This window comes from Vulpes vulpes, chromosome X (genome assembly GCF_048418805.1).
Source record: "Vulpes vulpes isolate BD-2025 chromosome X, VulVul3, whole genome shotgun sequence".
Lineage (NCBI taxonomy): Eukaryota > Metazoa > Chordata > Mammalia > Carnivora > Canidae > Vulpes > Vulpes vulpes.
This window is the reverse complement of record NC_132796.1, coordinates 115384869-115456701: the sequence shown is the minus strand read 5'-3', so window position 1 is coordinate 115456701 and position 71833 is coordinate 115384869. Positions and strand designations below refer to the sequence as shown.

The 71833-nt window shown below is 47.0% G+C and overlaps 1 protein-coding gene and 2 long non-coding RNA genes across 3 annotated transcripts; all 3 read left to right on the top strand.

Moving 5' to 3' along the window:
- The first annotated feature begins 2101 nt into the window (after positions 1 to 2101).
- On the top strand, positions 2102 to 7436 carry LOC112912406 (melanoma-associated antigen 1-like). Its single transcript, XM_072744936.1, has 3 exons — positions 2102 to 2343; positions 5646 to 5739; positions 5902 to 7436. Exon 3 carries the CDS (start codon positions 5923 to 5925, stop codon positions 6919 to 6921), a length of 999 nt encoding a protein of 332 aa, XP_072601037.1. The 5' UTR covers positions 2102 to 2343; positions 5646 to 5739; positions 5902 to 5922; the 3' UTR covers positions 6922 to 7436.
- Positions 7437 to 17553: 10117 nt separating this feature from the next.
- LOC140596305 (uncharacterized) lies at positions 17554 to 25019 on the top strand. Its single transcript, XR_011998341.1, has 2 exons — positions 17554 to 18002; positions 22970 to 25019. It is a non-coding gene; the product is annotated as an uncharacterized lncRNA (long non-coding RNA).
- A 3982-nt stretch (positions 25020 to 29001) lies between these two features.
- On the top strand, positions 29002 to 46592 carry LOC140596204 (uncharacterized). The gene is made up of 2 exons (XR_011998233.1): positions 29002 to 29136; positions 46432 to 46592. It is a non-coding gene; the product is annotated as an uncharacterized lncRNA (long non-coding RNA).
- Positions 46593 to 71833: the final 25241 nt, after the last annotated feature.

Below are 71833 nucleotides of genomic sequence, written 5' to 3'. Positions count from 1 at the left end.
ATCAATAATAAATAAATAAATAAATAAATAAATAAATAAATAAAATCCTCTTTAAATAAAAGATTATTTCAGGAGTTGAGTCTTCTTTATTCTCTCTGTCTTACTAAATGTTTGTCAGTATTTTTTATCTTTTCAACAAACCAGCTTTGCTTAGTTGTCACCTAGTGATTTGGTGGAAGTTTCCTTCAATGTATGGAATCAAAATTAAAATCCCAGTCTTTATAGGTGTTCTTTTAGTTTGTGTTAGGCCATACCACACTACACCACATCACAGAAGGTGACCTAGTATACTGTGTTCATTTCCAGCCATTTTGAGAGTTTTTGTTATTACAGCAATACCTTCAGTATTCTTCAAGTATTAATATGGAAAACTTTACACAATATGGAAAACTTTACGGAATAATCTCATTGTTCTTATATCAATTATATTATTGATATTATAATTATGTATTTATATTTATTATTAACTTATATATAATTCCCTATATAATTATATATTATAATTATGTATCATTATATTATAATTATATTATTTATATTATTATATAAATAATAAATATTATTTTCATAATATTTTACAGTAATAAAACTTTACACAATAATAATACTATGGAAATCTTTGCACAATATTAATATGTCACACTTTGCACAATAGCAGAGTTTGAAATAGGCAATTTTATGCTATTTATTTAAGGAACAGCTTGAGAGTATCATTATTACTTGATTGATCATAATCAATCAAAGTATCAACTCATGATTTCCCATGATGTATCACCTTTAATCTGAGAACTTGGGCACATTTCACAGTTTCTAATTAGGCTTTCCAACACTCACTGGAGAATGTGTATTATTATATAAGTTACTTTTAAGGATGAATAACATATACAGGTTTTTTGGCTGTCGAATCTGAGGGGTGTCTGTTTTTCATCCAGCTATCCTGACCTTCCTCTGGGTAGAGTCTAATTCCCAGCCTCGAGGAGCTTCCCAGTGACTATTCAAATACAGAATAGAGAAAAAGCACTGAGGCACCAAAAGCTCATATAACATGCCCTGAGTCATAAAGCTAAATAAAGGTGAGGAAACAAAAGTCTCATCTTGGGGTCCAGCTTACCCTGTAGCTCATGCTCTTGTAAGAAAGAAAGACTTTCCAGACAGATAAGGAAGACCAAACTTAGTTACAGGTGATCTCAACCCCCAAAAGCATCAGAAGTCGAATTGTTCATCAGTTCAGACACTCAAATAACGGGTACTCTTGACCTTTCGAGAGCTCCATAGACAGGAGCCAGGTAGCCTTATCAGAGTCCAGAGGCTAGAGGGCAGGCATAACTTTGATGAGGTTCCAGGGAGTTTTCGAACTGAAGTGCTGCTTTGCACATCCACGAATTCTGTTTCAGTAGCTCCTTCAGAGATTACCAAGCCCTGGGGGCTACCCAGCAGGGATAACAGGACACTGACATATAAACAACTTCCAAATATCAAGGTTTTTCACTGTAGAGGAGGAAGCTATAGTGATCTAGGTGGTGGTGGATCACAGCCAAAAACACCAGTAAAAACTCTTCTGTAGCTTAATACACATATAGATGATTACATCTAAAATTTGTATACATATGTGAATACACACAGGGTCGTGAACACACATGCAATTTCTTCCTTGTCAGCCAAGGAGCCCTGGGAGCAATGACCACAGATGCAATGTGCGTACTTAGTGCACAGACCTAGGTTTCCCATACTATTCTATAGTAAATGGAACAAGGGCTCCATGGAAAAATTGTTGATTCTAGAAATGGGACAGGGAAATACGCAAGATGAGCCTGAAGCAAGTTGTAGTGCCTGAAAATAAAGAAATGCTAAAAAAAAACAATTACATAAAAACAAACCAATGAAAACATTTCCAGGGGTGTGAGGAAGGTATACACAGAGGGAGCTAACAGGAAGAGCGCCCAGTGGCCAAACCTGGAACAAGTTAAACAACACAAATATATAGAATGGTGTTGGATTTTAACCCAAAGTGTAATACAAGTGCCCATGTGTCTGTACTGAGAAAAGAATTTGACTTATTAAACACATAAATATGGGAAAATAGGCAGATCTCGCGAGTCCAGGGAGGGAGGCCCCGCGAGGGGACCCAGGGAGCCTCCCACACGGGTCCTCCTACCACCGCCCCGCGGAGCCCATCTCCAGCGGACGTGCAATCAGCCCTTAGGGACCCTGGCACGGGGTCCGGATGTGACGTGGGCCGACTTCCGCCGCGGAGGTCTGAGAGAGCGGAGTGCCTCGTGTGGGGGGTCGCAGTGGGGTCCCCTGGACGGAGGCCAGGCCCGGGCGGCGGCAGCCAGGCAGCAGGTAGCCCCGGGAGGGGCCCCGGAGGGCGGGGAGGGGCCCCGGAGGGCGGCGGGGTGTGGGGGGGTGGGGCCTGTCAGGAACCCTGAGAGACCACTGGGGGAAGGCGGGGCCCAGCGTTGAGCTGAGGCCTGGATGATGGGGCCTGGGGCAGTGGCCTGAGGGGGGTAGGGACACAGGGAGTGACGGTGGGGGCGGGAGCCCAGGACAGAGGGGACCCAAGAGCCCATGATAGAGGGGACCCGGCGGAGGGCAGGGCCCACGGTGAGCCTGGGAAGGCCGAGGAGCGGGATGGGGCTGGATGGTGGTGGCGGCGGGTGCGGCAGGCCTGGCACATCCGGGTACCCGAGAGCCTGAGGCCTGGTGTGGCGGGAGCAGACGCTGAGGGGGGGCGGACGGAGGGCCCAGGGGCTAAAGGGAGGCGGGGATGGACCCTGAGGGGGACAGAGGGGACCTGGCGGAGCTCAGGTCCCACGGTCAGCCCGGGAAGGTCGCGGAGGAGCGGGATGGGGCCGGATGGTGGTGGTGGGTGCGGCAGGCCTGGCACATCTGGGTATCCGAGAGCCTGGGGCCTGGTGTGGCGGGAGCAGACGCTGAGGGGGGCGGAGGGAGGGTCCCGGGGCTATGGGGACTGAGCGATGGACCCTGAGCGGGACAGAGGTGAACCTGTTGGAGGGTCACAAGGGCTGTGAGGCCCCCCGGGGGATAGGGACTTGCCCTCCGTGGGATATGGGTGCTCAGACTTCCATATCCGGGCCTCCCGAGACACTGGGGGCCCCTGGCATCAGGAGCAGGGCCTAGGACATGTGCCCAGAGGGGAGGGCCCCGGGTGCTGCTGGGAATCCCGGGGAGGATGCGGACGAGGCCCGGGGGACCCCGCACCCCAGCCCAGAGTTAGTCCAGGGTAGGTCGTGGTGGGGGGATGGGAACACGTGGTGAGGCCCCACTTCCGCATCCGGGCTCTGAGAGACCAGGGGGCTGGTGTTCAGAGCAGGGCCTCCCTGAGGGGGCAGAGGGTGGGCCCAGGTCATGCTGGGTTCCTGGTGAGGATTCCCATGGAGGACGGAGGGACCCCGCACCCCAGTCCACAGTCAGTCCTGGGAGGCAGGCCGAGTGGAGACCGGCAGAGGCCCAGGTGCCCAGGGAGCCCCGCCAGCAGGGGTGGGGAAGAGGGGCCCAGGGAGCCTGTCCCCCGCCCCCCAGCTCAGCCCCCTCTGTGAGCCCTGGGAAGTCCCCGGGCTGGGTTGCGGTCTTGATGGAAAGACGGTCACTCCCTGTCTCCATTGCAGTCCGGGCGGAGGGGAGGGCCTTGGTGTTAGCGGCCCAGCCTCTGGAAGGCTTCCCGAGGGGCCCGGGGTCTGCTATGGGTGGAGGCGAGGACCTCCGAGGGACTGAGACTCCCGAGGGAGTGAATTCCCCGTGAGCCCCCATCACTGCGACCCTGCCCTGCTTCAGCCTCGGGCGGCTGCCGGGGGGTGGACAAGTCCGAAGCTGTGTGGCGTCTGGTGCGACGGGGCCTCCCACACTGTGGCCACTGGGCAGGAGCATTGCCTCCAGGGTGTGGGGGTCGGTGGGGTCGGGTGGGGTTGGGGACAATGGCCCCCGTGTGGCTGGCAGCCAAGGCGAAGTTCACAGGGGCACTACAGCCCTAGGGACACAGACTAGACTGGGTCCTGGGAGCACGCGGGGCCTGATGACCACCTGGGGCATTTTCTGGCTTTCCAGCTAAGTCTCCTAGAGCCTGGGGGCTTGGTGGATGGAGCGGGGTTGTAGCCCGCCCAGGGCTGACCTGGGGCTTGAGGGGATTGAAGGTGAGGACCACAGTGAGGACTGAAGGACCTTGGGCACCAGCACATGCAGTCCAGGGAGGAAGGAGGCCCCCGTGCAAGATGAGCCCATGCTGCCATCCTGATGTCCACGTGTGGGTGTTAGTGCCTGAGGGCTTGTGCTTCAGTGGAGCAGGGCCTTGGGGGTGGTTGGAGAGGGTGTGTTTGGAGGGCACACAGCCTGCAGGGAATCAGGGTGAGGACCCTGGGGACGGCCTGGCTGGCCCCACCACGCCCATGAGCAAAGAAGCCAGTGCAGTGGAGTGGGGCCCTGCCCTGTGGCTGCCCACAGAGGATGGGATAGCGCTGGCCCTCAGTGTCATGCTCACTTGTCCCTGTGGCGGGTGGGCGCAGGAAGGTGGGCTGACCTGGGGTTGGTATGGTCTTGGTGTGAGGGGCACGTGTCCTCTATGGGAGGTTGGGGGCCCGGAGGAAGAGCAGGCCCTGCAGGATAATGCAGAGGACACTCTTGGGAGCCTGAGGGCATGAACCCCTGGGACATAGGGGCCGGGCAACAGGCCAGCCCTTCTTGATCTTGCTGGGAGTCTTGGGGGGTTTCTGTCTGTGATCTGCCTGGATGGGGACACAGGACATGACAGGGTACCTCCTCCTGCTCCTCTCCCAATTCTCAAGGAGGCGAGGACCCCACTGGGAGAGGTCCCAGTAAGAGCTTGTGAGCAAGCCCACCTGGGGGGTAGATGCCCAGGAATCTCAGGGCCGGCCAGGAGTCAGTGTGGGGACCCTCGCCCACCCCACATTGAAGGGGTGAGTGGCTCCTAAGCCAGCCCTCAGGCACAGGAGGGGATTGTCCAGATATCTGGGTACCCTCCCTGGTAGCCCTGGGATGGGAAACCGGGGTGGGGCCTGTCCCAAGGAGCCCCTTCTCCTCTTCAGATCCCTGGGGTCAGGGAAGGGAGGGCCAAGGCCTGAAGGTCTAGACTCAGGTCAGCAGAGGAGGCGGGTGTCCTGCCCTGGCCCTGGTCTAGGACCTGGTGGGGATCGAAGTGAGAAATGAGGGGATGCCTCCCACAGCAGGATCCCTAGGGACCAGGCCGCCCAGACCGCTTGTGTGGGCCATGGGGAGAGGCAGGACGGGTGGGCTGACTGATTTCTCTGGACTTTGGCTGGTGAGGGGTCGTGTCAGGGGCCCTTGCAAGGAAGGGCAAGGAGAGTGGCATCAGGGCTAGCTGGGAAGTCTTCCCAAGGTTACGTGGGGTCCAGGAGAAGAGCGAGAGACGCCCCATCCTAGTCCAGATGGAAACAGGAGCTGGCCCAGGGCTGGGGCCCTGTGTTCTTGCAGGGACATTTGGCCTGAGAAGGACAGGGCCGGGGCAGACCCTTGAGAGGCCCAAGCAGGGACCATCCCACCTGGACTACAAGGGACATCCCAGAGTGGGAGCCAGCCGTCCTGTCCATACTGGGCCCCAGGGCTGGGCTGGCAGTCTGCATCCTGAGGCGCCTCCTCCATCCCTCATGCAGGGACTTCAAGAACTGGCAGCGGAGGCCTCGGTCTGAGGCGCGGGTCCCTCAGGACACAGAGCAGAGGAGGCACGGGCCAGAGCCACTTGTCCAGGTGAGGTGCATGCTCTCTCTGAGCCTGGTGTCAGGGGTTCTACCAGCCCAACACAGGGGAGCCCTCTGCAGAGGAGCCCGGCATGGAACCCTGTCAGCCCTGGCACCTCGGGGTGTCTTGGCCGGGCTGCCCCTTGACAAGCTCTCCCTCCTCTCTCTTCAGGTTCAGCCCGAATCTGACACCATGCCCCTAGCGAAGAGCAGCGAGCTTTGGAAGCAGGGAGAAGACCTAGAGGAAGCCCAGGGCCTGGTGGATGCCCAGCTGGCTGGGGCTGAGGAGGAGGAGGAAGGGGAGGAGGAGGCTCCACCTCCCCCCTCTACCCCATCTCCCCCATACCACCTATCTCATCTCTCTCTATCCTCCTCCTCCTGGTCCTCCTCATCTTCCCCTTCCTTGTCCTTCTCTGGCATGTCCTTTGGCCCCCCAGAGGAGGGGTCTGCTGCTCCAGGGGCCCTGAGTGCTCCCCAGGGGTCTCAAAGTGCCGAACCCTCCCCAAGTGATGGGGCAGCTGGTGGCCTTGCCCAGCCCGAGCCGCCTGGACCCAGCGGCCCAGGGGAGGCGCGAGATGAGGAGCCCTTGGTGGAGGGCAGTTTCCACATGAAGTCGGCTGCGCTGGTGATGTTCCTACTCCTCAAGTATCGCAACAAACAGCCCACCAGCAAGGCAGAGATGCTGGAGGTCTTCACCCCAGAATACCAGGACGACTTCCCCGCCATCTTGAGCCAAGCGTCCATCTACTTGCGGCTGGTCTTTGGCCTAGATGTGATTGAGGTGGATCCCAGCGAGCACTCCTACGTCCTCAACCCCATCCTGGGCCTCACCTGGGATGGGATGCTGAGCGATCAGTGGGCCCTGCCCAAGACCGGCCTCCTGGGGCTGGTCCTGGGGTTAATCCTCCTGCAGGATGGGTGTGTTCCCGAGGAGGAGGTGTGGGAGGCTCTGGGGGTCATAGGGGTGTACGATGGCCAAGAACACATCGTCTATGGGGAGCCCAGGGACCTCCTCACCAATGTCTGGGTGCAGGAAGGCTACCTGGAGTGTCGGCAGGTGGCGGGCAGTGACCCTGCCTGCAACGAGTTCCTGTGGGGGCCCAGGGCCTCCGAGGAAACCAGCAAGTTGCAGGTCATGAACTACATGCTCCAGGTCGGTAGCAACAACCTGGGGTCCTCCCTGGTCCTGTGAGAGAAAATTATGAGATAAGGGAGAGGGGACCGCAGCTCCAGGGGTGGCCAGGCCCTTTCCAAGCTTTTTTGGGGCTGAGATGCTTCCTCCCGGCGTTGTCCTGTTCGGTGTGTAAAGCGGAAGACCTGGGCGATCTCAGGATTTAGGGGCCAGGGCAGGTTGGGGGAAATCAGGGCCAAGAGCCTCTCTGGGGGCCTGGACTCTGCGATGACCCCGACATCCAGATTTTGGTTTCTTTGAGGAAGCTCCCCATGTTTGTTCCTTGAGATAGAAGGTTCCCGCAGCCCAGTGTGTGTGAGTGACACGCACCCCGTCGTGTTCATACTTCCCCTGTTCAAGATTTAAGTGTTCTGTCATGTCCTGGATACAAGTTAGGAGACCCTCCCTCCCTGTTTGGGTACTGGATGAAATCACAGGGCAATGGCATTGGAATCTGTTGGAAAGGCCAAGAGTGCAGCAGGCAAGTGCTGAAGTGTGGAAATAGGAAAATAAACCTTGTTCACTTTCGCTTCTTACCCTTTCCGTGTGCCAATTTTTCCATAGTAAAGTCGATGTGCGCTCTTGCATTCACATGGATTTTCAGGAATGGGAGCGAAGGGTCCTGTCTGAGGCCAAGGATCCCTGCCGGCGGCTCCCTCACGGCCACACAATGGCTGAGCTCTTCTACCTGCAAGGCCCTGTGTGTGAGCAGTGAGGTCACTAGGGACCTTTTGTCATGCCGCCTTCGGTGACTGTGTCAAGCGACCAATGTCCCGAAGGAATGTGGGTAGGGTGCCCTGAGACCTGTGCTGGCCTTCCAGCCCTGAGCTTTCCTGGAATTGTGGGAGCTCTGAGTTGCCCCCAGCAGGGCAAGAAGCCTGCCCTGGTGTCTCGGCCATTGAATCCTATGTAGTCTGGGAGGGTCGTGTGCAGACAGCTCATTCTGTTGTGTTTCTCTTCGGTTCGCCTTGCTCTCCCATCCTGGGATATGTCACGGGAACAGCAAATTCTTAGGACGGGTGTGGTGGTGGACGTTACAGTAATGCTGGACCTTCTCCCAACCACTATCGGTCCTCAGTCGCCAGTGGTCCCGTGTGCCGGTCTATCCTGAAATAGGACAGTAGTAGAGACTGGCAGGTGGCAGTGCATCAGGGGAAAGAGCACATTGTCAGCCTGTGGAGATTTTCGAGGTTCCTGCCACAGGATGTGCAGCAAGGTGCTAGGATTGAGGAGGGATCGATGCCCCTGAAACACCAGCTACGTGAGTGTGCAAAGTAGTGACAATCAGTTGTGATCCTGCCTTGGAAGCACCCGACCCACAGCCGGTGGGCACTTGGGGGCATTCTGTAGAGACTCCTAACTCTGGTAAAAGAACTAGGGGTGTTGGAAGGGGAGAAGCACGGGGGGTGGTGGTGACTGCGTGACGGGCACTAAGGAGGGTACTTGACGGGTTGAGCACGGGGTCTTATTCTGTATGTCGGCAAATTGAACACCAATAAAAAATAAATTTATTATTAAAGAAAAAAGGAAGCACCTGCCCCACAGCCGGTGGGCACTTGGGATCATTCTGTATACGAGCCTCTGTGCCCCACAGAGAGGGCCAGTGGGCAGTCCTTCCTGCCACATGACCCTCGGGTCCCTGAAACCCGGCCATTAATCCCCTCAGGTCCCGCACGAGGCTCATTCAGGAGGCCTGCAGCCTGCAGCCTGATGGCCAGGTTGGGATTGGGGCGTTCTGTTCCAGGGGCCCAGCCGGCAGCCCCCACGGCCCCTGCTGCCCGCCCTGCCCTGTCTCTCCTGACCGTGGCCTCAGCCTGCAGACCTTGGGGCTTGGTCCTGTCTCCCCACTGACAACCGCTCCCTCCCCAGTGCTGCTGCTCACAGGCACTCATCTTGCTGTGAGGGTCCCCAGATGGGGATCCCCTCTCTGCCTACTTGTGCTCCTGGGGGTGCTGACCAGGCCACGCCCGCAGTGCACATCCTAGGGGCCGGTAAATGACACTCCTAGCCTGGTGACCATGGATACTGTGCCTGGTGGTTTTTGTCAGAGAACTTCTGGGTAATAGCCACTGCTCCGTGAAGCTGATGTCCTCGTGAAGGCCCCTGCCAGGTTAGCTTTCTGTGGCTGAGCCAGGGAGGGAGTGTGGACTTCTCTGGCATCCCCAGAGCTGCCTGGGACCCTAGGGTCCTGAATCGGGCTGTTTGAGCAGAGGAAAGTGTAGTGGGTGACAGCAGTGGCCACCGGGATGCTCCCCCACAGGCTCACATGAGGATTTTGCAGGCAACCGAGTAGGAGGGCCTTGGGTCCCCAGGATACAGGCTGTGCAGAAGGTTGGCCACCCCACAAGAGGGGAAGGAGGAGTACCCGTCATCCTGAGGCTGGTGGCCTTGGCACAAGTCCCAGGAGCAGGCCCTGTGGGACAGTTGCAGTTGGATGCGGGGACCCTGCATGCTCTCCCGGGAGGGAATTGACTGCTGGGGCCCGGGGTTTGATACAGGCCACCATGGACTGCTGGCGTACAGCACTCAGGATGCCCGAGCACCAGCACTAGGGTCCTTGGGGAGCAAGCATCTCCGAGGTGCCAACTCCTGTTCCACAATGTCTGCCATCACACACAGCGGCCAGGTGTCTGGCAGTTGTCACCAGGCCACGGTGGATTATGCGCGAGGTCCCCTGTCCTCTGCAGGAAGTCCTAATTTTTTCCTAATGCCCTGATCGGTGCCCTGACAGCCCTCCCAGGAAGTGCCTTGGCCACGGCCCTGCTCCTCAGGAGGCCCCGTGCCCAGCGATGGCCAAGCCTGCTCTGAATGCACCCCCTTGGCTGGTCTCTGACCTGTTATGTGGCCTCCACCTGCCTGTCCTGCACCTGCACTGAGGTCATTCCTGGGGTCGTCCTGAGCCTCCCTGCCTGTCCTCAGGCCCGGAGCTGGCCAAGCCAAGCTGGCCCCACCCCCAGAGAGAGGGGTTGTGCCAAGAATCCCAGGGACCATCCCCTGTGTGGATGCAGTGCGGGTCCTGAGACCCCCAGGGTGGCGTATTGACCTGCTGGCCTGCTGGGTGGCTGATGTGCGGCTTTCCCAGGGCAGTGAGCCTGCGGGACGATGTGGGGCCCCAATCAGCTGGTAGAAAAGGGGCCAGAATGGGCCAGAGTCAAGTCTGAACGCCAGGGCGACCCTCAAGGAGTCACAGCTCCTCCAGCCCCGTATGTGTGCGATCCTCTCCCTCCTCACACACTCGGTCCTGCCCCCACGCAGCCCTGGGGCCTCGCATCCAAGTAGGAATGATGGTGACCCCGAGGCACTAAGAGACCGTGTGGGTGGTGGCCCATATTAGGCTGCTGGTGGCATCAGTGCCTGGCACTCCCATGGTCCCCCAATCATGGGAAGTGGAGCGTTGGCACGATGTCCTCGCCAGAGGACAGCTGGACTCCTACTGATGGCAGGGAAGACCCTGAGGCCCACGCCACCAGGCTTCGCCTTTGGCGGGCACTCAGCAGGATGGGGCGTTGTACGGATCCCACTGCCCCCGATGGACGCTCCACAAGGCTGACCCTGTGCACGGTCATACGGTCACAATGGTGACACTGGCATAGTCTCCCTTCAAGGTCAAACATTGCTGTGTGTTGGGCATGGTGACGCCCGGACATACAAGGCCTGATCCACAATGGCATCCACAGACCCCGGGGTCATTAGCATTTGTCTCAAGCCTGCTTTCCCCTGGTGTGGAAATTGGGAACCAGGCAATGCTCGTCTTCTGATCCCCCGGCCCGGGACGGAGGGAGGTCCTGCTCTCCCGCTGAGGATGTGTTACCCAGGCCCGTTACCCTCCCAGGTCACAAGTGAGCAAACTTGGTACCTGTTGCCTGGAGCCGGCTAGCATGACTGTCTGGCCCCTGGACGGGACACGGAGAGTCCCGCGGGCTGGGCCAGCCTCTAACATCCCTGGGCTGCCTGTCCTGCTGAGGACACTCTGCCCGGAGCTCTGGGAGCACCGTTTGGTCCAGCTGAAGGCTGTGAGGACGACGCCTGCACCACTGCATTCCCAGGGATGCTCTGATGCCCCCTTCCCTGAACGGGCCCCTCCTGAGCATCTGGTTTATTCCAGGTTGCAGGGACACAACTAGTCAGCAGGTGGCTCATGGGGTGCTGAACTGGGTCCTCAAGACGCCCTGGCTGAGGACAGCACCGGCCCAGCACCCGTCAGCTAGGGCAGGGCCGGAGGAGACCTTGCTGTCCGTGGGCTCTTCGGACGAGGCCTCAGAGGCCAGCGGGGCCCACGGGGGCTTCTTCCACTGGTGAGGTTGGCGAGGAGCTCTGTGTGGACGCAGGCGACAGGGACACCTCTGTGCTGGGAAGGCCCCTTGGGACCCCCACGTGGAGGCTGCCAATGGACCTGGGCCCCGAGGGTGCCCCTGTGGCAGTCTGGCTGAGCAGGAGTGAGGTGGGTTGTCACCAGGCCAGGGCCTGTGTGGAGGGAATGTGTCCTGAGTTGTGCACGATGCAGAGGAGGCCAGAGTGGCAGCAGGGTCCAGCAATGAGCCGCCTGGGGGACAGAAGGCTGGAGTCACCCTGCAGATCCTTATGAGTCCTGCCACCCTGTCCGTGTGTGTGTTGGCTTCGGCTCTTGCTTTTTAAAACGTGTTCATCACCCATTGAGTTCTGTACATTTCCGTGGACTTGATGTCGGAGAGTCTCGTTTGCACAGAAAGTGTGCTCGCCTTGCACAGAGTCTCCGGACCCTGCCGCCCCTGTTCCCCTGGTACTAGCATCGCAGATCTTGGGTCAGGAGGTACGACTGGAGAGCTCTCTTCCTTGGGATAGTATGAGCTCAAGGTCACCAGGTCCTCAGATTGCCTCCGTTTTCTGCTTGCTGTGCGTGATTCAATTCCAGCATCCCATCCAGGGTGCCCCACCCCAGCGGGTGTTCGCGGCGTCTCCCTAGCCCTCCCCTTGGCTGCGGGAGTCTCTTGGATGCTGGTGTTGATGAGCTTGCCATTTCTGAGAAGTCTGGTCGCAGGCGCGGTAGGATGTCTGTCACCTGGATTTGGAGAGATTTCTCCAGGCTTAGAGGGAGGCTGCAGCTTCCCGAGAGGAAGAGCACAGAGGAAAAGTGCATTCGTAGCACGCCATCGGGAGGGTGAGGACAGATTAGGAGGAGGGTTTGCCTCTGTCCATGAAGACCTTGACCTTGTGGGGGAGGCAGAGGCGGTCAGGTGTCCCCAATGCAAAGTGACTCTTGGACGTGCCTGTTCCACATTGTCCTGTGTGGCAGGAGGTCACTGCACAGCTCACCTCTGGGGTGAGGGACGATGCTCCCCCTCTTTGAGGGCAGGTATCTACCCTGGTTCTCTGGAGTGTTCCCGTAGAGCAAATTTCTCTACTCCCATACATTTATTCCTTTCCCATCCATCACGTACTTCTCTCGCTAGGGACTCAGGATGTTTCTTTGAGTTGTAGGTTACATTCCTAAATGACTTTATTTGTTCAGTCAGCTGCTCCCGTGTCACTCTTTGGAGGGTGTCTCAGTTTCCCTTTGATGAACAATGTAGTTGGATTGGAGTTTTGTTTTGTTTATTGGTTTTTTGTTTCTTTGTAACCAGGTCCCTACTTGGAGGCACCACAAGATGCTCCAGATGCTCCAGGCTCCTTGGGAAATTAGAATATATGGATTTCTAGATTTATAGATCTCTGTGTCTATATTATGTCTGACTCTCTCTCCATCTCTGTCTTTTTCTCCATTGCACAGGTGTCTTCCCCTGCTTCCTGACACAGGCTCCTCAAGCCCTTGTCCACGGGGGTGCTAGGAGGCTCTTTTGCCCTACCATGTAGTTCTTGACCTGTGCTTTGACACAGGGCTCCTAAGCCCTTGTCAGCTCTCAAGCTATAGGAGCACGAGGGGCACCTTTTGTCTTAATCAGGGGCCCCGAGGGGGGCTCCGGATGAACCTGGATGGGGATTGCTGGCCAGGGAGACTAACCATGATTAGACAGTTGGAACGTTCAGCACCATCCCCCCATTCTCCAGAGCATGAGAGGCCCTGGACAAGCAATCAATAATCAGTCATGACAGCACGAGGAAGCCTCCATGAAATCCCAATATTAATGGGGTTTGGGGGCTTCCAGGCTTCCTCTACATTCCAGGAGAGTGGTGCCACCCAAGTCCTCGGGCACAGGTGGGCCTGTGCTCGGGATCCTCCCAGACCTCCCCTCAGTGTTGTCTTCACCTGGCCGCTCCTGCCCTCTACTAGAAGAGTAAACATGTTCCTCTGAGTTCCTTGACCTGTTCTAGCAAATGGTCAGCTCCACGGTGGGAAGGCTGAGGGAACCTCTGATTTGTAGCCCTCTCAGGCAGAGCCGTGGGGAACCTGAGGACCTGCTACCTGGGACTGGCATCGATGTTGGGTGACGGTCTTGTGGGCCTGAGACCCTGATCGATGGGGTGTGGTGCTGTCTCCTGGTAGAGAGTGTGGGAAGCGAACCAATAATGGAATCGGGACACCCAGCTGGTGTTGTAGAGAATTGCTTGGTGCGAGGGGTGGGGGAGGGAAAGCCCACAGAAGTGTTCGATGTGTTTGGGGTGTGGCCAGGGTGTTGGAATAGAAGACAAGAACGTGGGGGGAACGTGACGTTCTGTTAGTCGCTCATGTCCGTATCTCCTGCCCCAGTCCCAGAATCATCCTGACATCTAAGGGTCCTGCTTCCTGTCCTCCATGAATGGTTTTGGAAGCCAATATGTGCCTGCTGAGTGCGCTCCTTGTGACTGGGGTGTTACTACTTCTTGGCTGTGTCGACTGACAGAGCGGGGAAACCTATACACATTCCTCAGCCCTGTGTCCACCTGTGTCCCGACACATTTTCCTGTGCTGTGATCTACTGTTTCTACAAGAAGCTTCTCGTGGCCTCTTACTGATGACCCCTACTCACATCCATTCCCACCGGATGCTTGTAGGTTCCTGCCCTGGTTGATAAGTAATCACCCCTTTCAACAGTGAGAAACCTGGGTCCCACAAATGGCCACTATTTGCCTACTTGTCCATTCGGGTGTTTTTGTTGAGGAGTGTTAGTGGTGTTCACCTGTGTACACCATCTCGGGGAGTAGCTCCATTGCCTGGAACCCCATGATTATGTCATCCCCTGGGCCTTTAGTCCCCCAGAGTCCCCTGCCTCCAAAGCTCCTTAGGTAAGCACCCCCCCGGCCCCTCCTGTGAGGGTGCGTCACAGGTTTGTGATACTCGTGCCAGGATTGGGTTCCTGGGACAGGCTGTGAGCCTCCCTAGGATTGCATTGATGGTCACCGTGATTTGTGTGCATGTGCATCCGCTGTGCGTCCCCGAAGGTACACTCTCGTGTGTGTGCTCTCTGGGTTTAGACAAGCATGTGACACCGGAGAGCCACAGGGACAGGGTGGCACCGAATGGTTTCAGTGTCCTAATAAATCCCCGGCCTTCCGCCATCGGGTCTTTCTTCCCTTTGCCTGAACCCATGACACTAGCCCATCTTGTCAACCCGTTTTGTCATTCAGCCTATTCTAGATGCCACACCCCAGGATCCACAGGGGTGCGCGACCTTTAAGACTGATTGGGAGTAATTCGAATGCTCTTTCTCTCTCGGTGAGTCTAGCTAAAGGTGGTTCACGTCTCTTGATCTTTTCAGAGAACAAACATTTGTTCACCTCAATCTTTTGTATTTCCTTTGTCTTTGTAAGGCATTTATGTGGGGCTGCAGTGTCAGAGCTGCGCTCCCCCGACGGAGCCAGCCGGGCGCCCTGTTGTCTCTCTGTTCTGTTTCACCTCTGTGCACTCTGTTCTCTCTCACTGCCTTCCTTGTGCCTGCTTAGGGTTCGCTTTGCTCTCTGGCCAGCTTCCTGGTGTTGAGGGCTAGGTGTGTGGGGTTTGTGTTTGTGTTGTTGGGCCTTTATAGCTGGAGAATTCTCCGAGCTGCTTTGGCCTCAACCCGTAAGTTTCAACATGCTTGCTGAAGTTTTTGTTCATTTCAAAGCATTTGCCAGTTTTCTATTGACTCCCGGGATGTCCACTGGTCATTGTTAGGGACCGAATCGCCATGCCTCCCAGATTCACGTGTTGCCACCATACGCCCGCACCTCCGAGTGTGTGTGTTGCTGGACTTTGGGCCTTCCAAGTGCTGACGGGGTTTGGGCAGAGCCAGTGAACGTGACCTCTAAAGCCATATGGATGGTGTCCTCAGGAAGAGTAGGTGGGGATGTGGGGAAGGCGACTCGCCTACGGCATGCACAAGCAGGGGGCCCATATGCAGAGGCAGCAAGAGTGGGGCCACCCATGGGAGGAACAGAGAGGTCGCGACCCTGCCGGCACCATACCCTTTGACTCCCGGGCTTCAGAACTGGGAGGGAACCCATGACTTTTGTCCTGGCAGTCAGAGCACATGCGCTCGGGCATGTGGGAGTGGGCTGCTTGACTTCCAGCTCTTTGAAAACTCACACGTGGGCTCCGAGGGTCGAGGACCGTGCTCCTTCCTCCTTGGCCAGGGAACATCTGCTGTGTGACATTGGGGACAGATGGTCACAACTTTTCCGGGCCCCGGGTCTTCTGGTGCGAAGCGAGGCGTGGGTTCCCCTCTTGAGCTCCGGGCTGCTTGGGCTCTGCTGTGTGGGAAGCTGGCCGAGTCCCCCAGCTCCTCATGTTCTTGCAGGTCTGGAGGCTCCAAGTCTAAGAACCAGGGGTTACACATTTGGTTTCCAGGGTGGGCAAACCTCTCGTCCCGGCTTGGAGAAGGCCTTCGTGTCAATGGGTCCCTCCCATGGCCTCGCCTCTTTGTGCAGGTGTGGCGGGGAGGTAGATGTTCACGTGTCCTCCGCTTTTCCTATAGACGCTAGTGCTGCTGGTAAGGGCCGATGACCCACATGGCCTCGGTCAACCACCTCCCTCCCTAGGGTCCCTCTCGGCACATCCAGTGGCCCCGGGGCTTAGGCCTACACCAGAGCAATTTGGAAGAGGACTCAGCTCGGTCCCTCACACAGGGTGGGACGCCTCCCAGTTTTATCAGGTTCTATCCGGAGCCATCTGTCCTTCCCAACTTTGGTCTGTTCGAGGTCATTTTGGGGCTCTGCTAGGTTTCCCGGGAGGTCCCCACCCCACTAGCTGTGGGACTGTGACCAGCAGGAGTGGGCAATGCCAACAGGACTGACCTGGGGCTAGTTTAGCTCCTCTGGTGGATGTACCATCCTTGGTACCTAGGCTCACGCCCCCCCCCCCCCCACCGCTGGGCTCAGCCCCCGCTGTCCCACCAAACTCGGGAAAAACACTGAGTCCAGACCAGGGTGGGAGACATAGGAGGGGCCTCCGGCCTCCCTGTGGCCATCCACAGGGGGTCCGGGAAGACTGGGGCTGCCTCTGGCCTAGTCTCGGGTCGAACCCCATGAGGACCCTCCTGATGGAGGTCCGGGGCCCCCACTTCCCTCGTTGTGCCCCCGTGCATCCTGGGTGCCGGAGGAGCGGGGATTCCCGAAGAGTAGCTTGGCCTTTTTGCCAGGACCACCCTGGGGAGGAGGAGGCTCCTTTGCTCGGAGTCTCGGGGAGCACAGTGGGCCCGGCCCTCTGGGGACCTGGCAGTGAGGTCCATCCCAGCAACATGGCCCCCCGACCATTTCTGAGGACCTGTGCTGGGCCGAAGGTGGTAGCCCAGAGTGCGTCCCTGCACCTTGCATCGTGCCACTGACCTGCTAGAGCCGGAGAAATGGATGAGACGCTGGCGGGGCCTCTTTGAACCTTACCTGCCAGTCCGCGGTGCACACTTCCCCACAGAGGCCTTCTTATTGAAGGTTGTTTCCAAACCCCGCCACTGTCCCGCCCACTCTAGCGAGAGCCCAGCGCCCGAGCCCCAGTCAGCTTCCATCCCCACAGGCCAAGCCCCTTTGGTGCCCCAGCCTGCCGTGGCTGCTGGCAAGATCCGCCATTGATGTAGCTGATGCACCGGGAATGCACCAGGTGAGGAACCTCAGCACCTGGCCTCGGACTTCTCTGGGGCCTGCAGTCAGAGCCGGCGGCCCGGGGTCGTGAGCTCAGCCACCAGGCCACGGAATGCAAGCAGCCCCCTAGCCAGAGACATGCCACTTTGCCCGAGTGTCACCCACATGGTGGCATCACGTCCCCTGAAGGCCCAGCAGGCCACCGGTCACGAGAAGTCCAGCCACCTTTCTGGAGGACCAAGAATAGGATTCCCGTGGGCCTGAAGCTCCCGCAGGCCCAGTGCTGAGCCCCAGCGGGGCGGGCAAATCCATGCTAATCAGGAAGTTTGGAGGAGGAGGCACTAGTGGACAGACTGGAGAACTAGGGACAGGGTGGGCAGGGGCAGCTGGCTCTGCCAAGTAGTTCCGGCCAGGGTACCCTGGCATCACCCGCTTCCCTCTCAGCAGGGTAGGGGGACGGGTTTAGGCACAGCAACCCCAAACAAACTCTGTGCAGATGCTTCGGAGGGTTCTGGAGAAAACTTCTTGCACCTCCCCGCCCGTGGGCTTAACCTGAATCTCCTGCCCCAGGTGTCCGGCTTCTGAGAGTGGCCTGGATCGGGAAGTGGTTTTCCTTTCAGGGAAGGACGTGTATGAATAATTCTTACCCTGCCAGAGTGTAGAGATGAGGCCCGAAATGGGAATGGTGGGTCCACCCCACGTGAAGAAACCCCACACCCCCGCCCCCGTGAGTGGGACCAGGCCTAACCCTGAGGCAGCTCATCCCGGCGCCTCCCATGAATTCAAGCAACAAAAACATTCTGTTTTTCCGAGATAAGAAAACTATCCCCCCCTCGCCCTGACTGGGAAAGTCCCTGAACATGGTCGTGTTGACCTTCAAAGAAATCAATCATGTCATAACCCGAATGCTATGCTACTCCCGCGGTTTTTTTGCCTTTAAAAGATGCCTGTAATTGCTAATCGGGGCTCTGCCACCTCTGAGGCAGAGAGCCCATTTGCGCAAACGTTCAATAAACCCTCTTGCTTGTTGCATCTGCCTGTCTGGGGTCTGAGTCTCTGGGGCGTCCACCGGGACGCGTTGGCACCCGTGAGCCAGGGTCCAACATTTGGGGGCTCGTCCGGGATCGGAGACGCCCCCAGGCTCAATCCTAAAACAGGTAGGAGGTAAAACCGAGCTCGCTAAATGTCATATTTGTCTCGTCCGTTTGTCTGACTGGCCGGGTCTGTGCCGGGTCTGTATTGTGCCTGCAGGACGCTGTACTCTGTATTTGGACCAGCGGGGGAGGCAGACGTGCCCTGAGACCCCTGGTCCCCCTCCGGAGTCGGACTCCGGAGTGGTCTGGAAGAGGAACGGAGCCCCGGCACTCCCTCCTCTTCGGGGACGGTCATTGTTCGCGACCGCTCGCATCTGAATCTGCCGCGCCAGTCCTGACATTCGTGTGTGTCTGTTTGTTCTGTGTCTTTCTGGTCCTGCTCCGGAGTCGGACTCCGGAGTGGTCTGGAAGACGGAGGGAGCCCGGCACTCCCTCCTCTTCAGGGAGGGTCGTTGTTCGCAACCGTTCCCATCTGAATCCGCCGTGCCGGTCCTGTCATCTGTGTGCGTCTGTCTGTTCTGTGTCTTTCTCTCTGTCCTCCTCCTCACCGCTCACCTCTTTTCTACACCCATGGGACAGACTGTAACCACCCCTTTAAGCCTCACTCTAGATCACTGGAAAGAAGTCGCCGGCCGGGCACACAATCTTTCGGTCGAAGTCAGAAGACAAAAATGGGTCACCTTCTGCTCCTCAGAGTGGCCGACTCTCAAAGTCGGGTGGCCCAGGGACGGAACTTTTAACATTGGTATTATCTTGCAGGTGAAGGCCCTGGTCTTTCAGCCAGGACCCAATGGGCACCTCGATCAGGTGCCGTACATCATAGTTTGGGAGGATCTCGCTAAAAACCCACCCCCCTGGATAAAATGCTTCACCCCTTCTCAGGGGGGGACCGGGCCGAGACCCCCACCCCCTCCCTGCGTCACTCCCCTTATTCCCCGCCCTACCTCTCCCTCTGCTCCCTCAGCTCCATCCCCCGACTCTACTGGGGTAAAGAGGCGACCCCTCGCTTCACCCCCCCGCTCTCCAGTTGCCTCCGCTTTCGAGGAGAGCGCGAGGGGGAGTTGGAAGACGTCTGGACCTCCCAGGCACTTCCCCTCCGATCAGTGGGCGGCCAGATGCAATCCTGGCCGTTCTCTGCCTCTGACCTTTACAACTGGAAAACTCATAACCCCACTTTCTCCCAAGATCCCCAGGCGCTAACCGGGTTAATTGAGTCAATTCTGTTGACCCACCAGCCGACCTGGGATGCCTGCCAACAGCTCCTGCAGACTCTCCTCACCACGGAGGAGAGACAGCGCGTCTACCTTGAAGCTCGGAAAAGCGTCCCGGGGGCGGATGGGAGGCCGACCCAGCTGCCTAACTGCCTAACTGCCTAACTGCCTAACTAATCGAGGATGTTTTCCCCTTGGTTCGCCCGACCTGGGACTGCTACACTGCTGCTGGTAGGGAGCGGCTCCGCCTCTATCGCCAGGTACTCCTAGCGGGTCTCAGAGGGGCAGGGTGATGCCCCACCAATTTGGCAAAGGTACGTGCTATAGTGCAGGGAAAAGATGAGGCTCCGGCAGGTTTTCTGGAAAGATTAATAGAGGGCTACCGTATGTATACTTAAAGAGAGAAAGTGAAAGTGAAAGAGGAAAGAGAAAGAGAGACAGAGAAAAAGAAAGAAAGAGAAAAAAAAAAAAGAAAGAGAGAGAGAAAGACACCCCAGAGGAAAGGGAGGAAAGGATCCGTAAAGAGCAAGAGGAATGAGGGAATAAAAGAGATAAAAGAAACGCAATAAAGAACTGACTGGGATACTGGCCACCATAGTACAGGGCTCAGGGCAGAGTAAGTCAGGACAGAGTAAGGACCTGGGAGACAGGGATCCCTGGGTGGCGCAGCGGTTTGGCGCCAGCCTTTGGCCCAGGGCGCGATCCTGGAGACCCGGGATCGAATCCCACGTCCGGCTCCCGGTGCATGGAGCCTGCTTCTCCCTCTGCCTGTGTCTCTGCCTCTCTCTCTCTCACTGTGTGCCTATCATAAATAAAAAAAATTAAAAAAAAAAAAAAAAAAAAAAAAAAAAAAAAAAAAGGACCTGGGAGACAAAAGAAAACCACGGGTTGAACGAGACCAGTGTGCCTACTGCAAGGAAAAAGGACATTGGGTTAAAGATTGTCCAAAGAAGGGCCAGCCAGTGACCTTCTTGGTTGATACGGGAGCTCAACATTCAGTTTTAACTGAGGCAAAAGGACCCTTGAGCTCCAAAACATCTTGGGTTCAGGGAGCAACTGAGGCAAGTTATATCGATGGACAACCGAATGGAAGGTCCACCTGAGCACTGGGCAAGTAACACATTCCTTCCTACTGGTCCCAGACTGCCCCTACCCCCTCCTAGGCAGAGACCTTCTTTCAAAAGTGGGGGCTCAGATCTATTTTCATCAGAAAGGGGCCACCATTACTGGCGCAGAAAGGCAGCCCCTCCAGGTATTGACCGTGCGCCCAGAGGATGAACACCGGCTGCACGAGGACTCTCCACCGTCCGTGCAGCCCCTAAATTCTGAATGGCTCACTAACTACCCTCAGGCCTGGGTGAAAACAGCCGGAATGGGACTAGCTGTTAACCAGCCACCCATAATTATAAACCTAAAATCCGGGATCCCTGGGTGGCGCAGCGGTTTGGCGCCTGCCTTTGGCCCAGGGCGCGATCCTGGAGATCCGGGATCGAATCCCACGTCAGGCTCCCGGTGCATGGAGCCTGCTTCTCCCTCTGCCTATGTCTCTGCCTCTCTCTCTCTCTCTCTGTGTGTGTGTGACTATCATAAATAAATTAAAAAATAAATAAATAAAAACAAATAAAAAAAAATATAAACCTAAAATCCTCGGCCACCCCCATATCGATCCGGCAATATTCAATGAGCAAAGAGGCCAAAGAGGGCATTCGGCCACATATACAGAGACTATTACAATTGGGCATCTTAATACCTTGTCAGTCGCCCTGGAACACTCTTCTGTTGCCTGTAAAAAAACCCGGCACAGGCACAGGAGATTACCGGCCGGTACAAGATTTACGGGAAGTTAACCGAAGGGCGGAGGACATACACCCCACGGTGCCGAATCCCTACAACTTACTCAGCACCTTGCCCCCGAGCCACGTCTGGTATACGGTTTTAGATCTAAAAGATGCATTCTTTTGCATAAGGTTAAGCTCTCAAAGCCAGCCTATTTTTGCCTTTGAATAAAAAGATCCTGAGACGGGATTCTCAGGACAACTCACTTGGACAAGGCTGCCACAGGGATTCAAAAACTCCCCCACCTTGTTCCACGAAGCCTTGCATCAGGACTTGGCAGACTTCCGAGTTGGCCATCTGGACCTCATCCTCCTGCAGTACGTGGATGATTTGCTCCTAGCGGCTAAGACAGAACAGGATTGTGTAAAAGGTACGGGGGCCCTGCTCGAGAGACTGGGAGAACTGGGATATAGGGCCTCTGCCAAAAAGGCCCAAATAGGCCAGAGACAAGTGACCTATCTGGGATATCTCCTGGAAGGAGGCCAGAGGTGGTTGACGGAGGGCCGCAAAAAGGCTGTAGCCCTGATCCCAGCACCCACTAATGCCAGAGGACTACGAGAGTCCCTTGGCATTGCCGGGTTCTGCCGCCTCTGGATACCCGGGTTTGCAGAGCTGGCGGCTCCCCTATATCCTCTCACGAAATCCAACACCCCCTACCACTGGGGAAAGGAGCAACAATTGGCTTTTGACAAAATAAAAAGGGCCTTATTGACTGCCCCTGCCCTGAGCCTCCCAGATGTAACCAAGCCATTTGCGCTATATGCTGATGAACGCCGAGGAATAGCCAAAGGGGTCCTAACTCAGAAACTGGGACCCTGAAAAAGGCCCGTGGCATACTTTTCAAAAAAATTAGACAGCGTGGCTGCAGGATGGCCCCCATGTCTCCGAATAATAGCGGCTGTGGCAGTCCTGGTAAAAGACTCAGAAAAGTTGGCCTTTGGCCAACCCCTCACTGTGGTGCCCCCCCCCCCACGCCATAGAGACAGTCATCCACCAGCCCCCTGATCGATGGCTCTCAAACGCTCGGGTCACCCATTATCAGGCCATGTTACTGAATTCCGAGCGGATGCAGTTTGGAACGGCTACATCCCTAAACCTGGCCACCTTGCTTCCAGAAACTGAGTCCCCCTCCCTGATAATGCATGATTGCCACCAGATCCTAGCCGAGGTCCATGGCACCAGAGGGGACTTGACGGACCAGCCTTTGCAGATGCTGAAGCAACCTGGTACACAGATGGGAGTAGCTTTCTACAAAATGGTGAATGTAAAGCCGGGGTGGCTGTGGTAAATTAAAAAAAAAACAACAAAAAAAACCTGTCATCTGGGCCAGTGCCCTAGAGCCTGGAACTTCAGCTCAAAGGGCGGAGCTTATAGCCCTAACTCAGGCCCTAAAAAGGCTAAGGACAAAAAGGTCAACATTTATACTGACAGCAGAAAATTGAGTATAATTCACTGTCCTGGGCATCAGCACGGCAACGACCCAGTAGCAGAGGGGAACAGGATGGCCGATGAAACAGCACGAGCCGCTGCACTAGGCCCACAGGAGGATGGACAGAAGCATCCCCCACCAGACGAGAAACTGCCCAGGTGGTTGTCAAGAAAATCCTAGAAGAAATTTTCCCCCGGTTTGGACTGCCCAAGGTAATAGGGTCGGACAACGGCCCTGCCTTCGTCTCCCAGGTAAGTCAGTTGGTGGCCAGATTACTGGGGATAAATTGGAAATTACATTGTGCATACAGACCCCAGAGCTCAGGGCAGGTAGAAAAAATGAATAGAACAATTAAAGAGGCCCTAACCAAATTGACATTGGAGACTGGCACTAGAGACTGGGTCCAACTCCTCCCCTTGGTCCTGTTCCGAGTCCGGAACACTCCCACGCACCATGGACTAACTCCTTATGAGATTCTCTATGGAGGTCCCCCACCAGTAACGGACTTACTAGATTCTGCTATTGACCCTCTTGCTAACACTCCCGGTTTACAGGACAGGCTAAAGGCGCTCCAGATTATCCAGCACCAGATCTGGAGACCCCTGGCAGCTGTCTACCACCCCGGAGATGCAACCGACCCACACCCGTTCCAGATCGGTGACTCCGTCCACGTCAGGAGACATCAGTCCAGGACCCTTGAGTCCCGCTGGAAGGGCCCGTACATCGTACTACTAACCACCCCAACCGCCCTAAAAGTAGACGGTGTTGCTGCTTGGGTCCATGCCTCACACGTCAAATGCGCCCCATCAATGAGCACCGCTGATGCCAGCCAGGACGGACCGGGCGAGCCACTCCAATGGAAGCTCCACCGCACCCAAAACCCGTTCAAGATAAGACTTTCAAAAATTGTTCAATGACAATTGTTATATTCCTACCACTCCTAGCGCTTTTCACCCCCACCAAAGGTAACCCTCATGCCCCCCAAAAAAAGTTAACCTGGCAGGTATTAACGTCTGGGGGGGACAAGGTCAGGTCAATAACAAAAACTACTCCCATGGGAACCTGGTGGCCCAACCTATATCCTGACTTATGTAAATTAACCATAGGGGCCCCCAGCCCATGGGGCCTAGAGAGGTATTCCAACACCTCTAAAGCCCCCCAGACGAAAAGGATTAGACCCCTGGGGAGGATGTGGGACGCCTAAGGAGGGCCATGTTACGCACCCTCCCCTTCTATGTCTGTCCCGAGTACCACAGAGATCGCAGGCTAAATCCCACCTGTGGAGGGGGGGAATACTTCTATTGTAAAAATTGGGGGTGCGAGACTACGGAAGACACAGGATGGGAGGCCCTCCTCCTCCTGGGATTACATCACTGTCAAGGCTAACTATACTCACCCGGGTTACCAGGAACTCTGCAATATTGCCGCCCTGATTTTAGGGACTGACTCTTACCTGGTGCCCCAGCCGGGAACCTGGTGGGCATGCAACAAAGGCCTCACCCCCTGTGTATCTGCTCAGGTCCTAAATAACTCTGAGGACTTCTGTATTATGGTGCAGATTATGCCCAGGGTGTTCTATCACCCTGCTGAAACTCTAAAAAATCAATATGACAGACATCCCACCCGTTTTCAGCGCGAGCCTGTCTCCCTAACCCTAGCCGTTATGCTGGGACTAGGGGTCGCAACTGGGGTGGGTACTGGTGCAGCCGCCCTGATCCAGGGCTCACAACGTTATTTAGAACTCCAAGCCGCTGTAGATGAGGATCTTCGGACACTAGAGCAGTCCGTTTCTAAGTTAGAGCAATCCCTCACCTCACTTTCAGAAGTAGTACTTCAAAACAGGAGAGGCTTGAATTTACTATTCCTGAAAGAGGGAGGACTGTGTGCGGCCCTGGAAAAAGAATGCTGTTTCTATGCAGACCACTCTGGAGTCATCAGGGACTCCATGGCCAAACTCAGAGATAGGCTAAATAAAAGACAAAGGGACCGAGAGGCCCAGCAGGGTTGGTTTAAAGGCTGGTTTAACCGGTCTCCCTGGATGACCACCCTAATCTCTACCATTATGGGCCCTCTAGTTATCCTGCTCCTGCTGCTAACTTTCGGCCCCTGCATCCTCAACCGGCTGCTCCAGTTCATCCGAGAAAGGTTGTCCATTACCCAAGCTCTGGTACTAACTCAACAATATTGGGCCCTTCAAACTGAAAAAATAAATAAATAAATAAAAGTTCCCTAAGATTTTAAGGTTAAAATCAGTCCAAACAAAGAGGAGGGAATGAAGAAACCCCACACCCCCGCCCCCGTGAGTGGGACCAGGCCTAACCCTGAGGCAGCTCATCCAGGCGCCTCCCATGAATTCAAGCAACAAAAACATTCTGTTTTTCCGAGATAAGAAAACTATCCCCCCCTCGCCCTGACTGGGAAAGTCCCTGAACATGGTCGTGTTGACCTTCAAAGAAATCAATCATGTCATAACCCGAATGCTATGCTACTCCCGCGGTTTTTTTGCCTTTAAAAGATGCCTGTAATTGCTAATCGGGGCTCTGCCACCTCTGAGGCGGAGAGCCCGTTTGCGCAAACGTTCAATAAACCCTCTTGCTTGTTGCATCTGCCTGTCTGGGGTCTGAGTCTCTGGGGCGTCCACCGGGACGCGTTGGCACCCGTGAGCCAGGGTCCAACACACGGACCTCTGTCCTCTGTGGGGAGGGAGCCTCTCGGGGGCAGCGCAGGCTCCTTCCCCATTTTGTGTCATAACCCACTTGTGGGATGGGCCGCTAGGGCTGTCCCTAGCAGTGGGTTGTGACGGCCGCCACGGGGCTTGAGGGGGGAAGATCCACAGAGCTCCTGTCCTAAGCTCACTGCCACGCCATCCTGGCCTAGAGGATTTTCTGTCTTTGCTCCCTTGCACAACCCCAACTTGGGCCCCATGTTCCCCAGGATGCCAGCTTCACTAGCCGTGCGCAAATGACGGATCTCGTGCTTTCTAACTCTTTTGGCGTAATAGAGATATTCTGCTTCTGTGTCTTGTGTATGTTGATCAAAGGCCCTCGATCCTGCGCCGGGCTCTCAGGGACACAGGTAACCCCAGGGATAAGTTGGCAGCAGCTCCAGGTCTGCAGGGCAGGAATGCTTTGTGCTTTCTCAGCAGGGAGAACGAGTATGTGGAGTGTGTAGCCTACTCAATGACCTCGTTTTTGCCGATTAGAGCTGGCTTTTTGCCGTAGTGTTCACTTGAACCCCTCGACCTGCAGTGTTCCACGGGAGATGCCAGGTCTTAAGTCAGTTGCGCCATGACGTGACCTTCCCCCACTGGAGGATGGGAAATTGGTCTGAACAGGAAGAGCTGGAACAGGAGGCAGGGTTAGGAGAGGCCCCACCGGCGGACAGGTGCCGGGGGAAGCCAGGATGAGTCGAGGGTAGTCCAGACGTGTAACCCGGGATTCCTGATCCAGACTTCTAGGCCCGGGGCACCGGCCTCACTTTACATACCAGACCCATGCTTTGCTGGGTTGGGCTGGGCCAACATCGCACAACAGGGCGTGTGTGTGTGTGTGTGTGTGTGTGCCTGTGTGTGTGCGCATGCGGGGGCATGCACGTGTGTTTTAAACATGAGTTGGTGAGGATAGGTTATGGATAGTAACCCTGGACCCAGGTCGAGCTGCCCCGGGGATGGGGGTAGGAAGCAAAGGCTGATTGTCTTAACCTTAGCAATTCTGGGCTTTTCCTGGCTTCCAGAGAGACCATAAGGCACGGCCCCTTTGTGGCGCCCAGAGCCAGAGTCCTGTCCTGCTGCAGCAGTGATTAGGGTCGTGGTAGCGAAAGGATAAAAGGAGGTTGTCCTCAACGTGCGGCCCGATCGCCACAAACCTACTCACTGTGTTCAAACGGGACACATGACACGGAACGCGTTGCAGGGTGCATGTCTGCCCCTGGGTCCTGGTCTCCCCTGCTGCAGCCCCCTCTCGTGACCGTATTTGTCTGGGTTTTGTAGGACTTCCTGCATGACTGACTGTGTGATTGCTAGGTGGCCTGGTTTGTGTCAATATAATGTGTTGCTCTTCTCCATGTTCTTTTGGGGCTATATTGTTGACAAACTTATTTTTGCGTTGAGAAAACTAGACAAAGCATCTTCCAGAAAAGAATCTGTGCCAGGAAAAGAATCTGGAAACAGCTCGGTGACACCTCTTGCTGTGTGGCAGCCTCGCACCAAACTTTCTTTCGGGTTCCCTTCCTGGCTTTCCCTTTTGGGGCCAGGACTTGGGTCCTAAAGTTTGGCTCCTACCGTACCCCTTTTCAATCCCCCCTGCCAAGAAAAGCCCCACATTCTGAAGAAGCAAAGAACACTTCCTCCCTCTTTCCCAATCTCCTGTGTGGAGACCATTCCTTGTTGTGACCCATACTAATACACTTGTATTTGCATGTAGCGAACCTACTTTCATCTCCGGTCTGACAGTAGAGGGAAGCAGAAGCAACGAGGGGAGACTTGCATGTACACAGGAGGTGCGGAAGACCCAGAAAGGGTACCCACAGGAACTTTTACGGAGGTGCTAGAAGCTTCTGACTACATGGCCGCAAGGCCTTTAGCAGGCGACAGGCACATCCCACCCCTCTGGTGGCCACCAGTTTGTCCTCTGTTTTTATGAGTCCATCTTGGTTTTTTCTTGGTTTATTCATTGGTTTTGTTCTTTAGATTCCTCATAAACGTGAAGCCATACTGTTTGGAACTAGTATACTACCCGTCGAAATAATTCACTACTCTTTTCATCAGTATTCATGATACTTGACGTTATTAAAAGATTGCTTTCTGATATTACCCAAGCCCTAAATAGCTATACCTTCTTGCAAAAAAAGAAGAAAAACATAATAAAAACCCATGCAGCCCAGAAGTGAATGGAGGGATCATTCTAGCCCCTGCCCACTCTCCCAGAGGAGGTAATAGCCATGGATAACCATTTGGTTCTTCTACATTCTGCCTTTCTTTGTCACACCAAACCCCTTTCTCTCCCACATACGAGATGCTGTTACTTTTCTTCTTATTCAATGGGGTTCTACCTGGAATTTCAGGGAGCCCGGAAGGAATTCAGAAACAGCATGAAAACCTCCCAAGGAAGCTCAGGAATCCAGTCTCGTCCCTTCCTGCGCCTTTGCATGTGCAGTGCTCAGAGAGGGATGCGGCTTAAGAGTCTGTGAATAGATGGTTTTGAGCTCCTTTGTGAGATCCTATGATAAAAGGTGCTATATGAAGTTTAAAGACTATTTTTAAGAGTCGGAAAGCACTGAGCATTTGCATAGAGGACAGAGGAGGAAAGAGGCCCGCATTTCCGCGTGTCCCACTTCGCTTCATTGCATACTTCTTGGCTTCCGACTCCCTCTTAGGGTGGCAACCTGCAAGGTCACTGTTGTCTGGACCCTTGGAGTACTCGGGAGAGCAGCAGAGTCCCCACACAGAAGCATGGTTCAGAAGCACTGGAGACGTCTTCCCTTATCTACGAAAAGTCCAAAGCCTATCTCAGTGGTCCTGTTACTGCTTCTAGAAAGTACCCAAGCAGGAGTGTGGAGGAGGGATTGCAAGAGCCTATCTCAGTGGTCCTGTCAGGGCTTCTAGAAAGTTCCCCAGCAGTAGTGTGGAGCAGGGATTGCAAGAGCCTGAGAGAGGAGACCAGTTAGAAGGCAAGAAATGATCAAGGCCTGAATGCAGACAGTGCCCAAGGGAGGAAGAGAGCTAGAGATGTTTCTGAGGTAGAATTGGTGGACCCTGATGACTGAGTGAGGTGGAGACACAGGGACTGAGGCGGGTAGGGAAGAGGAGGGGGGACCAAAGCTAATACTGTACTGTCTAGCCTAGCAGTGTACGAGGCCCCTGGTGTCATTCAAACTCAGTGGGTGCCACTGGACAGACCTGGGCTCCCGGATGCCAGCGTTACCAGGCTGCTGGCATTGCCACCTTGATTTCCCCTTCCTCCCATCCTGCACCTTGACATGGGCATTTCTATCCAGGGGCCGGACCCGTGGGAAAAGCTCATAAAGTGGTAGCCTCTTTGTATCTCCTGCGCTTTGACCTGTAGGTTTGGTCTCCCTAGGGGCCACCTGGCTTCGTTCTCCTGTGTTGAGGACTTCCGTGCTCACCCGCCGACGGGGTCTGCACAACGTTTGTGGCATCCTGAATAGAAGACTGGTGGAAGTGTGCTCAGAGAGACAGAGCCCTGCCCAGCTCTACAGTCCATAGCTGCCTTCCCCCGCCCACCCCTCCTGCAGTTTACAGAGTGGCACCCGAACACAGCACGAGCCCGTGTCCCAGCCTTGGGCTCTGAGATGGACTATGTGCCTTCTCTTCCTTCCAACCCCGCCTCAAGGACGAACTCATGCTTTTCAGTAGTCCACGGGGGGTCTGAGTCCCCGAAGCAGGCGGGTCGGGGCAGAACCTCGGCTGGCCCGCCATGGCGCTCCTTGCTGCAACGTGGTGATCCGAGACTGGCCCCAACCACTGTCCATCGGTGCGCCTTCCAGGAAGATGGCATGAACTGTGGCTGACAGGGATCCCGTGTGTTGGGGTGGTGGCAGCGCTCCTGACACCACATTCCAGAGCAATGGGCAGGTGTGTTGCGGCAGCCTTCGGGAGACCCGCGCTCTCCGATCTTGCTCTGAGCCGCGTGGTAGGCATTACGCGCATGGAGAAGCCGCGTGGCTACCAATTCTGCTGCCCTGTCTCGGATCGGAATCCCAGGTGAGCTGCAGCTGTTGCACACACAAGCAAACTTCTGAAGCAGAAGGGGGTGTAGGTTAAACATAAGGAGGAGTATTTTGAAAGGAGACTGTCAACTACGTGGTTGGAATCCTCCTGGTCTCTGTCAGCATCATCTTACCCTACCTCAGTAACTTGTGAGCCGCTGGGGGAGGTAAGGCTCAGAGTCAGGCACCGGGCACAGAAAAGTAGGAAGGCTGATCTCTCCTCCTCAGGAGTCTAGGGGTTGGTTTGGTTTCCTAAGATATTATTCATTCCTGAAAGACAGGCGGAGACACAGGCAGAAGGAGAAACAGGCTCCTCGCGGAGGGCCTGATGCAGGACTCAACCCCAGTACCCTGGGGTCACGCCCTGAGCAGAAGGCACACACTCCACCGCTGAGGCCCCAGGCGCCCCAGGACTTTAGAGTGTTGTCAGTGCGGCAGGAGAGAAAGAGAGGGCAGGGAAGAAGAGCAGAGGTCAGAGGGTGAGCACCCCCGTGGTCTGGCAGGTATAACAGGGTCTCTGGCAAGGTGAGCAGACACCCTGGTCTCCCTGGGACAGGCCCCCCTTTGCACTCCATTTGACCCAGCCTTACTGTTGACTCCATTCCCTTCACTCCCTCAAGTCTCTGCGAGGCTTTAGAAATGTGGTCAGTGTTCCTCTGTCTGGGCTGGAAATAGAAAGTCTGTTAGCCCGTCAGGCCCCTGGGAACCCTTAGGGGCCTGGGATAGTTGTTTTCTGCATCCATTGTGATGGGGTGTAGCCATGGTTAGTTGGGGACACAGACAGTGGCTCACAGACCAGGAGAGGTCATTTTTCTCTCAAGTGGAAGCCAGAGGTATATAGCTCAGGGATGGTTTGCTGGTTCTGTTCATCCACCGAGTCCTTTGGAATCCTGAGTCCTTCTGGCTTCTTGCTTTGTTTTCTTTTTAAGATTTCATCTCTCCATGAGAGACAAATACACACACACACACACAGAGAGAGAGAGAGAGAGAGAGAGAGAGAGAGAGAGAGAGAGACAGAGAGACAGAGAGACAGAGGGAGAGGGAGAGGGAGAGGGAGAGGGAGAGGGAGAGGGAGAAGGAGAGGAGGGAGAGGGAGAGGGAGAGGGAGAGGGACAGGCGGAGGGAGAGGGAGAGGGGGAGACACAGGCAGAGGGAGAAGCAGGCTCCATGCAAGGAGTCCGATGTGGGATTTGATCACAGCTCTCCAGGATCACAGCCTGGCCTGAAGGTGGCCCTAAACGCCTGAGCCACCCGGACTGCCCGGCTTCTTTCCTCCACCATACATCGGCAGGGTTCCTAAGGTTCCCTCGTGGTCCAAGCTGCTGTTCTAGCTCCAGCCATCCTGTAAGCGTCCCAGCCAAGAGGAGTGAGGAGCAACTTAAGAAGCAGGTTAAAGGGCACAGGCCACAGGCTCTTCCAGGAAGGCTGCCGCACGTTTTCCCGAGACACTTTCATGACACCAGTGTCTCCTTGGCCAGAGCTAAGTCCCATGGCGACATTTAACTTACAGGAAGCTGAAAGGGAAGGCTTGAGATTATGGAAGAGGAGGAAAGTGGATCTTACGGGGCAGTTCAGAGTGTCTCCATCTTAACAATTGCCCCCAAGCAATGATGAAGTTCTCCATGATTCTGCTGCACTGTCTCTGCAAGACAGGGTTGTGGTGGCCGTGTCCAATTTGGAAATACTGTCACACTGCCCCTACAATGACTTTTTGCAGAGGTGGGGCTGGTAAAACATTGCTGCTCTTCGTTGCTTCTCTAGGATTTAGTAATACAATCTCTTTCTTTTTCCTTTTAAGATTTATTTATTTATTTGAGAGAGAGTGAGAATGTGAAAACATGAGTGGGGGTAGGGGCAGAGGGAAAGGTAGAGAGAGAATCCCAAGCAGGCACCACACCCAGCACTGCAGCCTGACACAGGGCTTGATCCCACAACCCCCGAATCATGACTTGAGCCAAAATCAATACTCATACGCTCAATTGACTGAGTCACCCAGGCGCCCCAGTAATGCAATTTCTTATAGCATCGTCGTTTAATCTTTAATGTTTGATTTGGGGATCCTTGGGTGGCTCAGCAGTTTAGAGCGTGCCTTCGGCCCAGGCATGAACCCAGAGTCCCGGGATTGAGTACCATATCGGCCTCCTTGCATGGGGCCTGCTTCTCTCTCTGTCTCTCTGTCTCTCTGTCTCTCTCTCTGTCTCTCTCTGTGTGTCTCTGTCTCTGTCTCTCATTTAAATAAATAGAATCTTTAAAAAATAAATGTATTATTTATGAATGTTTCCTCTTAGGGAACTTTGGAACTTCAGTCAGTCGATCATGGGCTCTTAGCTCCAAGCTTCCTTCCCCCATCCCAAGCCACATTTCATCCTTCCTGCCTGTCTCAGAGAAGGGGCTGCCCTAACCTGTTGGCAGTAATACTGCCTCGGTGCCCTGGTTCAAAGCTCTGCCAACCTCTTGAGGGATCTCCATGACAAAATTTTTTTTTAATTTCATGTCTTGAACCTTCTTCTATTTCCGCGCACCTTTCTGCCAAATCACATATTTTTCCCTCTGGCCCGTACGTGTTTTCTTTCTCCTCCATCTTCTGCTTTGTTCACAGCTTCTGCTGCATCACTGCTCCTCCGTCCGTTGCGTTTAATATTTCCACCATTTGTATATAATATATGTGAACTACCTGAAGAGAATAGATAATTGGAAACTATTGGAAAGGAATTAAGATGTGATGAGGTTTGAATATTCATCACCCTGTGTCAAGTGTATTTTATTTCATTATGACTGTCTCCACCAATTCTCATGGGGTCTTGGTCCAATTACTATTGGAAGACGTCACCGAGGACATGACTTCCAGTTCACTCCTGAGCTGGACCCCAGCGATGGGAGGTTCCTCGCCTCCTCCACTGTCTTTGGACTGTGCATTCTGCTTACCTTCCCTGCTCCTATAAGCTGCCAAAGGATATAGCCCCGAGATACCGCATGGTGTTGTGACCATCTGGATGGTAGTCGTGACTGAACCCAGTTACGGCTTCTGGATAAACTCTTAGGATTCTGGAGGGCAGATGTAGAGATCGATTCATCTTGCAGCTACCCTAGATAAGCCTCATATATAATTTCCCGTGTTTATTAAACCTGCCACCTCCCGATCTGGAGTGGCCTGCATCTTTCTTTGATCTCTTCCTGCCCTCCATATGTGGAACCCAGTTTCAGATTATACCCAGGAATCTCCCGAAAAGGTTACAAACCAACAATTACCTAAACTCATGGCTCCATAGTTTGCTCATCTCTTAGATTGGTCTAGGGATATTCCCAACCTCTTGAGTTTTCAGGGAGGACGCTTTTTTCAACTCCTGTTACTAAACTTGCTTCCCCCAAAGGCTGCTTTCTTGTCCTCCCTGACTCCTGGTTCCTAGGCCCTTTCCCAGGGCTAACTACTCTTTACCTATCCTTCAGCCTGCCACCCCAGCCTTCTGTCCTTTTATGTCCTGGTTCTTTGGATTCTGATCAGACTTCTCCACACTGCCATGCCCCAGCCTCTTGTAATAATAGGCCACACAGACACTCACAGTGGCTTTTGCCTCCGTCTTGTCACCCCATTAATTTGTTCAGCTATATAGTCAACAGACTTTTTATAATTATAGTTAATACAAACCAAGCAGTCACTGTGTGCCAAGTACCATTCCAACTACTTTACCTGTTAATCATCACAACATACCTAAGAGTAATATTAAAAGTTTAAAAAGCATACTTTCCTAGTGAAGCCATGTGGTGCCGAGTGTTCTTTTTGTAGAAAAGGATTTGATTTAAAAAAAAAAAAGAAAGAAAAAAGAAAAAAACCAAGGTGTCTGATCAGTAATTCAATTTTTTACTTGTTATATAGGTCTATTCCGACTTGCTTCTTGAGTCAGTGTTGGTTCTCTGTGTCTGCTAGGAAACTCTATATTTATACATGCCATCTCCTTTCTCAGCATACAGTTATGCATAGTATTTCCATCTAATCCTTTTTATTTATATATTTTCTACTCTTTCATTCTTGATTTGAATAATTTGACACTTCTCTTTTCTTGAATGATCTGACTATAGGTTTGCCAAACGTGAACCCCTGGATTTCTTAGTCACTAGCTGGTCTCGCTTTGAGAAGTGTGTGGTCCTGGATAAAACTCATTGCTTAGTCATTGACCAGTGGCCATCCTTAGAAGATTGTGACTTTGGCTATATTGTAAAGACATATCCGTTAGAAGCTAATAGAGACTATCAGCTAATCACAATATTTAAGGCAGGACACCAAGTTGTTTCTTGAAGGGGGAATCTTATAGTCAATGACTGGATTCCCCCCACAGCCTTAGAGACTGTGGCTTAGCACTGTTGAAATGTGAGTAGGGTACCTGGGTGGCTCAATGGTTGAGTGTCTGTCTTTGTCTCAGGTCGTGATCCCGGGGTCCAGGAATCGAGTCCCGCATGGGGCTCACCACTCTGCAGGGAGTCTGCTTCTCCCTCTGCCTATGTCACTGCCTCTCTCTGTATCTCTCATGAATAAATAAATATAATCTTTAAAACAAATTAAAAAAGAAATGCGGCTATAACAGCATTGCTGTTCCTGCCTTAAAGTCACCCAATCCACACACTCCCAAATGACAGAAATTCAAGTTTTTGAGTAGGAGACGGCATCTCATTCTTAGACCCCAATAGGAGAACAAACTTCATTTTTTATTAATAATATTTTTATTTAGGTATAATTCACATAACTAAATCCACCCCGTTAAAATATGTAATTTAGTGATTTTAGTATATTCACAGGATTGTAAAAGCATCACCACTGTCTCAGTCCAGAATATTTTCATTCCCCCAAAAAGAGTCATTCGTTTTAAGGAATGACTTAAATGACTTCCATAGCCGTTAGGAATCATTCCCTTTTACCCACAAACTCTGGCAGTAATTGATCTGCTTTCTACGTCTGTGTATTGGCCTGTTTTGGGGACTTCAACTTAGCACAATATTTGAAAGTTTGTTCCATGTGGAAGCAAGTATCAGTACCTCCTTTTTTTATCTTAAGTGTTTAGTTCATTCCTTTTTTAATAATAAATTCATATTTATTGGTGTTCAATTTGCCAACATACAGAATACCACCCTGTGCTCATCCCGTCAAGTGCCCCCCTCAGTGCCCGCCACCCCGTCACACCCCCTCCCCGCTCTCCTCCCCTTCTACCACCCCTAGTTCGTTTCCCAGTGTTGAGTCTTTCATGTTCTGTCTCCCTTTCTGATATTTCCTACCCATTTCTTCTCCCTTCCACTCTATTCCATTTCACTACTGTTTATGTTTCCCAAATGAATGAGACCATATAATGTTTGTCTTTTTCCGATTGACTTATTTCACTCAGCATAATACCCTACAGTTCCATCCATGTTGAAGCAAGTGGTGGGTATTTGTCATTTCTAATGGCTGAGTTCATTCCTTTTGAATGCATGAGTAGTAGGTCATTGTATGACATAGTATGACATTTTGTTTACCCATCTGTTGATGTACACTTAGGTTGTTTCCACATTCAGGGTATTATGAAACACTGCTGTGAATATTCAGGCACACAATTTTGTGTGGACGTGTGTTTCAGGTCTCTTGCGTATCTATGTAGGAATGGAATCGTTAGGTCAAATGATAACTTTGTGTTTAAATTTCTTAGGATCTTTCTAAGTATTTTTCAAAGTATGTGCATGCTTTTACATATACATGGGCTCAATATAAAGCCAGAATCTAAGCCTATTGTGCCTTGTTTCTTGCTTTAGCAAATGAGGTCATCTCCTGCCACCCCGGCCTTCTGTCCTTTTATGTCCTGGTTCTTTGGATTCTGATCAGACCTCTCCACACTGCCATGCCCCAGCCTCTTGTAATAATAGGCAGCACATACACTCACAGTGGCTTTTGCCTCCGTCTTGTCACCACATTGATTTGTTCAGCTATATAGCTGAACCCTTTGTGTAAATGAAAATGATGACCCTTTGTATAAATCGAAAAGTTCTAGTAAGAGGTTGCTATTTTCATCGTGATGACAACAATATACATATCCTGCAGTAAGTCGGTATGATCATGGACAATCAAAATGCCCGGGCTGATTTAGGGCTCCAGTGAGAAAATGCCTGTGACCCCTACACTGATGAACAGTGCCGTGTAATGATGGCAGAAGCTGCTCCAGACGTGAAGGGATTTTATTAGAACTGGCCACTGGATGGTGGCAAAGGGCGATATTTGACAGATGTAAGAGTGCCCTCTGGAGCATTGGGGTATCTAAGGGAGGACTTCAGGGCCAGCCTCAAAGATGACAGTACCTACAATACCATGTGCTGCAGGATGCCAGGGGCTTCAGGTTCACCAGAGCTCTATGAAGTACAAGTTTTACCCCCACTTTACAAACTCTCTGTGACTTGACTGACTTTATCCTGAGGCCATACGTGAGTGTCCAGTGAGGCCAGGATTTGCAACTTTAACGAGTAGTCACTTGGCATTTACAATGTGCCAGTACTGTTGTATGTGCTCTACATGGATTACTTGACTTTGTCCTCCTGATGGCCCCATTAGGTAGGTACAAATGTTATGCATGGTTTATAGATAAGGTAACTGAAGCACAGTGAGGTCAGGAGCTTCCTCAAGATCCCAAAGCTGGGAAGTGGCAATCAGGATTCAAACCCCGGCACCTGGGTCCAGAGCCCCTGCTCTCAGCCATGTACCTGGCTGTGTCCTTTATATCTGAGTCTGATTAAATAAACTATTCTCTCTCAGAAGTAAACACATTTGTAATTGCAAATTGTAGTTGTTGAGAAGGACGGGGCAAGATGGTGGAAGAGTAGGGTCCCCAAGTCACCTGTCCCCACCAATTTACATAGATAACTTTCAAATCATACTGAAAACCTATGACATTGGCCTGGCATTTAAAAAGAGAACAGCGGCAACGCTCCAGAGAGACGAGTTTGCAATTCTAACAGGGTCAGAAAATGGAAGAAAAATGAATAAATAAAAAAGAATCTATTGAGGGACTGGCCTCCCGAGGAGCTGGGCTAAGGGAGACGTTGAAAGACCCTGGGACATGAAAGCCCAGTTCCAGAGAAGCAGAAACTTTAACAATATTCCCTGATGGAAAGGCGCTCACAGGGAACACGTGGAGGATCCCAGGAGGTGCAGTGGAGCTGCCAGGTTCCCGGGGTCACTAACTGAGGAAGTGCGCCCCAGGAGGAGACCGCCCCACACCCCACAGGCTGAGCGGGTTAAAGGGCAGGAGTGTGCACTTGTCAGGGCATCAGGAGCAGCTCAGGAGGTGGCTCCTCACAGAGGGGGCTGTGCGGCACTGGGAGTGGGATTCCAGCAGCGCAGGCCCCGGAGCCCAGGGCAACGGGGGACACAACCCAGGATCCTGCACTCCCCCCAGGACAGGCGTAGGCCGGGAGGGGCCAGGATAGCGGGGATGGTCCTACCTGCTGGTGCCCTCAAGCAGTGCTGGTCAGCACCTCCAATCCCAGGAACATCCAGTCCAGTGCAGACTGGGAGCTGTGGTTGTTACTGTGGGAACTGACACCAGGGCTGGAGAGCTGGCCACAGCCAGTGTGTTTGTTCCTCCTGGTGTCACCTGTGACTGGGAGTGTCAGGTCGGTCAGTGGACAGAGTCCTCATCGCGTCAACAGCTCCAACTGAGCCATGCTCCTGGCAGGGGGCACGGCAGCTCCCCCAGGTACACACACCTGAGAATCAGTGCAGCAGGCTCCTCCTCAGAATACCAGCTGTAGAAACAGGGGAAGAGCAAATTCTTGACCCAGCAGCACTGGAAAGCTCCAGGGCAAGTCGAGGGATGTACAGTATACAGAACACAGGATACCCTGCCTTGTTGTTGTTTTTGTTTGTTTGTTTGCTTGCTTGCTTGCTTGCTTGCTTTGTTTCTTTGTTTTTTATTTTTTATTTTTATTTTTTTTAAACTTTTTATTATTATTTATTTATGATAGTCACAGAGAGAGAGAGAGAGGCAGAGACACAGGCAGAGGGAGAAGCACGCTCCATGCACCGGGAGCCCGATGTGGGATTTGATCCCGGGTCTCCAGGATCACGCCCTGGGCCAAAGGCAGGCGCCGAACCGCTGCACCACCCAGGGATCCCTGTTTTTTATTTTTTTTCTCTTTTTTTTCTTCCTTTTTCCAACGCAACTCATTTTGGCCACTCTGTACTGAGCAAAATGACTAGAAAGAAGAACTCACCACAAAAGAATCAGAAACAGTACCCTCCCCCACAGAGTTACAGTATTTGGATTAAAATTTGATGTCAGAAAGTCCATTCAGAAGCACAATGATAAAGCTCCTGGTGGCTCTGGAAAAAGTATGAAGGATTCAAGAGACTTCATGTCTGCAGAATTCAGATCTAATCAGACTGAAAATTAAAAATCAATGAAATGAGATGTAATCGAAAATGGAGGTCGTAACGACGAGGGTTAAAATGAGGGAGAAGAACGAGCGAGTGACAAAGAAGACAAGGTGATGGTATCGAAGGAAGCTGAGTAAAAAAGAGAAAAACAATTAAAAGATCATGACGAAAGGCTAAGAGAAATAAAAGACAGTCTCAGAAGGAAAAATCTACGTTTACTTGGGGTTCCAGAGGGCACTGAGAGGGACAGAGGACCAGAAAGTTTATTTGAACAAATCATAGCTGAGAACTTCCCTAACTTGGGGAGGGAAACAGGCCTTCAAATCCAGGAGATAGAGAGATCCCCCCTAAAAATCAAAAAAAACTGTTCAAGACCTCCATATTTAATAGTGAAATTTGCAAATTCCAAAGATAAAGCAAAAGTCCTTAAAGCAGCAAGAGACAAGATATTCCTAAAATATATAAGGAGAAGTATGAAGTTAACAGCAGACCTCTCCACAGAGACCTGGCAGGCCAGAAAGGGCTGGCAGGATATATTCAGGGTCCTAAATGAGAAGAACCTGCAGCCAAGAATACTTTATCCAGCAAGGCTCACATTCGGAATAGAAGGAGAGATAAATAGCTTCCAAGATAGAGAGAAACTGAAAGAATATGTGACACCAAACGAGTTCTGCAAGAAATATTAAGGGGGACTATTTAAAAGAAAGAGAATGCCCACAGAAACAATCCACAAACCGTAGGACTGAATACGTATTATGATGACACTAAATTCATATATTTCCATAGTGACTCTGAACGTGAATGGGCTTAATGATTGCCATCAAAGGTGGAAGATTTCAGACTGGTTAAAAAAGCAATATCCATCTCTTTGCTATCTACAGGAAACACATTTTAGACCTAAGGACACCTATCGCCTTAAAATGAAAGGTTGGAGAACCATTTACCATTCAAATGGTGCTCAGAAGAAAGCAGGGGTAGCCATCCTCATATGGATAAAGTTTATCTCAAAGACTGTAGTAAGAGATAAAGAGGGACACTATATCATACGTAAAGGGTCTATCCATCAAGAGGAACTAACAATCCCGAATATTTATGCCCCTAATGTGGGAGCTGCCAAGTATATCAATCAATTAATAACCTAAGTTAAAACATAATTAGATATTAAACAATTATCCTTGGAGACTTCAACTCAGTGCTTTCTGAAAATTCCAGGTCTTCCCAGCACAATATCTCCAAAGAAACAAGAGCTTTAAATGATACACTGGACCAGATGGACTTCACAGATATTTAGAGAACTTTACATCCAAATGCAACTGAATACACATTCTTCTCAATTGCACACGGAACTTTCTCCACAATAGACCACATGCGGGGTCACAAATCAGGTCTGAACTGATACCAAAAGATTGGGATGATCCCCTGCATATTTTCAGACCATAATGCTTTGAAACTAGAACTGAATCACAAGAAGAAGTTTCGAAGGATTTCAACACGTGGAGGTTAAAGACCATCCGGCTAAAAGAAGAAAGGGTCAACCAGAAAATTAGAGAACAATTAAAAAGTTTTATGGAAACTAATGAGAATGAATACAACCCTTCAAAATCTTTGGAATACAGCAAAAGCAATTCCGAGAAGGAAATACAGCACAAAATAAGCATCCCTGAAAAAACTGGAAAAAAACTCAAATACACAAGCTATCCTGGCACCTAAAGGAGTTGAAGGAACAGGAAATGAAACCTTCACTCAGAAAAGAGAGTTAATAATGATTCGAGCAGAACTCAGTGAAACAGAGACCAGAAGAACAGTGGAAGAGATCAAGAAAACCAGCAGTTGGTTCTTTGAAACAATTAATAAGATAGATAAACCATTAGCCAGCCTTATAAAAAACAAAAGAGAAAAGACTCAAATTCGTAAAATCACGAATGAAAAAGTAGAGACCACAACCAATACCAAGGAAATACAAATGAATTAAAAACATGTTATGAGCTCTATATGCCAAAAAATTAGGCAATCGAGAAGAAATGGACGCATTTCTGGAAAACCACAAACTACCAAAACTGGAACGGGGGAAATGGAAAACTGTAACAGGCCAATGACCAGGGAGGAAATTGAAGCAGTCATCATAAGCCTCCCAAGACACAAAAGTCCTCCGCCAGATGGCTTCCCAGGGGAATTTTACCAAACGTTTAAAGAAGAAACCATGCCTATCCTACTAAAGCTGTTCTGAAAGATAAAAAGGGTTGGAGTACTTCCAAACTCATTCCTTGAGGCCACTATCACCTTAATTCCAAAACCAGACAAAGACTCCACCAAAAAGGAGAATTATAGACCAATATCTCTGATGAACACAGAGGCAAAAATTTTCAACAGATACCAGCCAATAGGATCCAACAGTACTTTAAGAAGGTTATTCACCATGAGCAAGCGGGATTTATCCCTGGGATGCAAGGCTGGTTCAACAGTCATAAAGTAGTCAATGTGATAGATCATATCTACAAGAGAAAAAACAAGAACCATATGATCCTCTCAATAGCTGCAGAGAAAGCAGTTGACAAAATATAGCATCCATTCCTGGTCAAAACTTTTCAGAGAGTAGGGATAGAGGGAACATCCCTCAGCATCTTAAAAGCCATCTACAAAAAGCAGACAGCAAATATTCTCAATGGGGAAACACTGGCATCCTTTCCCCTAAGATCAGGAACAAGACAGGGATGTCCACTCTCACCAATGCCATTCAACATAGTACTAGAAGTCCTAGTCTCAGCAATCAGGCAAGGAAAAGAAATAAAGGGCATTCAAATTGGCAAAGAAGTCAAACTCTTCCTCCTTGCAGATGAGATGATATTGTACAGAGAAAACCCAAAAGACAAGGTTATTAGAACTTACACAGCAATTCAGCAGTGTGCAGGATACAAAGTCATTGCCCAGAAATCAGTGGCATTTCTCTACAGTACAAATGAGACGAAGAAAGAGAAATAAGGAGTCAATCCCATTTACAGTTGCACCCAAAAGCATAAGATAACTAGGAATAAACCTAACCAAAGAAGTAAAGGATCTATACCCTAAAAATTACAGAACACTTCTGAAATAGATTGAGAAGGCACCACGAGATGGAAAAATATTCTGTGCTCATGGATTGGAAAAATTAACATTGTGAAAATGTCAATGCTACCCAGGGCAATTTACACATTTAATGCAATCCCTAACAAAATACCATGGACTTTCTTCAGAGTTGGAACAAATCATTTAAGGTTTGTGTGGAATCAGAAAAGACCCTGAATAGACACAGGTATTAAAAAGGAAACCCAAAGCTGGGGGCATCGCAATGCCAGATATCAGGCCTTGACACAAGGTCAATAGAACAGAATAGCGAACCCAGAAATGGGCCCTCAACTCTATGGTCAACTCATATTAAGCAAAGCAGGAAAGACTCTGCACTGGACAAAGGACAGTCTGTTCAACAAATGGTGCTGGAAAAATTGGACAGGCACGTGCAGAAGAATGAAACGAGACCATTCTCTTACACCATACTCAAAGATAAACTCAAAATGGATGAAAGATCTAAATGTGAGACAAGAATCCATCAAAATCCTAGAGGAGAACACAGGCAACTCCCTTTTTGTATTGGCTACAGAAACTTATTGCAAGAAACATCTATGAAGGCAAGGGAAACAAAAGCAAAAATGAATTATTGAGACCTAATCAAGATAAAAAGCTTCAGCACAGCTAAAGAAACAGTCCCCAAAATGTAAAGACAACCTACAGAATGCGAGAAGATATTTGCAAATTACCTATCAGATAAAGGGCTAGTATCCAAGATCTGTAAAGAACATATTAAACTCAACAACAAGGAAGCCAACAATCCAATCATGAAATGGACAAAAGACATGAACAAAACTTTGACCAATGAAGATATAGACATGGCCAAAAAACACATGAGAAAATGCTCCACATCCCTTGCATTCAGGGAAATCCAAATAAAAAACACAATGAGATATCACCTCACACCAGTGAGAATGGGGAAAATTAACACGGCAGGAAGCAACAAATGTGGAGAGAATATGGAGAAAGGGGAACCCTCGTGCCCTGTTGGTGGAATGTGATCTGGTACAGCCACTCTGGAAAACTGTGTGGAGGTTCCTCAAAGAGTTAAAAATAAAACTGCCCTACGACCCAGCAATTGCACTGCTGGGGATGTACCCCAAAGATACAGATGCAGTGAAACATGGGGACACCTGCACCCCCAATGTTTCTAGGAGCAATGTCCACATTAAAAAATAAATTTATTAAAATAAATAAATAAATAAATAAATAAATAAATAAATAAATAAATAAATTTTTTCACTTTATTTGTTTTCTTTTTTTATAATAAATTTATTTTTTATTGGTGTTCAATTTACCAACATGCAGGATAGCACCCAGTGCTCATCCTGTCAAGTGCCCCCGTCAGTGCCCGTCAGCCATTCACCCCCACCCCCGCCCTCCTCCGTTTCCACCACCCCTAAGCAGAATAGACATCTCTATAACATTTTTTTCCCCATCAATGAATAGGGTTTAGTGCTCCTTTTATTTAGGGCTTTTTTTTCACCTCAATCTATCAGTAAATTTGTATAGTAACCTCCATAAAGATCTTAGACCTCTTCTGTTGTGAATGGGATATGTTCTATGAAATCTTCAAAAACAGTTATTACTTTTGTGTGTGTAGCAGGCTCTTGATCTTGCTATAGTGATGTAGCATACACAATTTTTCTGAAGTCTCTTACTAATTCAGATATCCCATGTACCTATTTCTCTGAATTCTCTATATAGATGATCATATTGTCATGCGCCATTATCTTCCTTTTTGATAGTCATTTATTTTGATATGCATAGTTCTGGCTCTGTTCTAGTGTACTTTTAAATGGTACAGCTAAAAGCATACATCTGTGTTTTATCCGTGTCATCAGTGAGAAATGCACCTTGCATTTCACATTTAAGTGTGTGTGGAGTAGCTATTAGGAAATTTGTTAAAAGTTTTTATCTTGTACTCATGGTGAATTTTTTTCAAGGGCTTTTATCATGCCCATTGGCATGATATAATGTTTCCTTTTAATTTTTCAGCATGGAGAATCATAATTCAAAGTATTTTCTACTTTAAATCATATTTTCACTTCTTAGCCAAGCCTGCTTGTTCACTCAATTCACTACTATGCTGAAAATGGTATTAATTTACTTAGGATATTTGCTACTGTAAGAGTGAACTTGGCTCAAGTGTTTTCAGTGTGGAAATGGGGTGCTCATCTGGTTTGAGAGGTATAGAGAGCTTGCCCAGGAAAATGAGTTAAATAACTCATTTTCTATTTCTCTATGGACTGATTTGGTCCCTTATCTTTTTAAAAATATTGTCCATTTCACCCAGGATTTCTAATGTGATTGCATGATATTTATAATGAAACCTTTATTACAGAAATTCTAAAACACACACAATAGTAGAGAATAGTATAACAAACCCAGTATACCTGAAAGCCAGCAGTAATCATCTTTAGTACATGGCCAGTCTGGTTCCAATATACCCTCACCTTCCCCACATCTCTGCCACTGGAAGAGGGGATCCTCAGACACTCAGATAAGATGAATACTCAGATGAGGATCATCTGAGACACTATGCTTTTTCATCTCATCTCATCAGTATTTCTACATGCATTTCCAAAAGACAAAGAAGCTTTGGTAAAACATAGATGCAATACAATTATCATTTCTACAAATCTAAAGAAGTTACTAGTATCAAATATCCAGTTACTTTTCACATTTAACTTATCTGGAATTTTTTTTATGTTTCTTTGAATCACAAATATGGCCTATATTCGGTGATTTTTGGTTATATCCCTTAAGTCCGTTTTAATCAATAGATTTTCCCCAAACAACCCCCTTTTCTCCCCTTGCAGTTATTGTTCTTGAGGGAAAAAAGGCAGGTTAAATTTTGTGACATTTCCCATAATCTGAATTATGTTAAACAAAACATTTTGGTGTCCTTGAACATGTACTTAGCCTCCTAGTTCTTTAAACTGAGAGTCCCAGGTAGGCACTTGATCAAATTAAGTTTGCATGTGTGTTATTCTGCTGTATTTTCTTTCTTTAAAAAAACAAGATTGCCACATAGATAATGCTACGTCCTTCCAGTATGAAGAACATAATATCTATTGTCCTCTGTGCTGCAGTTGGCAGACACTGATGATCATCACTTTTGTGTGTTGGGGGTAGCAGAATGGGAATTTTCTGTTTTCTCATTCGTTCTTAGCATATTAGCTGAAAAACCTCCATATGTAGAAATATTTCCATGTCCAACATTTGGTTATGCGGAGAGGATCATGTATTTATTTTGTGTCTTTACATCATTTAAATATCTTCTTCAACTATATTTTGTACAGTTTTCACCGACACTGTTTACTTGTCATAGTTCTCCTTAGTACCTGGTCATATTTGCAAAAAAAAAAAAAATGTCTGTTTTATGAGTATTTTCAAAGAATTGCTTTTTTTCGTTGGTCTTACTGCTTTCTATTTTGCTATTTCTAAATTTATCTTCATTATTTCCAACCTTTTACTCCTTTGGGTTCAATATTATGTTCATGCTGTAGCTTCTTGAACTTCTTGGGTACTTTAACTACTTCTTTTCTCTGATGCATCTATTTAAGACTATATATTTATTTTTGATATCCATTTGGGCTATACCACACATGTCATGCTATAAGCGTCTTGTGTATTTGAATTTTTTAAAAGATTTATTTTTTTTTGGAGGGGGTGCAGAAGGAGAGAGAAAATCTTTTTCTTTCTATATTTTTTTATTGGAGTTCCACTTGCCAACACATAGTATAACACTCAGTGCTCATCCGTCAAGTGCCTCCCTAAGTGCCCGAAACCCAGTCACCCCATCCCCCAATGCACCTCCCCTTCTACTACCCTTTGTTCATTTCCCAGAGTTAGGAGTCTCTCATGGTTTGTCACCTTCTCTGATATTTCCCACTCACTTTCTCTCCTTTCCCCTTTCATCCCTTTCACTATTTTTTATATTCCTCGAATGAATGAAACCATAAGGTTTGTCTTTCTCTGATTGACTTACTTCACTCAGCATAATATGCTCCAGTTCGGAGAGAGAAAATCTTAAGCACACTCCCCACTGATCTCAGGGCCTGACATGGGGCTCAATCTCACGACCACGAGATCATGACCTGAGTCGAAATCAAGAATAAGATGCTCAACTGACTTAGCCACCCAGGCGCCCCTGTATTGTTCAAATTTTTAACAAGTCGACTAGGTCATTCTATTACTTATGCTACTGGAGGATTTTCAATGTATACCTCAAAACTGGGAAATGTAAAAATATTTTGAGAAGTCTGCAAAGATGGTAAGAGTTAGAATGGTATTTGGAGGAAGTTTCGGGGTTCAGCAGTATTTCATTTTATTTTTGTTACTAATTATAGAAGAAACTTAAACATAATTAACTGCTGGTGACAGAGTTGAGTTTAACCCAGGGATGCAAAGAAGTTTAACACTAGTAGATCAATCAATATAATTGGCCACATGTAATAGTCAGGATGGTTCAGGAAAATCAAAACCACTACAAATATTTAACATGGAGGAAATTTAATGCAAGGAATTGATCATTCAAGTGATAGAGAAGCCAAGCAGAGGAGAATTGGGAAACCCAATATTTAGCGTTACAAAGAAATCACTCCCACCTCTAGACCTGAAGAACAAAGAGTGGAAAGAGTGTTACTAGAACCTGGGTTCAGGATTCAGCAGAATCTATAGCCATGATGGGTCAATCTGATGTAGCTGGAGACATGAAAAATATGTAGCCATTGAAGGAAATGCCAGGTGATGTAGAGGAAGGAGGAGAAAATCTATGACTGCTTCTATCCTTCTGGGTTCTAATGTCTTAATGGTGTTTCAGTTAGCTAAATGAGAATGGCAGGTAAATGTTGGTGAACTTAGGAATTATATCCTATAGGGGTAAGCCCTTGTACAATGTAGAGCAGAATGGGGAGGAATGAGGGGTGAATTTGGAGGTGAGGAGGACAAGGATTGCCTTACATTACATTAACAGATTGAATGAGAAAAATCATATCTAATTGTATATAGAAAAGTATCTAATCAAAATTATCATCTATTCATAAAAAAAGAGATGTCAGCCCAAAGTATTAGACTGGGACTATGGGTTTTGGGGAGGAAGCCCAGAGAGATAAAATGCCATTCTCATCACATCACATCAAGGGCACATGCTATCAACATGATATGTCACCAATGATGTTGACCTTTATCGCCCAGCTGTGGTAACGTGTCTCGGGTTTCTCCTCTCAAGCTCAGGTGAAAAAGTAAGGAAAGGAGGGTCAGCACTTGCCTAATTTCCTAAATTATCAGCCCAGGCATCAGGGCTCTCCATAGCAAACTTGTCACACAGATTAGAACCCAACAAGAATAATTCAACCTCTACTTCCTGCAGTGTAACAGAAGTCTTCTAATATGGACAAAAATGAACAGGATCATGGTGTATTTAGAAGAGATAAGGGGGTTTGGGTCTCTCTTTTGATGGAGCCTGAATATCAGAATACAGCACGCGATCCTTATTTTGTGGGTGGCAGGGAATGAAGCAGCAGAGTGCCACGATCACAGCTGGCCCCCCATCCTTCCATCTTCTTAGTAGTGGAGCTTGGAGCTATTTTCTCATGTACTGCCTGTTTGCTCACCTTCCTCACTGGGTGTTAGGAAGGGTTAAAAGTGCTTAGGAAGACATGTACTTATCAGTACTCAGAATGGCGCCATTTAAACTCCCATATGAGAATGATACTTTGCTCATTTGGAGACCAAAATATTTCACAAGAACCACATTTTGTTTATGTGTGTGTTCCCTCTCGACTCTCTCAGGGTAAGCTGCATCCAGTGGCAGCTCTACATCATGGCCTCAAACCCACAAGGAAGGAAGTCTTGATAAGGAACTGAAAACACCAGCTGCAGTTCCCTATGGAATGGCATGAATCCTCTTACCTACGGTGATGTACAAAATTACAGTTTCCATCTGGATCTCACTTGTAGGCTTATTTTTTTTTTGCTTGGTTTCAAAAAGTGTGTTGCCTGTGTTCTCCTCTAGGATTTTGATGGTATCTTGTCTCATTTTTAGAAATTTCATTCATTTTGAGTTTATCTTTGTGTATGGTGTAAGAGAATGGTCCAGTTTCTTTCTTCTGCAAGTGGATGTCCAATTTTCCCAGCACCATTTATTGAAGAGACTGTCTTTCTTCCAGTGGATAGTCTTTCCTCCTTTATCGAATATTAGTTGACCATAAAGTTGAGGGTCCACTTCTGGATTCTCTATTCTGTTCCACTGATCTATGTGTCTGTTCTTGTGTCAGTACCACAGTGCCTTGATGACCACAGCTTTCTAGTACAAACTGAAATATGGCATTGTGATGCCCCCAGCTACGGTTTTCTTTTTTAATATTCCCCTTGCTATTCAGGGTCTTTTTTGAGTCCACACAAATCTTAAGATGAGTTGTTCTAACTCTCTGAAGAAATTCCATTATTTTTTGATAGGAATTGCATTAAATGTGAAAATTACGCTGGGGAACATTGACATTTTCACAATATTATTTCTTCCAATCCATGAGTATGAAATATTTTTCCATCTCTTTGTAGCCTCCTCAATTTCTTTTAGAAGTGTTCTATAGCTTTTAGGGTATAGATCTTTTACCTCTTTGATTAGGTTTATTCCTAGGTATCTTATGCTTTTGAGTGCAATTGTAAATGGGATTGACTCCTTAATTTCTCTTTCTTCAGTCTCATTGTTAGTGTGCAGAAATGCCACTGACTTCTGGGCATTGATTTTGTATCCTGCCACACTGCCGAATTGCTGTATGAGTTCTAGCAATCTTGGGGTGGAGTCTTTAAGGTTTTCTACATACACTATCATGTCATCTGCGAAGAAGGAGAGTTAGACTTCTTTGCCAGTATGAGTACCCCCTATTTCTTTTTGTTGCCTCATTGCTGAGGCTAGGACTTCTACTATTTTGAATAGCAGTGGTGAGAGTTGGCATCCCTGTCGTGTTCCTGATCTTAGAGGAAAGGGTCCCAGTGCTTCCCCATTGAAAATGATATTTGCTGTGTGCATTTCATAGATGGATTTTTAGATGCTGAGGTATGTTCCCTCTATCCCTACACTCTGGAGAGTTTTGATGAGGAATGGATGCTGTATTTGTCAACTGCTTTCTCTGCATCTATTGAGAGGATTATATGGTTCTTATTTTCTCTTGCTGATATGATCAATCACATTGATTGCGTTATGAGTGTTGAACGAGCCTTGCATCCCTGGGATACATCCCACTTGGTCATGGTGAATAATCTTCTTAATGTACCTTTGGATCCTATTGGCTAGTATCTTGTTGAGAATTTTTGCATCCATGTTCATCAGGAATTTTGGTCTATAATTCTCCTTTTTGGTGGGGTCTTTGTCTGCTTAGGAATTAAGGTGATACTGACCTCATAGAACGAGTTTGGAAGTACTCCATATCTTTCTATCCTTCGGAACAGCTTTAGTAGAATCGGTATGGTTTCCTCTTTAAATGTTTGATAGAATTTCCCAGAGAAGCCATCTGGACCTGTACTTTTGTGTCTTGGGAGGTTTTTGATGACTGCTTCCATTTCCTCCCTGGTTATTGGCCTGTTCATGTTTTCTATTTTTTCCTTTCCAGTTTTGGTAGCTTGTGGTTTTCCAGAAATGCATCAATTTCTTCTAGATTGCCCAATTTATTGGCGTATAGCTGCTCATAATAAGTTTTTAAAATCATTTGTATTTATTTGGTATTGGTGCTGATCTCACCTTTCTCATTCATGATTTTATTAATTTGAGTCTTTTCTCTCTTCTTCTTAAAAAGGCTGGCTAATGGTTTATCTATCGTATTAATTCTTTCGAGGAACCAACTCCTGGTTTTGTTGATCTGTTCTAATTCTTCTGGTCTCTATTTCACTGAGGTCTGCTCGAATCTTTATTAATTCTTTTCTTCTGCTGGGTGTAGGATCTGTTTCCTGTTTCTTCTCCAGCTCCTTTAGGTGCAAGGTTAGCTTTAGTATTTGAGTCCTTTCCAGTTTTTGGATGGATGCTTGTATTGTGAAGTATTTCCCCCTCAGGACTGCCATTTGAGTATCCCAAAGATTTTGAATGGATGTATCTACATTCTCATTTGTTTCCATGATTCTTTTTAATTCTTCTCTAATTTCCTAATTGATCCTTACATCTTTTAGCAGGATGGTCCTTAACCTCCACAAGTTTGAAATCCCTCCAAACTTCCTCTTGTGGTTGAGTTCCAGTTTCAAAGCATTATGGTCTGAAAATATGCAGAGGACAATCCCAATATTTTGGTATCGGTTAAGACCTGATTTGTGCCCCAGTATGTGCTCTGTTCTGGAGAAACTTCCATGTGCACTTGAGAGCAATGTGTATTCAGTTGTGTTTGGATGTAAAGTTTTGGAAATATCTGTGAAATCCATCTGGTCCAGTGTATCATTTAAAGCTCTTAGTTCTTTGGAGAGGTTGTGCTTAGAGTATCTATCTATTGTAGAAAGTCTGTGTTCAAGTCTCCAAGAATAAGTGTATTATTATCTATATAAGTCTTATCTTTGGTTATTAATTGATTGATATACTTATCAGCTCCCACATTCGGGGCATAAATATTCATGATTGTTAAGTCCTCTTGTCGGATAGATCCTTTAAGTATGATATAGTGTCCCTCTTCATCTCTTACTACAGTCTTCAGGATAAACTTTAGTTTATCTGATATAAGGATGGCTACCATTGCTTTCTCTTCGAGCACCATTTGTTTTTTTTTTTCGTTTTTTTTTCTTTAATAATAAATTTATTTTTTATTGGTGTTCAATTTTCCAACATACAGAATAACACCCAGTGCTCATCCCATCAAGTGCCCCCCTCAGTGCCCGTCACCCATTCACCCCCACCCTCCTCCCCTTCCACCACCCCTAGGTCATTTCCCAGAGTTAGGAGTCTTCCATGTTCGGTCTCCCTTTCTGATATTTCCTACCCATTTTTTCTTCCTTCCCTTCTATTCCCTTTCACTATTATTTATATTCCCCAAATGAATGAGAACATATAATGTTTGTCCTTCTCTGATCGACTTATTTCACTCAGCATAATACCCTCCAGTTCCATCCACATTGAAGCAAATAGTGGGGATTTGTCATTTCTAATGGCTGAGTAATATTCCATTGTATACATAAACCACATCTTCTTTATCTTTTTTTTTAAAGTAAGATTAGCTTTTTATTTTTTTTTAATTTTTATTTATTTATGATAGTCAGAGAGAGAGAGAGAGAGAGAGACGCAGAGACATAGGCAGAGGGAGAAGCAGGCTCCATGCACCAGGAGCCCGACGCGGGATTCAATCCCGGCTCTCCAGGATCGTGCCCTGGGCCAAAGGCAGGCGCCAAACCGCTGCGCCACCCAGGGTTCCCCACATCTTCTTTATCAATTCATCTTTTGATGGACACCGAAGCTCCTTCCACAGTTTGGCTATTGTGGACATTGCTGCTAGAAACATCGGGGCCAGGTGTCTCGGCGTTTCATTGCATCTGTATCTTTGGGGTAAATCCCCAACAGTGCAATTGCTGGGTCATAGGGCAGGTTTATTTTTAACTCTTTGAGGAACCTCCACACTGTTATCCAGAGTGCCTGCACCATTTCACAATCCCACCAACAGTGTAAGAGGGTTCCCTTTTCTTCGTATCCTCTCCAAAATTTGTGGTTTCCTGCCTTGTTAATTTTCCCCGCTCTCACTGGTGTGAGGTGGTATCTCATTGTGGTTTTGATTTGTATTTCCCTGATAGCCAGTGATGCGGAGCATTTTCTCATTTTCGTGTTGGCCATGTCTATGTCTTCCTCTGTGACATTTCTGTTCATGCTTTTGTCCATTTCATGATTGGATTGTTTGTTTCTTTGGTGTTGAGTTTAAGAAGTTCTTTATAGATCTTGGAAACTAGCTCTTTATCTGATAGGTCATTTGCAAATATCTTCTCCCATTCTGTAGGTTGTCTTTTAGTTTTGTTGACTGTATCCTTTGCTGTGCAAAAGCTTCTTATCTTGATGATGTCCCAATAGTTCATTTTTGCTTTTGTTTCTTTGGCCTTCATGGATGTATCTTGCAAGAAGTTCCTGTGGCCGAGTTCAAAAAGGGTGTTGCCTGTGTTCTTCTCTAGGATTTTGATGGAATCTTGTCTCACATTTAGATCTTTCATCCATTTTGAGTTTATCTTTGTGTATGGTGCAAGAGAGTGGTCTAGTTTCATTCTCTTGCATGTGGATGTCCAATTTTCCCAGCACCATTTATTGAAGAGACTGTCTTTCTTTTGAGGACCATTTGAATGGTAAATGGTTCTCCAACCTTTTATTTTCAGGCTATAGGTGTCCTTACGTCTAAAATGAGTCTCATGTAGACAGCAAATAGATGGGTCTTGCTTTTTTATCCAGTCTGAAACCCTGCGCCTTTTGATGGGGTCATTAAGCCCATTCACATTCAGAGTTCCTATTGAAAGATATGAATTTAGTGTCATCATGATACCTATTCAGTCCCTGTTTTTTGTGGATTGTTTCCCTTAGACAGTCCCCCTTAATATTTCTTGCAGAGCTGGTTTGGTGGTCACATATTCTTCCAGTTTCTGCCTATCTTGGAAGCTCTTTATCTCTCCTTATATGCTGAATGAGAGCCTTGCTGGATAAAGTATTCTTGGCTGTAGGTTCTTCTCATTTAGGACTCTGAATATATCCTGCCAGCCCTTTCTGGCCTGCCAGGTCTCTGTGGAGAGGCCTGCTGTTAACCTAATACCTCTCCATATAACTGTTAGGGATCTCTTGTCTCTTGCTGCTTTAAAGATCTTCTCTTTACCTTTGGAATTTGCACGTTTCGGAATTAGATGTCGAGGTGTTATACTGTTTTTATTGATTTTAGGGAGGGAACCTCTACATCTCCTGGATCAGAATGTCTGTTTCCCTTCCCAATTTAGGGAAGTTCTCACCTATGATTTGTTCAAATACACTTTCAGGTCCTCTGTCCCTCTTGCCACCCTCTGGAACTCCAAATAAATGTAGATTTGTCTTTCTCAGGTTGTCTTTTATTTCCCTTAACCTATTCTAATGATCTTTAAATTGTTTTCCTCTTTTTTCCTTTGCTTCCTTCCTTGCCATCAACTTGTGTTCTATGTCATCACTCGTCCTTCTACCTCATTACCCTCGTCGTTATGTCCTCCAGTTTGGATTGCATCTTATTTAATTGATTTTTAATTTTGGCCTGATTTGATCTAAATTCTGCAGTCATGAAGCCTCTTGAATCCTGTATGCTGTTTTCTAGAGCCACCAGTAGCTTTATCATTGTGCTTCTGAATTGGCTTTCTGATATTGAATTGTAATGTAAAATTTGTAACACTGTGGGAGAGACTACTATTTGTGATACTTTCTTTTGTGGTGAATTTTTCATTAGTCATTTTGCTCAGTGCAGAGTGGCTGAAATCAAGTTGTAGTGGAAAAAGGAGAAAAAGAGAGAGAAAAAAAGCTGGTGTGGGGGAAACAAACAAAAACAAACAAACAAAGGAGGGGTATCCTTTGGTCCTATATACTGTACATCTGTGGACTTCTCCTGGTACTTTCCAGCGCTGCTTGGTCAAGGAGTTGCTCTTCCCCTGTTCTTCCAGCTGGTCTTCTGGGGGAGGGGCCTGTGGTGCTGATTCTTAGGTGTGTGAACCAGGGGTAGGTGCCCACCCCACTGCCAGGTGCACGACTCAGTGGTAGCTGTTTATCCTTTGAGGCCCCTGCTCCCTGGTGGCCCAGGTCAGTCCCAGGCTCAAGGTGACACCAGGAGTAACAGAGAGTGGCGGCAGCCAGCTCTCCATCTCTCGAGTCAGCTCCAGCAGTAACTACGGCAGTCTCCCAGTCTGTAGGGGTCTGATTACCGCGGAGGCGGGTGGCGTGGACCTGCACAGCTCAGGGCTGCCCATTGGCAGGAGCGTCCTCGCTGCCCTGTGTCCTCCAAGCCTGCGCCTGTCCCTGGCCTGGCGGGAACACTGTATCTTGGGCTGTGTCCCCGGCGCCCTGGGCTCTGGGACCTGTGCCTCCCTAGCTGCTCCCGGGGCCCCACCTGGCACACGGTCCTGCCCTATAGGGAGCTCGGCCCAAGGTGTGTGGCGTGCTCTCCCCTGGGGCAGTTCCTCTATTAGTGACCCTGGGAGCCTGAGGGCATCCCCGCCCCTCCTGGGATCCTGCCCGAGTTCCTGGTGAGCGCCTTTCCCTCCGGGAAGATTGGTAAAGCTCCTGCTTCTCAGGGACTGGGTGTTCCTGTCTTGGGGCTCTCGATGCCCGGCCTCAGCCTGGCCCATTGCGGGAGCCCCTCCCTCTTGGATGCTCATTTATTTCTTTATTTTTTTCAGTCTTCTTATCTTGATAGAAGCGCTAACTCTTCTCAGCCTAGCATTCCAGATGTTCTCTCTTTAAATCTCAGGCTGAATTCCTAGGTTTTCAGGATGATTTGCAATTTATTTAGGTAAGTTGGTGGGGACAGGTGACTTGGGGACCCGACTCTTCCGCCATCTTGCCTCGCCCGCATTTCTAATTTACTTATGTCAAGTTGATTCTGTCTTTCCTCTAACATGTTCTGTCAGTTTTTAATCCTTTTAGCAGATATTATTTTTCAATGCTAGGGTTTCCATTTGGTTGTCTTATTGCTTACATCTGTATTAAAATTACCAATCGCTTCATGCACATTATTCATCTGTTCTTCTAGATTATTTAGCATGTTAATCATAGGTGACTTAAAGTTTCTTCCTGGGGCAACTGGGAGGCTCAGTGATTGGGTGTCTGACGTCGCTCAGGTTGTGGTCCGCAAGGTCCTGGGATGAAGGCCCACATGAGGCTCCCTGCAGGGAGCCAGGTTCTCCCTCTGCCTGTGTCTCTGCCTGTCTCTGTGTCCTGTGAATAAATAAATAAAATCATAAAAGAATAAAACAAAAATTTCTACCTAATATAGCTAGAATATAGATCACCTTGGAGTACAGTTCTATTTATTGTTTTTTTCTATTGGCAGTGGGTTGACTGTTCTTGATTTTGGAGTGTTGGTTTTTTGTAGTATTTTTTATTGATTTGCAGCCAGGCATCATCTGTAGGAGTACACCAGAGACTGAGGTGAATAGCATTTATGACTGGGAATTGGCATGCCTCTTCTTCTCTGGGCTGTTAGTGTGTGGGGAGTAGCACATCTACTCCGTAATTTAGCTGGGTCCAAGGTTTGTTGTTGCTACAAGTTTCAAAATCTTCCAGTGGTGAGCTGCCTTTCCCTGTTCTAAGTATAGGGCCTGTAATGTCAGGGTTTTCTCCGAGTCCCTGCTGTCTTAGCTGCCAGCAGTCTCAGCAGGCTGCACCACCCAGAGCCTCTCCATCTGTGATCTTTCCCTCTCCTCTCCTGTTTTCACTTTGTTATACTTTATTGAGATTTCATTCACATGCCATCTAATTTACCATTTGAAAGTATACAATTCAGGAGCACCTCGGTGGCTCAGTTGGTTAAGTGTCTGCTTTCGGCTCAGGTCATGATCCGGGTGTCCTGGGATCGAGCCCTGCATCGGGCTCCCCGTTCAGTGGGAGATGAGGGGGTGTCTGCCTCTCCCTCTTCCTCTGCCCCTCTACCCTGCCTGTGTCCTCTCTCTCTTATTCTCTCCATCTCAAATAAATAAAGAAACCCTTTTTAAAAGATAAAAATAAAGTGTACAATTCAGTGCTTTTTACTATATTCACTAGGTTGTGGACCATCACCACTATCTAACTACAGAGCATTTTCATCACTGGAAAAGGCTCTCAACTTTCAGAGTGACTTCCCATTACCCTTTCCCCTAGCCCTAGGCAAGCATTACTCTACTATTTGTGTCTAGTGACATGCATTGCCTGGATATTTCATACGAATACAATAATAAAATATGTGGTCTTTTGTGTCTAGTTTTTCTGCCTAAGCATGCAGTATTCAAGGTTCACCCATTTTATACCCTATATCAGCATTTCATCTATTCGTACTGGCAAATAATATTACAGTAAGTAGATAGGCCCTACTTTTTTGTATTCCTCAGTTGATGGATGTTGGAATTGTTTTCTGATTCGGGTTATCATGTGTATGGAAGGTGCAATGAACATTTGTCGATAGGGTTTTTGTGTGGGCATATATTTTCATTTCTCTTGGATATATACTTAGGAATGGTATCAATGGGTAATACGGTTATACTCTATGTTTAACTTTTGCAGGAACTGCTGACTGCTTTGCACACTGACTGCACCATTTTACGTTCCCACTAGCAATATATGAAGATTTCAATTTCTTCATATCATCACCAATAGTTGTTACTTTGTGTCTTCTAATTTTAGCCAGCAAGTTTGAAGTCCTTGCTCATTGTGGTTTTGATTTGCATTTCCCTAAGGATCCTGTTGAGTATCTCTTCATGTGCTTATTGGTTATTTATACACCTTATTTGCAGAAACACCTTTTCAAATATTTTGCTCCTCTTAGAATTGGTTGATTTTTCTTTTCTTTGTTGAGTTTTAACAGTTCTTTTTTAAAAAAGATTTTATTTATTTATTGATGAGAGACACACACAGATAGAGAGAGAGGCAGAGACATAGGCAGAGGGAGAAGCAGGCTCCATGCAGGGAGTCCCATATGGGACTTGATCACAGGGCACCATGATCACACCTGGGGCCGAAAGCAAGACTCGAAACTGCTGAACCCCCCAGGGATCCACATAACAGTTCTTATATATTCTGTATAGTACACATTTATCAATGAGAACAAGTATTTTCTCCCAATCTGTGGGTGGTATATTTTAAATTATGTCCTTTGAAGCACAAGCATCTTTAACTTTAATGAAATTTAATTTATCTATATTTTTGTCATTTGGGTGTTGGTATCTGCTATGGACTGATCTGTGTCCCTACCCCCAAATTCAGGTTAAAGCCCCCCATGTGATGGTATTTGGACATAGGCCTTTGGGAGATAGAATTAGACGAGTTTATGGTGGTGGGATCCCCATGATGGGATTAGTGTGCTTATACTATATTTCTGTTTGTGAGCACAGACAAAAGGACATAGAAGGATGCAGAACGAAAGTGCCCATCTGCAAGACAAGAGAGGGATTCTGACTGGAATTTCAATCCTGCCAGACCTTGGTCTTGGACTTCCAGTCTCCAGAAACTTGAGAAACAAATTACTGTTTTGTAAGCCACCCAGTCTATAGTGTTTTGTTATGGTAGCTCAAGTAGCTCGAGACTGTGTCATATCTAAAATATTATTGCCTAACATGGCATCATGAAGCTTTACGCCAACACTTTTCAGTAACTATTATTCACAACCATCTAGCATACCTACGTATACTTGAGACTAATTTTAGGTTCAATAACACTAATGAAACTGGCCTGGGAAGAGACAGGCAGAAAGGGAAGAATGAAGCATTCCAAAGCGAGTGCCTCTCTGGGTAAGAGAAGAGAGCATTCATTCCATAAAGTTCTTCCTGAACCCAGCAGGAGATGGTAAGAAGAGTTTTCACATGTCTGTGGCTGGCTGGCTGTGTGTGGGATGTGTCTGGTAGTTTGAGAGTGAAACTGACAACCAAAGCTGAAAAGGAACACAAAAATAGCCATTGCTTGTTTTCTTGAAATAGAGGATGCTTCCATTGTTTCCAGAATCCAAGCATATGTTCAAGCCCCCCACAATACACACATATCGAGAGTGCCATAGAGTTTCAAACTCCACCAGGCTGCAGTAGCCATGAGTCCTTTTTCCCTCGATAACACACTTTACATTCTAGTTTCTTGAATGTTTTTTTTTTTCATGAAAGAAATTTAGTTTACTTTTTTCTTTTTAAATATCTTTGTCAGGCTTTACTTCCGCAGTACTACTGACCTCACAGAACGAGATAGGAAGTATTCCCTCCTCTTCCATAGTGTGGGAAGAAATTGAGAATTTGTATAGTTCTTCTTTCAAGTATTCGTGGAATTCATGAGTGAAGTCACCTGGTCTTGTGATGTTCATTCTTGTGAGATTTTTGTTTTTTGTTTTGTTTTGTTTTGTTTTGTTTTGTTTGAATATGGGTTAGGCAAAGAATTCTTTTTTTTTCAATAATAAATTTATTTTTTATTGGTGTTCAATTTGCCAACATACAGAGTAACACCCAGTGCTCATTCCGTCAAGTGCCCCCCTCAGTGCCCGTCACCCATTCACCCCCACCCCCCACCGTCCTCCCCTTCCACCAGCCCTAGTTCGTTTCCCAGAGTTAGGAATCTTCATGTTCTCTCTCCCTTTCTGATATTTCCTCCCCATTTCTTCTCCTTCCCTTCTATTCCCGTTCACTATTATTTATATTCCCCAAATGAATGAGACGATAAAATGTTTGTCCTTCTCCGATTGACTTATATCACTCAGCATAATACCCTCAGTTCTATCCACATTGAAGCAAGTGGTGGGTATTTGTCGTTTCTAATGGCTGAGTAATATTCCATTGTATACATAAACCACATCTAATTTATCCATTCATCTTTCCATGGACACCAAGGCTCCTTCCACAGATTGGCTAGATTTCTAAATGCAGATTCATTCTCCTTACCTGTTAGATCTGTTTGAATTTGCTTCTCTTTTTGAGTTACTTTTGGTTGTTTATGTTTTTTAAAATGTATCCAGTTCATTTAGGTTATATAATTTCCTGGAGTATAATTGTTCAGAGTACTCTCTTACAATCCTTTTTGTTTCCTTAAGAACTATAATACTGAGGTTCCTGGGTGGCACAGGGCTTCAGCATCTGCCTTTGGTTCAGGGCGTGATCCAGGGGTCCTGGGTTTCTGTCCCACATCAGGCTCCCCGCAGGGAGCTGTCTTCTCCCTCTGCCTATGTCTCTGCCTTTCTCAAAAATAAATAAATAAATAAATAAATAAATAAATAAATAAATAAATAAAATCTTCTTTAAAGAAAAGATCTCTAATACTACCCCGACTCTATTTTTTATTTCAGTAGTTGAGTCTTCCTTTTTCTCTCTGTCTTACCAAATGTTTGTCAATATTTTTGATCTTTTCAATGAACCAGCTTTCCTTAGTTGTCACCTAGTGATTTGGTGGAAGTTCCCTTCAATGTATGGAATCAAAATTAAAATCCCTCCCTTGAAATTAGAACTAAATCAAAACAAGGAGTTTGGAAGGACTTCAAACACGTGGAGGTTAAGTACCATCCTGCTAAAAGATGAAAGGGTCAACCAGGAAATTAAGGAAGAATTAAAAACATTCATGGAAACTAATGAGAATGAAGATACAACCATTCAAAATCTTTGGGATACAGCAAAAGCATTCCTTAGGGGGAAATACATCGCAATACAAGCATCCATCGAAAAAATGGAAAGAGCTTAAACACAGAAGCTAACCTTACACCTAAAGGAGCTAGAGAAAAAACAGCAAACAGATCCTACACCCAGTAGAAGAAGAGAGTTAATAGATATTCTAGCAGAACTCAACGAAATCGAGACCAGAACTGTGAAACAGATTAACAAAACCAGGAGTTGGTTCTTTGAAAGAATTAGTAAGATAGATCAACCATTAGCAAGTTTTATTAAAAAGAAGAAAGAGAAGACTCAAGTTAATAAAATCATGAATGAGAAAGGAGAGATCACTACAAACACCAAGGAAATACAAACGATTTTAAAAACATATTATGAACAGCTATACGCCAATAAATTAGGCAATCAAGAAAAAATCAACGCATTTCTGGAAAGGCACAAATTACCAAAACTGGAACAGGAAGAAATAGAAAACCTGAACAGGCCAATAACCAGGGAGGAAATTGAAGCAGTCCTCAAAAACCTCCCAAGACACAAAAGTCCAGGGCCAGATGGGTTCCCAGGGGAATTCTATCAAACATTTAAAGAAGAAACGATACCTATTCTACTAAAGCTGTTTGGAAAGATAGAAAGAGATGGAGTACTTCCAAATTCGTTCTATGAGGCCAGCATCACCTTAATTCCAAAACCAGACAAAGACCCCACCAAAAAGGAGAATTACAGACCAATATCCCTGATGAACATGGATGCAAAAATTCTCAACAAGATACTAGCCAATAAGATCCAACGGTACATTAAGAAAATTATTCACTGTGACCAAGTAGGATTTATTCCTGGGACATAAGGCTGGTTCAACACCCGTAAAACAATCAGTGTGATTCATCATATAAGCAAGAGAAAAACCAGGGACCATATGATCCTCTCAATAGATGCAGAGAAAGCATTTGACAAAATACAGCATCCATTCTTGATCAAAACTCTTCAGAGTGTACGGATAGAGAGAACATTCCTCAGCATCTTAAAAGCCATCTACGAAAATCCCACAGCAAATATCATTCTCAATGGGGAAGCAGTGGGAGCCTTTCCCCTAAGGTCAGGAACACGACAGGGATGTCCACTCTCACCACTGGTATTCAACATAGTATTGGAAGTCCTAGCCTCAGCAATCAGACAACAAAAAGACATTAAAGACATTCAAATTGACAAAGAAGAAGTCAAACTCTCCTTCCTCACTGATGACATGATACTCTACATAGAAACCCCAAAAGCCTCCACCCCAAGATTGCTAGAACTCATACAGCAATTTGGCAATGTGGCAGGATACAAAATCAATGCCCAGAAGTCAGTTGCATTTCTATTCACTAACAATGAGACTGATGAAAGAGAAATTAAGGAGTCAATCCCATTTACAATTGCATCCAAAAGCATAAGATACCTAGGAATAAACCTAACCAAAGAGGTAAAGCATCTATACCCTAACAACTGTAGAACACTTCTGAAAGAAATTGAGGAAGATACAAAGAGACAGAAAAATATTTCATGCTCATGGATTGGCAGAATTAATATAGCGAAAATGTCAATGTTATCCAGAGCAATTTACACGTTTATTGCAATCCCTATTAAAATACCATGGACTTTCTTCAGAGAGTTAGAACAAATTATTTTAAGATTTGTGTGGAATCAGAAAAGTCCCCGAGTAGCCAGGGGAACGTTAAAAAAGAAAACCATAGCTGGGGGCATCACAATGCCAGATTTCATGTTGTATTACAAAGCTGTGGTCATCAAGACAGTGTGGTACTGGCACAAAAACAGACACATAGATCAATGGAACAAAATAGAGAATCCAGAAGTGGACCCTCAACTTTATGGTCAACTAATATTCGATAAAGGAGGAAAGACTATCCACTGGAAGAAAGACAGTCTCTTCAATAAATGGTGCTGGGAAAATTGGACATCCACATGCAGAAGAATGAAACTAGACCACTCTCTTTCACCATACACAAAGATAAACTCAAAATGGATGAAAGATCTGTGAGACAAGATTCAATTAAGAACCAAGGTTAAAACATACCAAGAGGGATCCCTGGGTGGCGCAGCGGTTTGGCGCCTGCCTTTGGCCCAGGGCGCGATCCTGGAGACCCGGGATCCAATCCCACGTCGGGCTCCCGGCGCATGGAGCCTGCTTCTCCCTCTGCCTGTGTCTCTGCCTCTCTCTTTCTCTCTGTATGACTATCATAAATAAATAAAATTAAAAAAAATAAAAATAAAATAAAAAAAAAAAATAAAACATACCAAGATAATAATACACTTATACTTGGAGACATGAGCAGAGTGCTTTCTAAAATCAATAGATCTTCTAAGCACAACATCTCCAAAGAAATAAGAGCTTTAAATGATACACTGGACTAGGTGGATATCACAGATATTTCCAGAAATTTACATCTAAATGCAACTGAATACACATTCTTCTTCTGAGGAGCACATGGAAGTTTCTCCAGAATAGAGCACATACTGGGTCACAAATCAGGTTTTAACAGATACAAAAAGATTGGGATCGTCCCCTGCATATTTTCAGACCATAATGCTTTGAAACTAGAACTCAACCACAAGAAGAATTTTGGAAGGATTTCAAACACGTGGAGGTTAAGGACAATCCTGCTAAAGGATGAAATGGTCAACCAGGAAATTAGAAAAGAATTAAATAGATTCATGGAAACTCATGAGAATGAAGATACAACCGTTCAAAATCTTTGGGATACACCAAAAGCAGTCATGAGGGGGAAATTCATCACAATACAAGCATCCATCCAAAAACTGGAAAGGACTTAAATACCAAAGCTAAACTTGCAACTAAAGGAGCTGGAGAAGGAATGGCAAATGAAACGTTCACCCAGCAGAAGAAGACAATTAATGAAGATTCGAGCAGAACTCAATGAAATAGAGACCAGAAGAACTGTGTAACAGATCAACCAAACCAGGAGTGGGTTCTTTGAAAGAATTAATAAGATAGGTAAACCAGAAGCCACCCTTATTAAAAACAAAAGCTTTCTAAAATTAATAAAATCACGAATGAAAAATGAGAGATCACCACCAATACCAAGGAAATACAAATGATTTTAAAAACGTATTTTGTGACGCCAATAAATTAGGCAATCTAGATGAAATGGATGCATTTCTGGAAACCACAAACTACCAAAACTGGAACAGGAAGAAATATAAAACCTGAATAGGCCGATAACCAGCAAGGAAATTGAAGCAGTCATCAAAAACCTCCCAAGACACAAAAGTCCAGGGCCAGATGGCTTCTCAGGGGAATTCATTCAAACGTTTAAAGAAGAGAGAATACCTATTCTACTAAAGCTGTTCCGAAAGATAGAGATGGAGTACTTCCAAACTCGTTTATGAGGCCAGGATCAAATTTATTCCTAAACCAGAAAAAGACCCCACCAAAAAGGAGAATTATAGACCAATTTCCCTGATTAACATTGAGGCAAATATTCTCAACAGTAGGATACAACCGTACATTAAGATTTATTCTCCGTGACCAAGTGGGATTTATCCCTGGGATGCAAGGGTGTTTTGGCACTTGTAAAGCAATCAGTGTGATAGATCATTTCAATAAGAGAAAAAACAAGAACCATATGATCCTTTCAATAGATGCAGAGAAAGCAGTTGACAAATACAGCATCCATTCTTGATCAAAACTCTTCAGAGTGTAGGGATAGAGGGAACATTCCTCAGCAACATAAAAGCCATCTATGAAAAGACCACAACAAATATCATTCTCAATGGGGGAAACACTGGGACCCTTTCCCCTAAGATCAGGAACATGACTCTCACCACTGCTATTCAACGTAGTACTAGAAGTCCTAGCCTCAGCAATCAGGCAACAAAAGAAATAAGTGGCATTCAAATGGGCAAAAAAGAAGTCAAACTCTCCCTCTTCTCAGGTGACATGATACTGTACGTAGAAAACCCAAAAGACTCTCCCCACCAAGATTGCTAGAACTCATATGGCAATTTGGCAGTGTGGTAGGATACAAAATCAATGCCCAGAAATCAGTGGCATTTCTATACGCTAATGATGAGACTGAAGAAAGAGAAATTAAGGAGATAATCCCATTTCCAATTGCACCCAAAAGCATAAGATACCTAGGAATACACCTAACAAAAGATGTAAAGGATCTATACCCTACAGACTACAGAACACTTCTCAAATACATTGAGGAAGACTCAAAGAGAAGGAAAAATATTCCATGCTCATGGATTGGAAGAATTCATATTGTGAAAATGTCAATGCTACCCAGGGCAATTTACACATTTAATGCAATCCCTATCAAAATGCCATGGACATTCTTTAGAGTTGGAACAAATCATCTTAAAATTTGTGTGGAATCAGAAAGGACCCTGAATAGCCAAGGGTATTAAAAAAGAAAAGAGCTGGGGGCATCACAATGCCAGACTTCAGGTTGTACTACAAAGCTGTGATCATCAAGACAGTGTGGTTCTGGCTCAAAAAGAGACACATAGATCAATGGAACAAAACAGAGAACCTGGAAATGGGCTCTCGACTCTCGGGTCAACTAATATTGGACAAAGCTGGAAAGACTCTCCACTGGAAAAAGGACAGTCTCTTCAATAAATGGTGCTGGGAAAATTAGACAGCCACATGCAGAAGAATGAAACAAGACCATTCTCTTACACCATACACAAAGATAAACTCAAAACGGATGAAAGATCTAAATGTGAGACAAGAATTCATCAAAATCCTAGAGGAAAACAGAGACAACACCACTTTTGAACTTGGCCACAGCAACTTCTTGCAAGATACATCTATGAAGGCAATGGATACAAAAGCAGAAATGAATTATTGGGACCTAATCAAGATAAAAAGCTTCTGCACAGCAAACGAAATGGTCAACAAAACTAAAAGACAACCTACAGAATGGGAGAAGATATTTCCAAATAACATATCAGATAAAGGACTAGTATCCAAGATCGAAAAAGAACTTAGTAAACTCAACAGCAAGGAAACAAACAATCCAATCATCAAAAGAGCAAAAGACATGAACAGAAATTCCACCAAGAAGACATACACATTGCCAACAAACACAAGAGAAAATACTCCGCATCCATTTCCATCAGGGAAATACAAATTGAAACCACAATGAGATACCACCCCACACCAGTGAGATTGGTGAAAATTAACAAGACAGGAAACAACAAATTTTGGAGAGCATGTGGAAAACAGCGAACCCTCTTGCCCTGTTGGTGGAATGTGAACTAGTACATCCACTCTGGAAAACTGTGTGGAGGTTCCTCAAAGAGTTAGAAATACAACTGCCTTACGACCCAACAATGGCACTGCTGGGGATTTATCCCAAAGATACAGATGTAGTGAAACACTGGGACACCTGCACCCCAATGTTTACAGCAGCAATGTCCACAATAGCCAAACTGTGGAAGGAGCCTCGGTGTCCATCAAAAGATGAATGGATAAAGAAGCTGTGGTCTATGTATACAATGGAATATTACTCAGCCACTAGAAACGATGAATACCCACCATTTGCTTCAACGTGGATGGAACTGGAGGGTATCATGCTGAGTGAAATAAGTCAATCGGAGAAGGAGAAACATTATATGGTCTCATTCATTTGGGGAATATAAAAAATAGTGAAAGGGAATAAAGGGGAAAGTAGAGAAAATGAGTGGGAAATATCAGTGAGGGTGACAGAAGATGAGAGACACCTAACTGGGAAATGAACAAGGGGTGGTGGAAAGGGAGTTTGGCAGGGGGATCGGGTGACTGGGTGATGGTCACTGAGGGTGGAACTTGATGGGATGAACACTGGGTGTTATGGTATATGTTGGCCAATTGAACTCCAATAAAAAGAAATTTTTGTTGTCCATGTGCTCTAGCACTTCTGGAAGCAGAGAGAAATTACGTTATGTGCCTATACCACCCTATCAGAGGGTGAGTGAAGCAAGGCAGGAGTCATGATTTGAGATCTCTCTTAATCTAAGTATTAAATGCTATAATTTCCCCTTGTAACACTGATTTGACGCTTCCCATAAATTTTAAAACTCTAGCCAGACAGACAAAGTAAAAAGTTGAGAAGATGTACATTATAAATATCAGAAATTAAAGTGGGTTTCACTGCAAGCCCACAAGCCCCACATTAGACATTAGAGAATAAAAAGAAAAATACAAAGAACAAATCTATGTACAGACGGTCAAGAACTTAAATGAAACTATAGAATTCCTCAAATATCAGAAACTACCCAAACTTATCCTCAATGAAATTGCATAACCTGACTAGTACCATAGCTATTCACTAACTGATTTCATAGTTTTACATTTTTCAAAGAAGGATATCTTTAGAACCACTGGAACGTCAAAAATAAAGGAGAGGGACACCTAAATGGCTCAGTGGTTGAGCGTCTGCCTTTGGCTCAGGTCATGATCCCGGGGTCCTGGGATCGAGTCCCATATCGGGCTTCCTGCAGGGAGCCTGCTTATCCCTCTGCCAGTGTGTCTGCATCTCTCTCTGTGTCTCTCATGAATAAATAAATAAATAAAATATGTAAAAAAAATCAAGCAGAAATGGTTAGAATCAATCTCAGTAGGACTTTGGAAAAAAAGATTTGTAGCAACCCTGCCACCAGAATTGTGAACTAGTTGGAGCAAGGGTCAAATATCACACTCTGTATTCCTGGGCCCAGTATGGGCCTTGGGAACTCAGTAGGAAATCAGAAAATGTTTGCTAAATAACATCATCTAAATCAAAACACACAACTTTGTTGGACCAATTTTATCTGGCCTCTAATACGAACAACATATCTACACACCCATAAACACAGGATTAGTAACAAGTACATGTCTCTAAACTACTTTAGGAGAGGTGCCTAATCTTAATACACCCAACAGTAGACAGAGCCATTTTAGTCTATGTGTTACATTAAAAAGTCAGTAAAATGCTGTGAAAGAATAAAATGATGGCAAGAGAGGAGTCCTTGTGGACTTAGCAAGCTGAGCCAATGTCCTCGAAGTGCTGGAAGGACATCTCTATCGTTTAGGAAAAAATGACCAATTTAGTAAGAAATGGCACAATAGGAAATCAAATTAGGTTTGGAGGGGGAGGTTACAATATTCCAATGGGCTCCAGAAGTAGAAAATTAAGCCTTTGCCTACAGTATCCCCTGGTACAGTCAAGAGACAGAGACTTCTTTTTTAAGATTTTATTTATTTATGACAGACACAGAGAGAAAGAGAGAGAGAGAGAGGCAGAGACACAGGCAGAGGGAGAAGCAGGCTCCATGCAGAGAGCCCGACGTCGGACTCAATCCCAGGTCTCCAGGAGTTTACCCTGGGCTTAAGGCAGCGCTAAACCGCTGAGCCAACCGGGCTGCCCTAGAGACAGAGACTTTTAACTCTATTTCTAATTGGGGGAACATTGTGGCCCCTCTCCTGCTGGTATATTCATGCAATGCCAGGACCAAGAAACAAGTGCCTGCACAGCCCGAATTCTGGGTTTCACTTTCCTATCACTGTTATTGGGAAGTGAGCATGTGAGGCAAGACGCAGTAAGTTACTTCATTTTACTTAATTCAAAAGCTAAGAATTTGTGTTAGGTTAGCAACTCCACCATTCTCGTGATAGAGAAATCAAGCTAGTCAAGGTGATACCCAAACAAATAATAATAATAATAATAATAATAATAATAATAATAAGCCTATAAGTGAGATCCATATGGAAACTGTAATCATGTACATGACCATCGGTTAGAGGATTCATGCCATCCAATAGGGAAATGCAGCCGGTGTTTCCAGTTCCTCATCAAGACTTCCTGGTTTCCTGGGTTTGGGGCCATGATGTAGAGCTGCCACTGGATGGAGCTTACCCTGTGAGAGGCAAGAGGGAACACACACATAAAACAAATATGGTTCTTGTGAAATATTTTGGTCTCCAAATGAGCAAAGTATCGTTCTCATATGGGAGTTTAAATGGCCCCCTTCTGAGTACTGATAAGTACATGTCTTACTAAACACTTTTAACCCTTCCTAACACCCGGAGAGGAAGGTGAGCAAACAGGCAGTTCATGAGAAAATAGCTCCAAACTACACTATTAAGAAGAAGGATGGATGGGGGGCCAGCTGTGATCCTGGCACTCTGCTACTTAATTCCCTGCCACCCACAAAGTAAGGTTAGCATGCTGTATTCTGATACACCTCCTCCAAGAAAATAAATGAATCTTTAAAAATTCAAACAATGCGCATGAAGCTTATAGCATGACATGTGTAGTAGAGCCCAAATGGAAATAAAAAATAAATATATAGTCTTAAATAGATGCATCAGAGAAAAGAAGTAAAGTACCCAAGAAATTCAAGAAGCTAGAGAATGAACATTGAATTGAACCCAAAGGAGTAAAAGGTTAGGAATAATGAAGGTAAGTGTAGAAATAACAAATTAGAAAGCAGTAAGACCAACAAACAAATGGCAATTCTTTGAAAATACTCATAAAACAGACATGTTTTTCTTGCAAATATTACCAGGTACTAAAGAGAAAAATCAAATGTAAATAGTCAGTTAAAACTGTACAAAATATAGATGCAGAAGATATTTAAATGATGTAAAGACAGAATAAATACATGATCCTCTCAGGATAACCAAATGTTGGATGCAGAAATTTTTCTACATATAGAAGTTTTTCAGCTAATATGCTAAGAACGAATGAGAGAACCAGAAAATTCCCATTCTTCAACCCCCAACACACAAATAAAAGTGATGATCATCAATGACTGCCAACTTCAGCACAGAGGACAATAGATACTGTGTTCCTCATACTGGAAGTACGTAGCATTATCTATGTAGCAATCTTGTTTTTTTTTAAGAAATAAAATACAGCAGAAAAACAAATTTGATCAAGTGTCTACCTGGGACTATCAATTTAAAGAAAAAGAAGGCCAAAGTACATGTTCAAGGACACCAAATTGTTTTGTTCAACATAATTCAGATTATGGGAAATGTCACAAAATTTGACCTGCTTTTTTTCCCTCAAGAACACTAACCGCAAGGGGAGAAAAGGGGGATGTGGGGGGAAATCTATTGATTAAAAAAGACTTAATGGATATAACCAAAAAAATCACAGAATATAGGCCATATTTCTGATTCAAAGAAACATAAAAAAAATTTCCAGATAACTTAAATGTGAAAAGTACCTGGATATTTGATGCTAATCATTTCTTTAGATTTGTAGAAATGATAATTGCGTTGCATCTATGTTTTACCAAGATTCTTTGTCTTTTGGAAATGCATATAGAAATACTGATGAGTTGATATGAAAAAGCATAGTGTCTCAGATGATCCTCCTCTGAAGATCCATCTGATCTGAGTGTCTGAGGATCCCTTCTTCCATTGGCAGAGATGTGGGGAATGTGAGGGTATATTGGAACCAGACTGGCCATGTACTAAAGAGGATTACTGCTGGCTATCAGGTATACTGGTTTTGTTATAATATTCTCTACTATTGTATGTGTTTTAGATTTTCTGTAATAAAGGTTTTATTATAAATATCATGTAATTACAAGGGATCCCTGGGTGGCGCAGCGGTTTGGCGCCTACCTTTGGCCCAGGGCGCGATCCTGGAGATCCGCGATCCAATCCCACGTCGGGCTCCCGGTGCGTGGAGCCTGCTTCTCCCTCTGCCTGTGTCTCTGCCTCTCTCTCTCTCTCTGTGACTATCATAAATAAATAAAAAAAATTAAAAAAAAATATCATGTAATTACATGGGTGAAATCCTGGGTGAAATGGACAATATTTTTAAAAAGATAAAGGACCAAATCAGTCCAAAGAGAAATAGAAAATTTAATTAAACAATACAAACTGAAACCATAGCCAACACCCAAACTATCTTGTTCCTGGACAGGCAGTTTGGGTGGCCAATTCCACAAGTGATCAAGAAAAACTTATCCCCATCTTAACTCAAGTCTCCCAAAGCATACAAAAATATGGGGAGTTATTTAACTCATTTTTCTAGGCTAGCTCTCTATACCTCTCAAACCAGATGAGCACCCCATTTCCACACTGAAAACACTTGAGCCAAGTGCACTCTTAGAGTAGCAAATATGCTAATAAAGTAATACCATATTCAGTATAACAGTGAATTGAGTGAACAAGCAGGCTGTGGCTAAGAAGTGAAAATATGATTTAAAGTAGAAAATACTTTGAATTGTAATTCCCCAGGCTGACAAATTAAAGGGAAACATTACATCATACCAATGGGTATGATAAAAGCCCTTGAAAAAAAGTTCACCATGAGTACAAGACAAAAACTTTTAGCAAATTTCCTAATAGCTACTCCACATATACTTAAAAGTGAAATGCGAGGTGCATTCCCATTGAAGACACGGATAAGACACAGATGTATGCTTTTACCTAAACCATTCAAAAGTACACTAGAACAGTGCAGCCCCGGTGGCTCAGTGGTTTAGCACCACCTGCAGCCCAGGGTAGATCCTGGAGACATGGGATCGAGTCCCACATCAGGCTCCCTGCATGGAGCCTGCTTCTCCCTCTGCCTGTGTCTCTGCCTCTCTCTCTCGCTTTCTGTGTGTCTCTCATGAATAAATAAAATCTTTAAAAAAAAGTACACTAGAACAGAGCCAGAAATATGCATATCAAAATAAATGAGTATGAAAAAGGAAGATAATGTTGCATAACATTATGATGAACTATAGAGGGAATTCAGAGAAATAGGTATGTGGGATATCTGAATTAGTAAGAGACTTCAGAAAAATAGTGTATGGTACATCACTATAGCAAGATCAAGGGCCTGCTGCACACACAAAACTAATAACTATTTTGAAGATGTGACAAAAGGAAGTATGCTGTGGCGAAGGTACTGAGACCCAGGCTAAGGAAGGCAGGTGACACCGAGAATCAAATACAATTTGGAGATTGTCTGAGTTTTGTTCAGAGTATACTCTGCAGATGCCACCATTTCTGTCCAGTTGCAGCACTTCCCCACATGACAACATCCTTCCCTGGTCTTCTCCCATGTGTCCACCTGTCCACCTCTGGTACCTGGCCTGCTGGCCAGCTTATCACTGCTACCTCCTCTCCAGGATGCACAGGGTCTTGTGGCCTCCCCTGACATGGAGTGTGCCTACCCCCTGCAAAAGCACCCCCGCGATACTGTCCTCACCTTGGAATCCCTCTAATAGCCACAGTCCCTTTGAATTTGGGTAAGGACATTTAAACACCGGCAGTCCTTCTCGCAAATTGAACACATTCTCAAAATGTCTCTACAAGTGGGTTTGTGAGTAGTCTGATTGGCTGCATAATTGACTAGATCTTTGGATACAGACCTGACGTTAAAGAGAGGGTTTTGAACCTCCCTGATAGTTGCCGTAAAATTTTAATGGGATGCCCTATTTGAAACTGGGTAATAAACACATGTGCAGAGAAATGAACTTACCTAGGAGATCAAAACCCAGAGTTCCCCTCAAAAGTTGTATTGAGAGAAGACCATGGAAGTCAATGTGGAGCAAACATCTATTAGGTTGAACTCTTAAAAACCCTCCTACAAGGTGAAAAATGGTGCCTTAGTGGACGTGCTAGCTCAGATTAAAAGGGAAAAAAATAACCATCCTTCTCTGGCCTCTTCTCTGCGTACCAGCCCACAGGAAAGTCCTGGCTTGCAGTGTGCCTAATAGCACTGGTGCAGGTGTTCAGGCCAGTTCAGTCATGTGGAGGGCAGCAGATAATCAAAGGTTGAGATGTGACTCATGGATCAAAAGGAAGGAGAAAATTCTCAGCCTACTGACATGATAGTTGCAACGGGCAGCATAGAAAGGTACTATTGAGTAAAGAATGGCAAATCCACCCACTGACATTTACATGATCCTCTTAAAATTACATGATATTGTATTTGAAAGCATCTGTCATATAGTAGGTGCTTAAAATTTGGAGACCATCCAAGGCAAACCTGGCCTTCTCAGAAAGTCCTGCAAGAAATGAAGAAGCTTGTGGTCATCACAAATTACAAGGGTCACTCTTAATTGAGCACCACCTACTGTGTAACAGTGTGTGGGGGAGACTACAAGTACTCGCCACAACTCATCTTCCTTTCCCTCCTGGATTCAGGGACACTACATTTCCAGTTGGCTTGTAGGTAGGAAGGGTCATGTGACTAGCTATTGTCACTGAGATATGAGCAGAAGCATTGTGTGTCCCATCTGAAGCCAGCATGCCATTTCTGTGCTTTCACTTTTACTCAGCAGCCGACATGGTAATCTTTTTTTTCAAAGGTTTTATCTACTGGGGCATCTGGGTGGCTCAGTCAGTTAAGCGTCTGCCTTTGGCTCAGGTCATGATCTCAGGGTCCTGGGATCAAGCCCTGTGTTGGACTCCCTGCTCAGCGGGGGTCTGCTTGTACCTCTCCCTCTGCCTGTGTCCCCTGCTCATGCTCTCTTTCTCTCTCTGAAATAAATAAATAAAATCTTCTTTTTATGAATTTCTTGTTATTGCTGTTCAATTTGCCAACATATACCATAACACCCAGTGCTCATCCCATCAAGTGCCCCCCTCAGTGCCCGTCACCCAGTCACCCCCACCCCCCGCCCACCTCCCTTTCTACCACCCCTAGTTCATTTCCCAGGGTTAGATGTCTCTCATCTTCTGTCATCCTCACTGATATTTCCCACTAATTTTCTCTCCTTTCCCCTTTATTCCTTTCACTACTTTTATATTCCCCAAATCAATGAGATCATATAAAGTTTGTCCTATGATTGACTTACTTCACTCAGCATAATACCCTCTGGTTCCATCCACCTTGAAGCAAATGGTGGGTATTTGTTCCTTACTGATGGCTGGGGAATATTCCATTGTATACATAGACCACAGATTATTTAACCGTTCATCTTTTGATGGACACCGAGGCTCCTTCCACAGTTTGGCTCTTGTGGACATTGCTGCTATAAACATTGGGGTGCAGGTGTCCCCGTGTTTCACTGCATCTGTATCTTTGGGGTAAATCCCCAACAGTGCAATTGCTGGGTCGTAGGGCAGTTCTATTTTTAACTCTTTGAGGAACCTCCACACAGTTTCCCACAGTGGCTGTACCAGTTCACATTCCACCAACAGGGCAAGAGGCTTCCCCTTTCTCCACATCCTCTCCAACATTTGTTGTTTCCTGTCTTGTTAATTTTCCCCATTCTCACTGGTGTGAGTTGGTATCTCATTATGGTTTTTATTTGTATTTCCCTGAATGTAAGGGATGTGGAGCATTTTCTCATGTGTTTGTTGGCCATGTCTTTATCTTCATTGGTCAAACTTTTGTTCATGTCTTTTGTCCATTTCATGATTGGATTGTTTGTTTCTTTGCTGTTGAGTTCAATAAGTTCTTTATAGATCTTGGATACTAGCCCTTTATCTGATAGGTCATTTGCAAATATCTTCTCCTATACTGTAGGTTGTCTTTAAATTTTGGTGACTGTTTCTTTAGATGTGCTGAAGCTTTTCTTGATTGTCCATGACCTCCCTGACTTCCTGAAGGATATGTATATTGCTGTCATCATGATAAAAATAGCAACCTCTTACTAGAATTATTCAATTTATACAGCGGGTCATGGGGATGATCTCATTTGCTAAAGCAAGAAACAAGGCACAATAGGCTTAGTTTCTGGCTTTTGATGGAGCCCAAACCCAACACCTAGGGGGCTTTTTTTTTTTTTAAGAAGATTTTATTTATTTATTCATGAGATACACACAGAGAGAGAGAGAGGCAGAGACACAGGCAGAGGGAGAAACAGGCTCCATGCAGGGAGCCCGACATGGGACTCGATCCTGGGTCTCCAGGATCAGGCCCTGGGCCAAAGGCTGCACCAAACCACCGAGCCACCCGGGCTGCCCCCTAGGGGG

Excerpts from the sequence above, each read along its gene's own strand:
- LOC112912406 (XM_072744936.1), top strand. The coding sequence starts at position 5,923 with ATGCCCCTAGCGAAGAGCAGCGAGCTTTGGAAGCAGGGAGAAGACCTA.